Below are 71,929 nucleotides of genomic sequence, written 5' to 3' on the forward strand. Positions count from 1 at the left end.
CCAGCAGTCTATGTGCGCAGATACAAAACAAAAAAACAAAACAAAACAAAAAAAATATACATATATAATGCTGTAATCCAAATTCAACTACATGAGAAGGTGAGTAAAGACAAAATCCAAAGCCTCAAAGTAGCATTCCAAAGAACTCAAACATATACTGTAAAAAAAACCCTACCATCCATGTTACATCTGTACACTTCCCTGTCACTATCACTGTATTATTTCTTGTGAAAAGGGCTGGGATCTGTTGGGTTTACATTGTTGTTGGATAAAAGAAGCAAAACAATAACGTGAAGAGGAAATAATTGTCTCTTATGTTATTTGAGACCGTTAACAACACGACTGATTGAAATGACTTTAAAAATCCCCCAAATTCCCAAAACCTCAGAGCCTCAATTAGTTAAAGTTTACTTAGGGCTAATTCACACACTTTCCTAGTACAATCTTTTTCTTTTTCGTTCTGTAAACACAGAAAACATGTCTTCATACATATGAATCCCCCCCCCAAAAAAAAACAACTCTAAATGCGGTATTGATGCCAGGCCTGTATGTGGCGCTGTAATGCTGCCACGGGAATACACCAAACACTAAGAAGAAGAATTGGAGCATTTCCTAAAGTTGTGTTGATTGTACACATGAAAACGCAGCGATGGGGTTTTCTAAAAAAAATTGTTGTAGGGCTCCCAGTTTTACGATACAAAACTTTAATCTCGTTCTCCTTTGTACGGACCCTTAGTTTTCCACTTACAACCTACTTTTCACCTTGATTCTCAATGACAATGGCACAACTCAGTAGTTGATTTTTAAAAACAACGAAAAAATTTCATCCATTGCATCCATTGGACTTCCTGTCCCATCATGCTTTGCTGTCCAGCAACAATCGTCCCAACACAAAGTAACAGTATTTCTCCAGCTCACCCCATTCACTGTCTATGGGATAGAACGACAAGTCAAACAGCTCGATGCTCTTTAGACGCTGATTTAACCAATTTCACCAATCACTGTGATACACAATAAACTAAACAAAATATGGTAACATTTCACTTTCTCTTATGTCAAGCATCATTTGCCGGATTGTAGGCGGTAACGTTTAAGAGGACTAAATATCCAGCTCACTGTTTAACTTGACATTCTCTCCCATACGTGAAGAGAAGACACAGCATGACAAGGATTCAAACCCCTTGGTTTATAGCAGGAGTACCTTCGGCGGCGAAGTCCACAGCCCACAAATTGGGAGTCTGTGAATCAAAGCGAGTGTGATTGGGGGGAGGGGGCGGCGAAGAAAGGCGCGTGTGTGAGTGTGTGTCTGTGTGAGATTCAAGGTCGGAGGGTGGGCGGGGGACGCGATGGCGGTGGACAGGGAAGCCCCGGGGGGGTGCGGGACGGCGGCGGGCACGGGAGTGCCTGGCCCGTTGGCGGTGACCGGGCGGGAGGGGTAGTGGAGGTGGGAGAAGCGGACGGGGTGCGGGTCACGGGGAGGTAGTCCGGCGGCGGGGGCGAGGGCGTGTGGATGGGGGTGCGAGGTTGAGCCTTGGCTGCTGCGGCTGACTCCTCCTTGACTCTTGTGAAGTTGATGCAACGACCCTACAGGGAAGAAAAGACACAAAATGAAAAAAGGTTTGGCTTAAATCTGGGGTATCCTCGTCTTCTAAAGCCCATTCCACACAGTAGAGGATAATTGGCAAGATTTCTGTCCCGATCTGGCCCTTCCCTTGCTGGTATGCATACTCATTACCTTAAATGTTAGACCATTTGTGATATCTATCAAATTCAAAAACTATGGACTATAGCCAGATTACACTTGAATCCTCACAATGTTGCCCCAATTCCAAATTATCCAGGTCAATCCAATGTTCTGTCCCAACAAATGTGACGTCTTCATCAAAGTTTATCACGCTCAGACCAAATGGAGTAGGATCGGAGGAAGGGATTAGGGTTATGGACGCTTGTGAGTTGGGATGCTGAAACTAAACGGTTACTTATCGGGCTGTATAAGAAAAAAAACGACCTTTAATCTGGCAGAAATCACGTTTTCCTCCGTAGCTACTTGTGTATTATAACCCTGACCACACACTTCACTCGAGTTCCTAGAAGTCACTGTTACCACAGTAAAACTACCCACTCCAAGGTTGCATCTGGTCGGCGGCCGCAGTGAAGTGAAGTAACGCTAATCTGTTAATAACCACCGTCGGTGATTGGAGCCACAGACCCACGGTTTCACAGAGTGGAAAACGGGGATTTTGATGTCACTCAGAAGTTACGACGTACATCTCATTCCACCTTAAAAGAACCCAAGTGAGGAACATGTGTTTCAATTTAAATTCAAATGCCTTTGGAGGAATGTAAGGAGGAAATATCATGATGGAGAAACAAAAGCTGGGGGTTTAAAGAGAAAAACACTAAACACAAGAAAATAACAATAAACCAAAGAAGAACTGAGGCAAATCTGTAAAACTCTTGCCCTCTTCACCAGCCAAACTTTATATTTCTCTTTTATTTAGAAAAAAACAACAGTTTTGAATCCACCTCAGACTCCTCTGTGACGATGATGTTGAACTTTAACTTAACTCTCACCAGGTCAGATGCAGATTAAAGTGTCCAGAGGATCGAGATCCGAGACTCAGCGGGACAGACATTGCTTATGCACATACGGAACGGGACATATGAAGAAAAAGAATGTGTCTCTAACACACACACACACACACACAGTATACTCTGTAATCACAGTGAGACACTTGGCAGGAAATCAAAAAAAAAAGCGGTCACAGAGGACAAATTCCGTTCATCCCGACGACTAAATTAGCAGCTGAGTGCAGACACACGAAGTTGGATGAACGGAGAGGATGAAGCAGTTTCTGGTCTGTCACCACTTATCCTGTCTCGTATGCAAGACAATAAAAAAACAAAACTGTGTGTTTGGATATTCTCAAATTCTTCTTGCATCATGTAAAAGAGAAGGTTTTCTTCTCTTGTACATGAATTAATTCTATGAACGACATACACATAAACCAACCCGATACAGTCGAACTACGCGTGTGTTTTGGTTCTCTGCGCGTTTTCCGCTCCGTGCAGATATTTCCGTTCACGTCCAGCTGTGGTTTGATGAGTAAACTAGAGAGAGGACTCAAACCTCCACAGCCTCAATACACTCTGTCTGAAACAATCTCCTGACTCTGTATCCAGACTCAAACTTCCTTGAGCTGTAACCTACATTCCCTGAGAACCTCACCCTTTACTCTTTCTGAGTTTCGCTGTACGGAATCGGACAAACACGGCCCAAAACACAACCTCCTTTGGAGGAGATAATAAAATGACGACAGCAGACCTCCCTATGGACTTGAGACAGTCTTTATTGGATGTGTTTCCCCAACCACCTGCTTACTATGGCTCAGACCTACGTATAGCCAATTTTCTTTGGAGACGATGGTCTCCTGTAACTCAACATTCTTCTTTAGGATCAGACCATTATAGCCCCATCTCAAGACGGTTCACTTGACTGTTATTTGAGGTTAATTAACCTGATATTTTGCCAATAAAAATTGACACACACACTCATTCACCTCCTCCACTGTCTGCAGCCTCACCAAGGTCATAAAAGTTGGACTCTTTTATGACCTCGGTCTGGGCTAAAATGTGCACGTGTGTTAAACATGGGTCAGCTGGTGGATCGAGTAGGCCTCGACAGTCGTCTGCTTTACGTATTACCTCATGTCCTTTAACCAGCTAAATGCTTCTCTGGGGAGACTTGAGTTTATATGAATGAGTGAGTAACGGAGAGACAGAGAGATTGTGTGTGTGTGTGTGTGTGTGTCTGTCTGTGTATGGACTAGCTCTTCCTCACACTGTCATCAGTGTAATGGCTGTGGTTTGGTGACACGCACACTCATAATGGTTAACTCCTGTCTGAAATTACATTGACTTCACCTCCAGCTAGTGGCTTCAACTCTGGTCTACTACTGGTAAACTTTAGTCAAAGACATAGAATCAGTAAGTAAGTGTATCTATTCCACAGTGTGGCTCCATGGTGTCTTATTGAACATTGCTCACTGCGCTATTATCTACTTGTACTGGCACTGCTTGAACATTTTAAACAATTTGACAGTGAATTTGAAGCGTTTGGACCCAATCCACCTTTTGTCGTGTCCAGAAGAGGAAGAAACTGAATAAGACGCAATTATGGGCTGAACCGATCCTTAATTAACTTTTTTTTTTATCATAATAACTAAACTAAAGCACTAAAATAAACACTTGCAACATTGATTTGTGGCTAGCGGCTGGAAAAGCAACAATAAAAAACACCATGGCAACAAAAGCCACCATTAATAATCCAGACTGAAGTTGTTCCCGTTAATTTGGACATTTGGCAGCTTTGGAGTGTGAGACTGTAGCAGTGAGAACAGACGTTACACCATTGAGCCAAATGTTCCTGCCGCTTCACTACAAACAATTTGTGGAGGCGACAAAATTAGAGAGAAAATAAACGTCACACAGAGTCTACAGGTGGAGGAGTCCTAAGCTTTTTGGTAAAGATGTGATCGCCTCCTTTTTTGTCTCATTAGTCTTAGGTAAAGCTGAAAGTTTATCTGGTGGCAAATCCCGCTTCCAAACCTGGTGGTGGTGCCAGGAAAAACACTCTTAAATGTGGAATTCCTATTAAAAAAGATCATTGGAAAATGTTCCGCTAATAAGGCGACGTTTTTACAAGCACTTATGGGACCTGATCAGCAGGAGAGTCTGTGGAGAGGAGGAAGAGTGTGGGACCAAATGAACCCAACTGTTGGTACATATACTCGTAATTAACATATAGCTACATATGAATTGGAGTAAAACGGGGAAAAACACTCAGAAATTCATTTGTTAATGTTTGTATTGCTTACAAAGGATTACAAGAACATGACTTCATGCTACAGTGGGATTTGCTGTATGTTTCCAGGAGGTTTCAAACGTCCTTCGACAGCTTCTGAACTCAGTGAACTTTCCAAACTCTTATCTGTGGCTCTTTGATATAAAGGTTCTAAGCATTAAACTGAACCATGTGGCTAAACTGAGAAGAAGACTTACAAACACGTTATGGTGAGTTAGCTTTGTTTCTGCTTTCGATTTGAATTTATAGCGCCTAATGTGAAGCAGGTGTGGCAATGAGACCGACTCAGCACAGAAACACCAGGGGTGAGTGAAACGGAGAGGAGGTTGGAGGAAGTAGGGACAGGATGAGTAATCTGTACAGATGTCTGAAACATCAGACTCTGGATATAAAGGAAAATAGTTTAAAACTAGGTTTCTATTCTTTTTTGTTTGTCACCCACACATTTGTTTGGATGGACAATGTTGACGGTGGAAAGGAAGGGTGAGAGACAGGAGGAAGAGGGTGAGGCTGCAGTGGGACAAGAATAAAACACCGCAGGAGAAAGAAAAAAGGGTGAAAGTGAATGTGAGAGTGGCTGTGGGTGAATGCATTAAATTAAGTGAAATGTCACACAAACAGCGGAGGAACTCACATGATCCCCAGGCTGAGGTCTCATCAGGGAAACCTGGTCGTAGCCACGGCGGAACAGAGCCCAGATAGCGTCCAGTTTACCCTGAAGAAGACGGAAGAAAAAAGAGGTTTTAACAAACTCTTCTGCATCCAGTATGTAATACTCTGCCTCACAGAAACTACTAGGAAACAAAACGGAATCATCAGAAAAACATTTAGAGGGTAGTTTAATTTACTGCCCTGTTAGGTCCTTAAGGACAAAAATGTACACTTCCAAAAACTGATTCATATTTCTTTTCTGATTGTTTTTCTACATAAATCTCTTAAACCTGACTCGGAAAAGTACATTTAAGTGTGTTTCCATTGCCACTGATGTTAAGCAAATACTGAGATAAAGTGCACCAGTAGCCGTTGATACACGGTGGCATTTTAATGCCACTTCCATCTGTTCACAAGTCCATGAATTTCGTTGTTCCCGCAAAAGTTCACACATACCTCCTCTCGTCCATTACTTCTGCCAATTCTGTATTTCCAGTATTTTTCCATTGCAGAGAAATTCAGAAGCTGGAGTTACATTTTAGTCATGATTTTTCCTCAACATCATCCCCTTGCATACTATGTGATATTTCACATAAAAAAAAAAGACTGATGGAAACCCACCATGAGTAAACTTTACCTACAATGACAGGGATGTATGAAGAGTGTAAAATATCTATATGAATCACTGCAATGCTGTCTGTGGGGCTGTGTGCGCACGTGTTTGTGTGTTGGTAAGGCACGAGTATGCACAGATTACAGTAGTGCTACTGTATAAAAGGCCAGTGCTGCTGCACAGAGCTGTATTGTGGAGCACAAACAGCACTGACGCCAAGTCTAATAATGTGACCGTGTGTCTGCAGTATGTGTTATACATATCTAGTTATATGTGTGTACATTGGTAGTTGATTAACTTTATGGTTATGCAACAAATTGTACATAAACATGTTCAGGACAAGCTTTATTACTCCCTACTGTCTTGTGAAAACTTTGAAATTCAACTTCTTTTTCATGCTTTAGCTTAAGCTGAAAGACTTCTGCTGTTTTTTAATTCCAAACCCCTCAATTATTTAAGTGTTCAAACTGTAACACGGCAGATTTTTTTAGTTCCTAGAAAGCTGGGTCTTTGTTTCAGGAATGGCAAGGATCCATATGTTTGTGTGTTCTTCTGTAGCTTTTCTGCCAGAACCACTCAATTAATGCTATTATTTTTTACGTGTGTTAACAATACAGTGCTCCATTGTCTGCTGGTCCTGAGGGGAAACTGGGGTTGTGTTTACCCGGATGGGCGTGTACCACTTCCGGTTCTGTGGAGCCTTCTTGTTGTGAGATTTCTTCGGTTTGGGCTCGAAGGGTTCGTACTCCTGCTCGGGCATTTTCACCACAGCGTTCTTCGGCTTCTCCAGTTTCGCGCCCTCCTCGGTTGAACCCTTTCCTCCCCAACGCACCTGCAGAAACCAGGCAAAACCATGAATATGGAACCATACAGAAGCTGAGAGGTCATCCTCAAGAACAGAAGATACTGGCTAAACTGACTGGCACGGGTATATAAAATACTAATAACGTATTAGAAAAGTGACATTATCATTCTATTACCTCCATTCTCTTGATCCCTCCAATTCCTCTTCCACCATAATAAGAAGCATCCACAGTGGGCCACTTCTTCTTGGGCAGGCCATCTTCATCATCTGACTCCTAAAACACCAACAACATCACTCAGAGAGAACAGACCTGCATTTTACATTCTTGCACTTTCTGGATCTGTGTTGAACTTTAAATGGGACTTCCTGTATTCAGATCTGATTGTAATGTTTCTGATCCTGCTAAACTTACAAATTTAGTTCAAATCTGATGAGTTTTGACAGAGATACAGTTTTATCAGTAGATTCTACTGTAGAAAGCTACTTGGAACATACTTGGGTGATCACCTACCCATCACAAAAATATTCAGATTGATTCTGACAAGAAGACAGAAGGACATTCTAACAGGATTAAGATTAAGGTTAGTGTGAAAATTAGTCTAATGATAGACAACATGATATTTTACAGTGTTGCCCATTATAAGAGATATGGATTTCTTCATCATCAGTGAGTAGATTCTTACCGAAATTGAATGGGAACATACTTGGGTGATCACCTACCCATCGCAAAAATATTCACATTGATCCGTCAAAAACTGTAGACACAAAGTTGCTAACATAAGGACAAACCTTTTTGTGTTTTTTTGTCAATTTCTGCAAGAACTGCTGAGTGACATGACAAAACTGTACTTAACTGGTGATCTAATGTGTTTATGTGTGTCTGTGTGGGTGTCTTTGACTCACGGGCTCAGGAGGAGGTGGAGGAGGTGGTTCTTTGATCACCTGTGGGTAAAATAAGACACACAACATGTTCACCAGCTCTCAAAGTTACGAACCCCCCCCCCAACCCCTCTCTTCAGGGCTTACAGTCCCTGTGGGGGTTCGGACAAAAGAACGTCCTTTGAAGCTCTTAATAACAACTTCCCGGCTGTAGTTTGTGCTTCTTACCACAGTGCAGCATAGAGGCCAGAACCACCACATGAAAAGCAGAGCGAGCAGCAGGAACAGCACCAGCAGCGTGATGAGGAGGATGGTGCCATCGAACTGGTGGGAAGGAGACATACACGTGGAAGTCGCACGTTTGTAATTAGGATCCGATTACATACATTGACTGCAGATTGTTCACAGAGACTGTTTTTGTCTTTGTTTACTTGCCTTCATAAAGTTGTATTGTATCATATTGTGTCATTATATTGTATCATTTTTATTGTATCGCATATCTGTAATGTGTTCTATTGTGAATTACAATATTATATAATACAATATATAATGTATCGTCCTGCACTGTATATCGTACTGTCATGAGACACAAGCTAATGTATTCTCATGTGTAAAACAATGTTGTACTGTGATGTATCATATTGTGTTTTGTCACAATGTAACATAAGGTATTGCATCGGCTCATGTAATGCTATATTATACTGTAATGTATCATTCTCTATTGTATCATATTGAAATATAATGTAAGATAAAGTGATGTATTGAAGTGCATAAAATAATACAGTAATAATAGTAGTAATATCATACTGTATTGTGTTGTATCATAGTTTTTTGTGTACAAAAATATGTGTAATACTATATAGTATTGTCTCATAGTGCCTTATATTATAATGTAATGCTACATATTATTAAGTACCTTTATACTACATTTTGACTCCGAAATGGGCTGTTCTATATAAATACTGTATAAGTACTATTACTTTTAGTGCTTGAGTACTTTTACATGTTGATCCAAGTACTGTTGATTTACTACAGGAAAAGCTTTGTGTTCATAGATGATAAAATGAATGTTTAATATTTATTACCTTTACATTTCGACTGTCTTATCTTCAAAGAGCCAGATTAATGTTTAATGTAAAAGGAAGAGTGGTGTGCATTTTTGGTTCAGAGTAAGAACTCAAAGCCAAATGACAAGCTGTCTATATATAGAGAGACTATATTAGTAAGTGAAAATGGCAGCGGTTTGATCATCAGACATTTGTTTATCTCCATGACAGCAGTTCATCATGTCATTTGCTTGATTCTTGAATGAATCCATTAGTACATTACTGTAGTTACAGAGCGGCAGGCGGCCCCGGGACCAAACATGGTTCCCATTAACAGACCACAGATGAGAATCACATATGGTTAGACTTTCCCATGATCTATGTATCTCATGGCAGAGTCGCGGTGGATTTATGTGAGCTCACCAGTGGGGTCCATCATCACGGAAGGCTCACTTCACTGGAACCCTAATGATTTAGCATACAGTATTTGGGTAGAATTTTTGGCTGAACCCTCTTGACGCCGTACGTCTTTATTGAGTGTTTTTGCCTTGATTTATAGTTACTTGTTTATGTTGCTCCTCATCTCCACTTAGCGACTTGTCGTGCCATCTTAAGGCCTGGTGCCACTCCAGCCTATATGGTTTAGTTTAGTGGGCGAGAAGCGGCTAATTGCAATGGTATGTCTAATTGAGCTCTGTATATCACTGACCACAACAGAGCTGCTTGAACTGTTTTCGTGGATGTGATGTCACATGGACTGAGGGGGAAAAACAGCTTCAAAGAACATATTTCTTCTCTGGGTGGGTGGGAAACCCGCTGTGGGTTCGGCCCATATGTTCCAACATACGTGTTTTATTTGGTGAAATTGCTTTAAATTGTATTAAATTGCATCTTGGTTCATCTTGGTTGTTGTCAGGCAGGGAATCTCCACCCTGCGTCTTGCTACACGCTAAAAACCTCAAATGACCAGGGATATTAGCTATATGTTCAAACTATTCTAACATTACTATTACTTTTTACAATTCGTTCATCACTTATTTTAACAGTTTGTCAATGATTTTATAAATAACTGGAGCTGTTGTTTACTTCTCTTCGCTAACTGTTCCTAAGCTAACTAATACAACGATATCCTGTCAGTTTTAGCTTATCTCATTAGCCACCTTAGCTAGCTGTTCCAACTATGTAAATAATATATTTTTTCTCATCACTTGTATTTTTTTATGAACTATTTGACCAATTACCTGAACTCTTTATTGATTATTTTAACAATACTGAATCATTGATTTATTTAAGCTAACTGTTAAGCTATATGTTTCGTTCATTAGTTTAGCATTTGCAACTATTCTGACAATATTGTGTTTTATTTTTATCTCAGTATATTATGTCATGACAAAGTAATAACAATATTTTTGCCGATATTTGACAAAATTTCAAAATAAAAGTCTCTGTGTTGATGTGAAATAATCATAATTCTCATTATTAAAAATGTATTTATGATGCAAAATGTATATATTAATTAGAAAAACATACAGAAAATTCTCATTATAACTTGATTCAAAGTGGCAGACCACCGGATTGGAGGGCCACGAGTTTGAGACAAGGTTTTGGTTTGCACAAGGACAAGGATGACTCTCTTTTTCACATTCACAAACCACAGTTGTGAGATTTGAGCTGAGTGGTGTCACAGTCACAGTCACGATCCCAAACGTGTTTCTCTATCCTTGTGTCTCCTGCCACAACCTGAGAGGGTTCAGAGGGTTCTTTTTATGTAAAGGGGGGGTGGATCATTTCTATAAAACTCCTGTGGTTTGGCTTCCCCCCAAAAAGGGAAAATAATAAAAAAGATGAAAGACATAAAGAGACCAGACCAACCGTCGTCTAGGAACAGTTGGAGGGGATTGAAGAAAAAGGGAAGAAGACTGAAATTGCACACAGTCCTAGAGGAGGTTAGAACATCTAAATCTGTGATTTCATCTTCAGAAAAACACATTTATGAAGATATTATTACAACCTACCAAGGACAAAGATGAAGGATTTACTTTTTTTTTTACTGTAATTTATAAGACTGTTTTTCCTTAAGAAAATCCTTAAAAAATACTACACAGGAAAGATATCTGACGTTTTTATGCAGGTTTTCAAATACATCTGTTTTCGATTTACATTAAATATACATATACATTACTTTTCGTACATATGTTGCCTGTCCAATTTGTGTTTTGACCAACATGTTTACATTATTTTACAGAAAATGGATGTTTACAACAATCAATACAATGTATACAAAGTGGTTAATAGTGCAGAAAAGATGTGCTTTCATGCTGATTTTGAAAAATACACCACACATTAATGTATTACAGAATATTAAAAAAATGATTCCTGCACACTTATATCCATGCAAGTATCTTTAGTGCCAAAACGTACAAAAATAAGTTGTTTTATGTTAAAAGATTCTTGAAATTTGGTTGTATCCCATGTTTTCTTTTTGAATTATATTGATTTATGGTCAAATTTACTGTATAATATCCAAATAATAGGTCTTATTGGCTGCCAAACACCTGTATCAGTTGGCTTCTTTAAGTTAAATATAAATAATGTGAGATGTTATAAGATGTTGCCACTTACACACTCTGTGGTGGTGATGTGCACGTTGCTGCTGATAAAGGACAGGCCATCGTTCATGCTCACTTGGAGATAAATCACCCTAAAGTAGAAAAAAAACAGGACAATAAAGGGAGTTAATTCACAATAAACACATTATAAGTTCAGTGTGATGAAATATTTGATAAACGTTAGATAGTTTAGACTCTTTCCATCTGCCAAAGTCTCTTAAATGAGTCGTGTTCCATTTGCAATTGAGCAACTTGAACAAAAAAAATGAACCGAAATGTTTTTCACCACGGCTCAAAAAAACACACACAGATTGGGGGGAAAATAAAACAAACTGTCGGCGTGATTTCTTGGTGAGTCACGCGGCAGGAATGAAGAGCCAAGTGAGGAGAGATGGACGAATTTAAACAAAAACAAGGAAAAATAGATACATAAGTGGGCTGTTTGGATTATGTTGACATTTTAGTTGAGGTCAGGATGTCAAAGTCTCACTTTTAAAAAGTTGTCGATGGTCACCGAACTCCCTCAGAGACGTTGTAATTAATGCAATGCACGGAAAGGGAAAAAAAAAAGACTATTTTTCTTCCACTCAACGGCGAAAAAACAATTCTGAGAATCTCATGTGCCGCCCTGCTGTTGTTCACTTCTCAAAAACATGTGGATGTAAGGATGAAAGGAATGCGTCCCCCCAACCGTCTGTCCTGAGGACCAGGTGAAACGACGAGGTCTGGCAGACGCAAAGCAGACGGACCGCTTGACCGATAAACCTGTCTTTACTCTGACTCACAGAGCTGTCTGGGTCAAAGAGTGCAGAGGAGTCGCATGCGTGCCGATAACAACAGGATTTAAATTTCCTAGAACTTCAACAAGAAACATGACTGGGTTTAGGTTAGAAAACCTGAAAACAGATTCTGAAAAAGCATCGAAAAGCACGTCCTGATTAGTAAATCTTCATTTAAATGCCATGGAATGTGTTAATTAACATGTTAATGTGTTAATGGGTTTTCTAATTGTCAACTTGTTAAAAAAAACAAAAAAAAAACAACAAAAACCCCCTAATCTATACAATTAGAAAAGATAAGATAAGCCGGACCAAATGTAGCAGTTTGAACAATTTCCAATGAGCTAAATCGGGCTTTGACCACAAACTATATCCATACTAGTGCATTTTCATTTTAAATCTGACAAGATGAGTATTTTTAGCTCATTATCAGAGGTTCATCATTGTTCATACGATACAAACAGGAAACCGATTGTTTACAATAATTGAGAAACCGCAGTTGTGACAAAATAAAAACAGGAATTTCTTTTATTGGACGGATTGAGGTGAAAACTGAGCGTTTCACTTTCACAGAACCAATCACTTCAGAAAATCACTTTCAAAAGTCTTAATTTCTGCCCGCCTACATTAAAAACATCAACTTTTACCTGTAAAAACATCAGCATTTTCTAAAAGTCTCCATTTCAGCTACGCTAACCTTAATTCATTGCTTAAAAAATATATAAAACATTGCAAAAAAGTGTGTTTTTACTGTCATATTTTGGGTCACATTTTGCCAAAACATGTGATTATACAACCAAAAATGTGACAAAGCAACATGTTGTGTCACATTTTTATATTAATTCTAACATATAGGTCATATTTTGCACCAAACATGCAAAAAACACTAAATAATTATGTGATTTGCAGCCAAATATAAAGCAAACTTCATTGATCTGGGTTTCCTCTCGATGACTCACACACACACACACATGGCCACACACTGCTGCTGCTGCTGCTGCATGGCTTTGATCAACCAAAAACACTGGACGCTTAAAAAGAGAGTGGGGGATGAAAGAGGGAGATAAATACACGACAGGTATGAAGATGGAGAATGAAGAGAAACAGAGGAGGAGGCGGAACTACGGTGGCACCAAAAGTAAAACTAGAGTTTGCGAAAAAAGGGAGATAAAGTCAGGAGGTGAAGCGATGGAAAGTTAAAGTGTGATTTAAGAAGTGATTTAATGTGAAGCGCGGGCACACGTTGTGCCTCCGTTCGTCACTCCAGGTGCTTTAAATCTGTCACCACTGCAGTTCCCTCGCTTCCCCCGCACCAAAGCTCACACCAATATTAACTGTAGTGGTGATTTATCGCCTCAAAGAGGGAATAAAATGAAGGAATTCTTGTTTTACCATAATTACATCTGCCCTTAAAAGGTTTTTCAACCGTCGTCCACTGACCCTTGCATTCTGTGGCTTCTCTTCCCATAAAGGCTTCAGGTCTGAGAGGTTTGCGATTTGTTGACGTTGGAATGTGGCGTGGCTCTAAAATGAGAGTACGGTCAGCTGCGAGAGGAGCGTTAGTGTAAACTAACAGTCAGTACGTGTTCACAGGCTGTCACCTTCTTCCTTTTGGTCGAGTGAGTGCGAAAAAGACCTCATCTTCAACTCACCTCGTTTGTCTCTGTTTGAGTATCACATGAGGAGGTGAAGGTAAAGTCATTATTACCAGAGCTCCTCAGTCTTCTCATTCTGAATTAAATACCCCGTCATCTCCTCTTTACAAGAAGTTCTTCCGTTGATTTTCAAGCACTATACTCATACATTTCTGCAAATTAGTGCGATAAGGGAAACTAAGGTCTATGTTGAGTGCATATTCAGTCTATAATTGCATTCTAAAAAAAAAACCAGTGAATTTGTAACATTAGAAGTCTTGTCTCTTAGATGGTCACACTCTGAGTTATGAATTACTGTAATTCAATAATAAAACGTCATATTAGTCTACCATATTATGGTATAGTCCTATTGTACTCACTCTATAATCAGTGTAAGTTTGAGGGGAGTCTATTTTGTCTCTACTCACATCTGTAATCAGGATTTTAAGGGGTAGCATGTCCTGATGGACCAATAACACTAATATGGGACATTAATCCCGTCCAGAAAGGGCTTTCGTAACATGAGAATTGTGTGTTTAAAGTATCTGTAGGTTTCTCTGCAGCACAATCGTCTGCATTTGTTTTCACTGCTCAGATCTAATTCAGGGCAGACGCGGGACGAATGCATGAATGGTTCACCGCTTCATGTGCTGGCATCACTACAGAGCCCGCGATGCTTATATTTTGCTAAGCTGTGCTGGGTTCCAGAAAAGGAGGAATGCGGCCCATGGATCATAAAGAGCTAATGTATGGCAGTCGGTGTTCGAGGGCAAAAAAGAACGTGACCTGGAAAGCATGTGGATGCCAGCCACTGTGAAATAAATGTATGTGCTTTCTGCTGAGACGCAGGTTTTCTGGGAGTATGCAGTCGTAAAGAGGAGGAGGAGGAGGGACTTACTTCCCAACTTCATCGACGACAGGAGCCGGACACAACAAGAACGTGTCTTCTACTCCGGCAGGTTTGTCATCTGGAAAGCAGAGACAACTGTATTATTCCTCTATAGTAGACTCACCGAGTCACTTTAAATACAGGTATATGTGAAATAAGAGCGATAAAACAGATCGCGATCGTTTGATCAAGAGGAGAAAATAAATAATAATAACACTTGCTGTACTTGCTCCTGACGGAAGAAGCTGAAACGTGTGTATTTACTCACTTATTGTGATGGTGTCGTTGATTTTGAAGCTGCACAGCACCTGGTCGATGTTTCTGGCGTGAAGAAAACCGTTTCCTCTCACCACCACTTGGAACGACTCTGGTTACACGACACACACGCGGTTGTCATTTCATACTGTTTGTGTTGCACATTTGGCAAATCTGTTTCTATGTCAGGACACGTAATCTGTGCTCAAATCTGTCAATCTGAGCACTGTGGTGTGGTTGTCTTTAGACAAACATTCTGCAATTTAGGTTCAATTAAAAGCTTTAAAAAAATCTAATAAGGGGAAAAGATGCTTGGTTAATATGTGCAATTTAATGAAACTGAAATGTAAAATGAAGAACTGTAATAAAACTCAATTACTTTACATATGCATATGCATTTAATACACTATGTGGATTACAGTATGGTTCACATGTATATTTTATTGTATACTAATAATAAGAGTCGAAAATACATACTACGTAAAAGTAAATACTGTGAATATATTGTTTAGATGTCACTATATGGACAAAAATATGTTAATTTAGGACCCAATAAACAAAAATACAACAGTTTTTGGGGAAGAAAGCAACTGTTCAGTAGGGGTGGATGATATGAGCTTAAAATGATATCACAACATCCCATCATGAATGTCAAAGATATCAAAATAACGACATCTGTGAAGCTATTTCACTGAATTTCAAAATAAAAGGGTTTGTTTTTGATGTGGAAATACTTTCCCCTTTAAATGATGTAAGTAACTCCCGAGTTTAATAAGCAGATGTGAAAAGCGGTAAAAGTTCTTCTGCCTTTTGCCAAAAATATGTTAATCAACTGCTGCGTTTGCTCCGTTCATTTATGTCGTCCTCTTTTATGTCCGTTTAATGTTGCCTTAACTGTCATAATCTTTCTCTTGGCAGCGCAACAAAGCACCGCGTCCACTCCAGTATATTCATCCGCGGCCAGTCGGACCACGGTGACTCTGCGATGGTAAATCCCAGTGATATTCTTCCCACTGTGTCCCAGTGGATTTCCTCTGTAGGTGACACCGTGTGACCATAATACACTCAGTGTCCCTCTGGCAACGCCATTAAGTGAGAAGGGGAAACCAGGCACCGGGGGCAATTAAATTAACACACGTGAAGAAATGATGACTTGGTGACAGTTCAGAGTGTGTGTGTGTGTGTGTGTGTGTGTGCTCACCTCCCGCACACACACTCGACGGCTCGGCTGCCAAAATCTCAATGCAGGATTTCTTGATGATCTGGATGAGAAGGAAACAAGGACCGTTTTATTACCATTTTATGACACTGATACTGAAGCTAAAGAAGAGATGTGAGTCAAAGAAAGACAAAAGCACACGTGGGAGTTAAAGGTCAGTTTGGGTCACTCTGTTTCATAACGATGTGCATATTGGCCGGTCATTTGCGCAGCACATGTGTGCGCTGTAAACAAAGGGAAAACAAGCAAGTAACTGTGGTAACAATTACACGACAGGAAGAGGGCAACACAGACCAACACAGAGTGCAGCTCAAAAAAAATCGAATTTAACCTCTGGTTTTTCCCCAGTTTCAGTCTCTTTTCAAGAGAGAACTGGCCAAGACATCCGTACAGTAACAGTAAACAGAATATAGAATATACATATACATATACACTTCTTTTTCAAAGAAACAAACATGAAACAATAACAGTAGGAATCAATCCAACCAATTCATTGCACTGAGAAGTGTTAAATTACCGAATCAATGACTCCCCGCAGGGCGTGGAAGCCTCCCAGCACAGGAAACACGTGCTCGATGGTGTCTGCAATGGTGGCCAGCTTTAGGAAGTATGGATAGAAGGGGGGGAAAAAAAAGGTGGGAAAATAGATTCAACAAACCATTAGCATCATGGAAAATTGAATGTTGCGTAACACTGGTTCACTGCCAGCTATTTGATGTAATCATAACAAGCCCAAATTGGCCTTGAATATACACACACACACACACACACACAACGAAGAAACTCCTCCAGGAGAGAATGAACTCTCACATTCACATCCTGTTTACGTTAATAAACGGGGCCAAGTTACCGTCACTCACACAGGGTTTCCACTCGACTCAAGGTAGCTGGTTGATTAGGTCAGTCTAGGTCATAAAATGTACAGGATCGTGTTCAGTTACAGTTACATTATCTGCAGTTGAGTTCAGTGTGTTGGCATCAGGCTGACAGGCAGCTCTCATTTTGTAAAAAAAAAAATCCACTCAGATTGGTTTTCAGGAAACCTGAAATTACAGGTTTGACAAATTGCAGTGGGGCCGCTACAGCAGAGCACGCAACATCTCTGGATTCCTGAGAACATGTGGTACACAGCACACTGGTGGTGGTTTGTAGAAAAGTACAACGAAGGAGTGAAAATGTGAGGTTTTACCTGTGTTTCATTGAAGTCTTTGACGCCAACACAGTACACGATGGCTCCAAGAGACCTGGCTCTCTCTGCCTGGTTTTAGAAAGAATATATTATTTATGCAGCAATGACTACAAAAATGTAGCTCGAGCTGAAGAAAATTGGCCTCGGGTTTGAAGTTTCTACCTCCTGCTGTGCGGTGACGAGCTGATGCTCCTGCAGTTCACCGTCTGTCAGAGCGATAATCACGCTGGCCGTGCCTAGAAACAAAAACAAAACACATATGAGTCGCGCTATAGCTTCGGGGGGGGAAAGAATAAAAAATGAAATTCAGCTTGAGGTTAGTTTTTACAAGGATGATTGATTTGGAAAAATAGAAGAAGAGACAAAGAGAAGACGGAGGCTCACCAAAGTTCTCTCGGTGTATCTGCTCATTTGCCTTCAAAATAAGGAGAATGTTTTCATGGTCAGAAACGATTCAGCCAAATCTGGCTTATGTTTAACTCTGACTTTAAATTGTATAAACACAGCTGAGGCTTACCCTCTGCAATCCAAGGTGCATGAACGTATCTCCACCTGGAATCTCCTTTTTCAGAGCGTTCAGCCCCTTTCTGATGTCAACCCTGAAGAAAGGAGAGGTGACGGAACAAGGTTTGATGAAAGAAATCTGCACTTATAGTATTTTGTATTTCCAGTTCATTCTATTGTATATATTTGGCTTAACTTTAATGCATTGATGAATCAGAAAGACTTTATTTTACTAAATGTGAGATACAAACGTTTCACTAGTTAGCCCCAATGGGATTGTGATATTTTTACAGAAATGCAAACATGTTCCCTCTCTTGTTTATAACTTTGTGTCCCTTTAGAGGGCCCTACCCTCTAGTTTGGAAAACCCTTAACTGAGCTGTATATACAGTGGTTGATACAACAGGTCACTGAGATCTTTGCACCAATAAGTCAGTTTAAAGAGGGTCTTTGTCTTTTTAGAACACTACAAAAGTGTATCAGTCAGAACTTGATTAACCTGTTTTCTGTCAGTTTCATGATGGTGGTTCCTCTGGAGGAGAATGTTATGAAGGACATCCTCAGCATTGGACTGGAACAGGAGCAAAAAAAAAAACACAAAATCATTATCTGTAAAATGAGTAGACCACAATCTTTTCTTTTTTCCCCCCCTTCTCTACCAAACATTGTGCAGTTTCGCCGTGACAAATTACGTGCAAAAGACAAATTTCGACAGAGTTTGGCTGCTGCTTGATGATTGTCCGCCTTGCACAACATGTCAACCTCATCTGAATCCAATCATCCCACTTACGTCAATACGCAGTTCCAAGAAAACCTCGAAAGCAACAAACATTACCTCGGAATCGTAGAAGACCTCGCAGTAATCTATCATCTGCTCTGTAGGATACAAAAGAGGCTTATTTTTTTTAAATAATATCTCAATAAAGACCTCACTTATTTTGTGGTCATGTCAACAGTTTGAATTATTTGGTTGTTTTGAATTCAGCCTGAACCAGCAGAACCATTTTTGTTTATTGGCAAACACTATATTTAAATTAAAAAAAGGAATTTGTAACATGTTGTTCCTGCGGAGGACTTTATTTAATCCAATGCAGTTTTTTCCGCTGTTTAAAACTTTCTCGTGTTTGGTTCAAACCGAAACTTTGACGTAGGTTGATTGTTTGTGTCGGTTGAACCACAAACACCTTGCGGTGCTGTAGCAACAGGGACGCACAACAGAGTCATACACAAACACACAAGCTAAGACAGATGTTGAAAATGTCAAATCTGTGTATTTTACTCCACATTAAAATGTCTTTACTGGGCTCTGTGTCTTGCTCACACTTCAGTTTTCTGACCTCGTCTCAGTATAAAAACAAAGAGCGGACAGATATACGACATTAAGACATTGCAGCTTTTAGTCACTGGTGGTAACTTTAGACATCACAGACATCCGCCTGGACACTGAATGACTTAACATATGGACGGACAGTCGTAGAGCTGTTTAAGGACAGATTTTATTTCACTTGACTGAAATGACATGGTTCACAAATCCTCTGTCGACATCTACATCGCGCGGTGCGAGGGAGTCGAGCACGGGCAACAAGTTTAAAGCTCGGTTTAAGCTTAAAATTGCACGACAATTTCATTTCATTCATGCTTCGGTTTCAATAAAGCTTCATAAGACATCTGCTTCCTTAGGTTCCAGGTCATAAATCTTTGATAAAAAATTTTTTTTTCCAGTCTTTTTAACCCAATGTTTAGTGCTTTCACTACTTTTATGTATTTTATAGTGTATTGTACATTATTTCCGGAGCGTAAAAAGTATACAGTATTGTTTATAGGCCACTATACTGAGAATTACATTTCCCTTGAGATGTGTGGCCACACAGGTTCGATTGATTGACACAAGTGAGACACAGGTGTTCTGCGTTGAGTCTAATCAAGCCAAGTACTTAACCTCTGCACCACAGCAACCTCTCGCTGCTCATTTTTTATTTGACTGAAAGCATGTGTGACCGTTCATTTCTACTTCATCATGCCTTAGCAAAAGGTTGCACTTGTCTCCATAGTAACCTTTTCACTGTTTTGACAACCTAGTTGGTAGATTTTGTGTTGACAAGACAACAGGAGCACAATTCACTCTGTGAATTCAACCAAAGCAACAGGGATGATATGTTTTGGTATTATGGTACATTAGAAAATTGACAAAAATTTGTAATTTCTGAGAATTATTTGGATTTATTGTCTTGCAGTTCAGTTGCAAAACCTTTCCAGTGTCACTGCATCAGTTCACCTATGATGTCCCACAAATTTTCCTGAATATTTCTGATAAATTAGTATTTTCTGGCTCCTCAGCTCCATGTAACAAAGAAATTATTAAAACTGAATAACTTTGGTTTGTTGACAAAATAAGACATTTGAGAACAACATTATTTTGAGGTTTGGGAAACAATGATCAACATTTTCTGACATTTTATGGACCAAACAAGTTATTCATTCATCGAGAAAATAGGCAACATAATCAGTTGATTATGAAACAGCTAGCATGTATGTTTAAAATACTGTTACCTTTTGAATTTCTCTGCTAAATTTTCCACAAAGTAGTAGATTTCCTCCCAGTGATGCTTCACACTGCCTGACCTAAGAACAAGAACAGAGGGAAAACCATTTTAGCAACAGCTAAGTCATTCAGGCTAATGTAAACATCACTGAAACAAGATAATTAAAGAAAAATAATTGAGTTGTTAACAAAAGGCAGTCAAAAACAAGTTCTATTCAAGCAAATAATGAAATAAACATCCTGCGATAACTCTGGGCATCACTTTGATGGTATCGTTAGCATAACAGCAGGTAGCCTTGATTCATGGTCGTTATTAGCTAGCCAGGGCTGGAAGCTAACACACGGCAGTTGTCAAACCATAATTTATGTTTCACTGTGAGTTAGAAAATGATTTGTTCAGCAGGAACTAACACTAAATACCACGGCTTAAGCTATTCTCCATGTGGCCGGAGAAATAAAGCCGTGTTTAGAGCCAAAAACAACAAGAAAGGGTAAAACCATTAGCTCCGCAACATGATACACAGTTTGTGTACTTGGCAAAAAACTTGATATACAGAATTTAGTATCTATCACAATTATCTGTGACAATTTAATATTCTTAAATTCATTGGTTTTACCATGCTGTTTACTGTCTTTAACAACACTTTTGTTTCCTGAACGGAAAGGATATTAAACTTCCATTTTTATTAGGAACATGTTATGCTGTTTATGTACAACTGAGGGGAAAACTTATAACAATGCTCTAATACAGTGGTTGTCAACCTTTTTATACCAGTTTATTCTTGTCAATTAAAAAAAACAAGATTTTGGGAAATAAACACAATGAAGTATAATCCGCCACCGTGTTAAATGTTTGGACTGTACGTCAACTAGGTAGTTGTTACTTGTTTATTTTCTATGCATTTCCTATACCCTGGTATAAGTAGCAGAACACTATTTATGATATTCCTCCAAGTGAGGAAGCTTGTGTACCACTGGTGGCAGCACAGTTTAAGAACCATGGGTCTACAATTTACTGGTGAGATGAAAGAGGCTGGTGGTGTGCTGTGGTGTAATTTAGTTCCTCAATGAGGCCCTGGAGGCTGAGGAACCAGGTCCTGAACTCCCCAGGAGGCTCCTCAATAAAAATAAAGTCCCTATGGAGCCACCTTCATTTCCTCTTGAGTGTATGTGCATTTGTGGTAATTGTATTAAGTGTTAACATTGCGGGAGACGGCGGTTCCAGCCTGTATGACCAGTCAGCAGTTCCAGCTAACGAATGAGCCAGAGAGAGATGACACATGGGAAATGAGCTAACTGACTGTGGTAACACTAGATTCCTGTTTAGAAGATGAGGATTACTAAGAATAAAGTGCAAGCCTGACTAAATGTTATTCTAGATACTGACAGACAATGCAATTTAGGAATAATGTTTTACAGCATATTTGGCCTGGGGTTTAGACTTTACCGTAAATGGTTTCAGTAAGGGTAATTCATATATTTAAGGTTATTTAATGTGGTGTAAATCTATTACATGGTAATTATACAACTGAAGTTTGAGTTTTAAAAAAAATGTATTGCAAATCAAATTGCACTTGTAATATCTCACAAAAAATAGTTTTTGCCTTAATTGATATGTTGCTGTCTCTGTGTGGAGCAGAAGGTCAAAGGTCATTTTTTAACCCATTAAGATTGATCAACTGGATGCACTGGACCAGCTTCAATCAAGTAATTTCACTGAGGAAGCTTTTATTTTTTTAAGAAGAGGAATGTTTTGTGTTCCTTTGACTGAACGATTAAAACACCTTCACAAAGGTCGATAATAAAAATGTAACATTTTACAAATAAAACGATCCATTATGTCATGATGAAAATACTTTTTAAGGAGAGAAAAATGTGAGCTAGTCTAAACAGTGTTCTAGTTTTATCAGTTCCCATCAAACTACAGGACCCACAAAAATCTGTCTGAGGGCCACGTTTAGACACAACAAGCAGAGGAGAGAATTTCTCACTTGTGAGTTTTTCATGAGAAAACATTTATTAATTCTACATGGTTAATATTAGCCTATGAAATTGTATTTTTGGCTAACTGTACTTGTATTATTTGGAGCCGACTGAGAAGTACTGTTTCAGGTTTCTTTGGAAAGCAGGAGCAGCTACAGTGCCATAGCCAAAACATGAAATCAAAATGAATTGTGACTAATGTTATTTATTTGCAATTGAGAGTCACAGCGTCAAATACCCTGCAATGTTTTTGTGTTATTGTTCGACAGTGGGTGGGGTATTTATTTGGCCACGCTTGGATGAGGGTTAAACACAGCCAAGGGGACACAGTAGTGGACTTTCCCATTAAGCCTAAATCATTCAAGGTTTCTTAATCTGGAAAACTGAAGTCTGGATCTGTATTAGAAAGCCCAAAAACCCAATGACACATTTTAATGTCCTATAATGTGGTGCACGACATTTGTTAATGAAATCTGTTATGCCAATATATCAGGAGTGCTTGGGCAAAAAAACGATACCAATACGTACGTCTTAATGTTAATTAATTTAATCTCTTCTGGGGGGAAATTAACATTATATTTTTCATACATTTCTCTCCATGATACTTTCTTTTTTGGCATGTTCTTGATATCGGACACGTCAAAAAACACACAAAGGCAAACTCAAAACACCTGCGTATACCCTATAAATTTTGTACAAAAGAAGTAGAAATTGACTGTATTTTGTAGTCTTGTAGACCGTGTTTTTGAACAGCAGGACGCCTTCCAAAGAAAACAAGCTGAGTGCTCAGAAGAAAGAAGGTGATCTGCTGGAGAGGAAGCAAGAAGAAATGAGTAGACCATTGCTCTAAAGCTGCCAAGACAGATCAGGTTCAGGCTCCCATGGGCCACCCATGCTGGAAAATCTACGCCAAACACAATACGGCATCCACGAAAACATATACATGTTATGTAAGCCTCCGTGTTTTCCCGTCATCTTGTCTTGACAGAAACAAATGCAGGTCGGCTCAATGTCCTACGGTTGATTTTTCTCCGGCTTGTTGTCGCTTTAGTGATGTGACTTGTTCCACCACATCAAGGCTTTACATTCCTGTGAGGCTGACGGAGCAGTGAAAGAGGACAAGACCTTACAAGCTAAACAAGAAAACACTCCAAAATGAAATATAAAAACCCCACCAATTGAGGTGGAGTTGTGTTTTTGCTTTGATGTCCAACAAAATGTGCAGCGTAAACAGAAATAGGCCTGACCCATGTGCAGATTGTTCCGATACAGCAACCGTGAAAAACATGTTATACCAAGTGTGGTTAGACTTTCCATGTCATGTCGAGGTGTGCGGATCGTTTTTGAGTATTTATTTAACATCGGGGTGAATCTGAGGACGCCCACCTTTGGTTTTCAGCTGATTATCTTTTACTTTGGAACCTCAGTGGCTCTTGTTTGCCTTGGAGCACTTGGGTTGTCTGAGGTGGCTCCAGTCTGTGGGACCGAGGCCTAGCTTGCAGTTTCACTCACCTGTTCAAACATTATTGGGAGAGGAAGTGGCTCATTTTATCTGTGATTCTTGATGGAATGGATGAGGTGAGACCTGATGTTTGAGGTTTAGATGCAGAAACGGGAGGTTTTTCCCTGTGAATGCCCTGTAAGTTATGTCACAGCAAATTGTCAGAACCATGTGACAGTGTTTTTCTCTCTTGATAGATTCCCAAAGCGAGATAAAAAGCATGTGTCTCGTTTTCTAGACACAAAGAGAAGAAAAAGGAAGTATGACAAAGATCGAAAAAATGAGCTTTATCATTGAGAACAAAGTAAATTCAGCTGAGTAGGAGTGAGATAATGTGAAAAATCTGTTGGCTCTACTGGAGCCTCGTCTGCCAGAGGAAACACGGCGATGATTCGATGAAAACATCAACTCGTTGGCCAAGTTTCTCTTTGACCTGCTTCAGTCTGCTTCAGCTGGCAAACACGTCAAAACAGCCTCATGCACTGACACCACCAGACAACCAAAACAAGGAGGGAACTACCGATTCTATCACTCTGCGGTTACTTGACTTTATTTAGAACATATTTTTACTGAGTCCACAGCATCAATCACTATTACCATTGATGTGTCGTGCCTGTGTTGCCAAATGTGGTCCTAAGTTTCCAGCTGTTTGCCAGATTTCAAATCATTATTGACTATTTTCAGCAAAAAGCAGAAAGAAAAGGATCACACCAAAGAAAAGAAATATTGAAAGTGGCGCGAGTAGACTGTAAATAGTGCTGAGCGAAATGCTGATGTGTATCTCGCGATATGAAAACAATAGAAGTTCATTTTTGGCACAATATCAAGTCTTAAAAAGAAATTGAATATACTACCTGTAAGTATGTTTGTTTTTTATAGCTTTTGAATACGCCTTTTGTGTTAACTTTAAGCAAGGGCCTTGTTTTATGGAGATTCCATCTTGGACTGCCAGGTTTCTACAGCAGCAAGATTGTGCTTTTCACATCAGGATTTCTATAGCCGTTTCTCGGGTACTCCAAGGGAAGGATACCGAAAATTTGAATATTATGGTACCGTTCCACTTGGTGGAAACACACTGTAGTTCCCCAATGAGATGTCCATTTGTTGCAGTCTGCACTTTCACCAACACATGTCACTAATTTCTTCAGAGAGGACTTTGAGACCAAAAAAAATCATGTTTATTTAGAAGGAAGGAATAGGAATAGAAGGCAGCAAATGTTGCGTTTCATATTCTGTTGTCCTCAACTGATCTGGTAAGTATTTTTCAGAATTGTTTAGTTCTGGAGTGGAAGGTGATAGAGTTTGTACTGTAAATTCAGTATTTTTCAAGTTCAAATGAGGATCGAAAGGACAGGAAATACACAGTAACTGAAACCAAAGAAAAAAAACACTGTTATTCCTCATCTCTCGCCTCCATATTTATTGTTAACTCACTAACGATGGCAATAAATATCTCTTATTATAAAACATCTTTTACACTGACCTAGCTAAGACCTTTCAGAAATGGTCTGCAGAACTATTCACTGTCTCCACCAACAGATAATTTGTCCTACAGTTGTACAGTAATTTCCTCTGCGGCTTGATCAGTCCATCTCTTAGAGCAGTGATGTATTGTTTCCAAATAGCTGCTGGCACTGAGGGAGGGCATCATTACTCTTACTTCTGCGATGCTAAACAGACCGTGTAAAGAGAGCGAGAGGAATTTTTCTCAATGTCTCGCGTGAGACAAAGTCCTGAAGAATAAAAACATCTCGAGTCATCTGTAATGAAGCCGTTTTCTGCTGACTGGGCAGGTTTGCAGAAGAAGAGCCAGCTGGTGGTGGAATTTGTTTTTGTGAGCGGGAGAGAGACAAACCAGGAAAAATAACAGCTGATGTAAGAAGATGAAAACAAGGCAGCAGAAGGATCGTGTTTCCATGTTTGTTTTTTCTTTAAATCATCTGCACTTTACATTTATCCTGACCACTCTCAAATACAGGCTATAAAGTTGTAACATTCCAGCTGTAACCTTCCATCGCACAACGCTATGATTTCTTTTGTTTCTCAAGGACCACCACTTTTATTCTGGAACTTCTTCTTGCACAATTTGCTCTTTAGTTTACATATCTTCAATGTTCCATTCTTATCAGCATTTAGAAGTGCATGTGATGAAGTTCTGTTGGTGTGTTTTAGGGCTGATGCAATAATCTGTTTTTGTTCTGTGTACTATGCTCTGCTGTTTGCCATTTCTTGTCTTGTCTTTGTTCTGCAGCTGTGCAGGGAACACATTTCAATCTGGAACAATAAAATATATTTAATATAACCCACAATTTCCTTTTTATTTCAGTAGAGTTTCAATTAATTACCAAAACTGGAAGAGCGAATTGACGTTTGCCTGTGTTACATTATACTTATTACCTCATTCTGGTACTTCTGGTATGTGATTTTCACTGTACAAATCTTATGATGGTGCTTTGGCTTACATGTTTGTATATTGTTTTTGGCAGCTGTCGTTTTCATCTTCACTTGTTCGAGGTAAAATATGCTTAAAAACTGATTATGAATAGTGAGAAAAAGAGAACAAAACAAAAACCTGTTGCTAAACTCTGCGGTGCTAATGCACCATTGTTTTGTTTATAGCTTGTTCACTGCTCTAAACAATAAGGTGTTAATTGTGTTTGCTAAAGCTAAAGTTAAAGCTACAGTGAAAGTGTATTAGCATCATTTTTTTTATTTATTAATGCACCATTGTTGTGTATAAAGCTCGTTTGCTGCTCCAAACTGGTCTTGGATGCTAATTCTGTTTGCTGAGGCTAAAGCTAAAGTTAAATCTATGGTGAAAGTGTTTATTTTGCTCTTTATTTAAAGCCCTATTGTTTACATATCATTGTCGTTTATAGTCATAGTTGTCAGCTGTTTTAATGCACCAGAGTTGTATTTAAAACTGGTCTAGGATGCTAATTCTGTTCGCTAAAGCTAAGTTATCTGTGGATCTGTGGGAATCATTTGACCATTCCTGCAATTCTGCAATGCTAGCAAATGATATAGCAGTTTATTCGGTACCAGACTAAGTGTTTTGCGTCTTTAATTTCTTAACCAAGTCTACACTCCACTACCCCAGAGGCACTTGTGTCCCAGAGGGCAACAGGATGACGGCATGTGGGAAAAAGCTCCCTCAGTGTTGAGGCTCAGCAGCTTTCAGCTTCATTCTCACGGTTCAAAGAGTCGAAGAAGGAAAAATCCCAGTTCTGCTAAGAAGGCTGTCTGCCATTACAGCTGGGCCCGGCCCCACCAGCCCGTCCTGCTGTATCCAATGATGCTGCTCCAATTTAACTGACTGGGCACAAGGATTTGTTTGTTTAAAACCACTAACCTACTTTTACAGCTATAGCAGAAAGTCAAAAGTCTTAACTTTGTGATTTCTAAAGTAATGCTGCTTGACAATTCCAAAGAAAGGAATTGTTTGGAAAAAAAAAAGGACTGGATAACTGGTTGTTGTAGAGTGGATACTGGGGTTTATCTGAACTTTTAGAATAGCACTTTGTAAAGTCACGTTTGGTTTGGATTACAGTTAGAAGGGCATTAAAACCATCGGGTCCTTTTTTTTCCTTAGTCCTCGACTGCCTGAAGGTCTGAAATAACTTAACAAGCCTTTACTTCCTGCTGAAAACACCGCAGCAACACGCTGCAAGAGGCCAAATGACAAAACACACTGAGCTGGTGTCATTACACAGCTCAAAGGTATTCAAGTCTTAAAGAGTGCAGCTGCAGTTTTTTGCTGACTGGTCCGGATTCATGGCTGAACGCCCAACCAGAGCAGTGACATGTGACTATACAAACAACAATAAATAAAACAAAATAAAAATAAAAATAATCTGAAGCCATGATGATTTGTGTTCTCCAGAATAAAGTGTTATTAATAGCTGCAGCACAGTAGTGTTGTGAGAACAGTGTCTCTCCACATCTACAAACACAATGATACTGCGTTAAACTGCAAGTAGGAGCAATGAGGCGTGAGGAGTGATGAGGTCATGTTTGTCTGCAGGAAAAAAGACGGATAAATGGAAAGACCCAGTGGAAAAGAAAACTGAGCGGCACAGGCAGAAACAAAAAAGGGGAAAGCAGATTCTTTTGAGACTATGTGAAAATGTGTTTATCTTTTAGCACCATTTGTAATATTTTAATGAACGTAATAAAACGTTCAAAGCACTTTCCCTCCTTTGATGTATTGGTGAAATCCTTTATTTTTCCATAAAGAAACCACTAAACCATTGTTTCCATCTCTAACAACCCATAAATATTTACATTCAAATAGGTATATGCAGAAAATAAATATCTTATATTTTGGAACTGCCTTTATGTTATGGTACGACAGTTGGTCGTTAGTTTGACGATCCCCTACTTTTCCTGTACTGCCATTATTCAGGTCAACGGTCAGTTAATTGTCTAAACACACTGCTCTACAACCACATACCTGCAAATTGAATGGCATTGCCATCAAATTTTGCATCCTAACGCGTTGTTAAACACTGTGGCGGTTTAACATTGTCACTGCAAACATTAAAACATGTTGTTGCCTTTTCTTATCTAGATTCTGTGTATTCATTTAGGTTACAGTGGTGGAAACTCTTGGTGCTTTAAATCTAAAGCCATATAACTCAACGCAGAACTCTGATGTAATCTAAATTAAGAATGGCAGTGCGTGGTTAAGATTTATTCCTATTATTGATTGAATTATATTGTTGAGTTTTTCCTTGATCAAAATCCTTTTTGATCTCCATTTGGAGTTAGTGGTTCATGTGAATTGGCAGCGGCCACATTGTTGTTGACATAATACAGCCAGTTGCTATACAGCATCAAGCTGCCGGAGGGACAGATTTATGCCTTTATATCGTATACAATTTTAGCTACGAACGCCACATTATAGCTGAGCATAAATGTGGCTTCCTGGAGCCCCAAATAATTTTCCAAACCCTGTAACAGATGTCCCATATTCTAACTGGCAACCTTGCAGTCATTGTGACCGTCCATATACTTCAGACTGCAGCCATGATGTGACATCATCTGCCCGAGTCGGCACTAAATGCCTTTGGAGTCAACTTTATGAGTCGACTCAGCACTTTATCTTTCCTCATTACTGTGAAACTCATGACGGTCTTCTCCGCCTTCACAGCGCCAAAGACATGTTAGTCATTCTAAGGCAAAGGCTATGGATGGATGGATGGATGGACAGACGATAAAACTGTTTCTTTGAATCATATTTTCACTGGAAGGGGAATTGAATCCAGTGCTGGGTTGGTTCAGACTCTGGGCACCAAAAAGCTGACCACTCCCTGAGTGACCAACTACTGTGTGGGCAATTCTTAAATCAAATGGTCGATTAAAGCCCAACAGAAACATCAATGAATTAGTTTTCCATGTGTCATGTTAAGACATTACATCTACGAAAGGCTTCATTCACACTAGGGATGCTCAATATTGGCATCTTTGCCCATATCTGATATGTTGATGCATCAGGACTACTTGGACCGATAACTGATACCGTTTTGGTTATGCACTGGAGGATTCAACGGAAACGCAGTTAATTCACTTTAAAGTATGGCGGAGGCACAAGTTACCGAACTGCATTGTGGGTCTGCTGCTTCAGTTTGCTGGCACTACTGTACATGCAGCAAAAGTTACGAGGTGTTCAGCTGTCCAACCAAATGGCAGCCAATCAAGTCATATTTAGGGAAGAGAATCGGTATTGGCCGCGTCGGATATCGGACAGACAAAAATGGAAAATCTGATACAATCCAACAACCCTACAGTATACATTGCATGATTCACTATGCAGCAAAAGCATTTTAGTTGAGTCATCTTTGTTTGCTGTTTAATTCCTCTTTTTGGTAGAACAATATTTCCTACACAGTTGGAGAATTGTGTCTTTGAAATGACTCAGTATCTTTGAAATATCAGTATCGATAGAGGTTGTGAAATCGGTATCAGACACAAAAAGTGGTATTGTCCCATCCCTGGTCAGGATAGCGTCCAATTGGAGCTCTTTATACGAGACCTTTTTTCCCCATTTCCAACATTTTTGTTGAATAGATTTCTCCTGACAAAGGTGGACAACACATTGCCACCAATTTAGCAATTTCTGCTCTTCTAAATTCTAAAAGCCACCTTGAACACCACACGTCAGGAACCTCTACTGTCAAGAGTTAAAGCAAGGTGTACCTGTGAAGATCTTAAGAACCTAAATGATCCACTAGCACTGCTAAACTACAACAGCAAGTCAGGAAGTCATCTTTGATTTAGTTGACCAAATGCTTCAAAGACCTAGAGCAGGTCTTCTAAGTATTTCTAAACATGGTATCTTCTTGCACCCTTGGTCCCTCTACCTGCTACAAGCTCTTTACATTGATCTTTATGTCTTCCATGTGGAACAACAGAGATCAGAAAATGTCTCATAAAATCAGCTCAAGGCCTGAGGGACAGGGGCTGAGACAAATCTGGTCTGTAGGAGGTCTGACGTTACTGGCTGCTCTCTAATGAGCTTCCTCCTGTTTGAAGTCCATCGCTAATATCTGAACCTTGTTAGTTGCCGCCAGAGCGTGTACCAGAGCATGCAGCAGGGCTAACAATAGCATCCGAGTGTTGAAGGAAAATAAATAAATAAATAAATAAAAGATGCCGTTTCCCTTATTCGCAGCATGTGTCCGTGTTTACAGCGTGGCACAAGCCCAGATGCAGCCTTAAACATCTGTGGTGCAGTCCTGCCATGTTTGTAAAAGTCAGGAATCAATTGGACACGAGGAAAAGGGGTCAAAGGTTGTGATACAGCGAGGGTTCTACACAGTTACAGTGCACCAGTTCCAGTTAGGAACCATTCCAAGTGTATTTAACCAAAAAAGCCATTTAGTGTTACTTTAAAGCTGCAAAACTGACTTTTTCTTGAAAGAGATTGATAATTGATTGTCGATTTATTGGATAAAACCACAAAAAACAGTCATGCCAAATGTACTCTGGAATTTTAGTAACGCTAAAAGAGCTAAATTTAACTATATTCCAAGGGTATTCAGCCCAAAAGGTATTTTCGTGTTATTTAAAAGCTGCAAAACTGACTTTGTCTTGAAAGAGGTTGTAATTGTTTGGCAATTTATTGGTTAAAGCCATAAAAAACAGTCATCAAATCAAATTATATCATAGGAAAAGGGGTCCAAAGTTCTGGTACAGCCAAGTTTGTACAGTATTACAGTGCACCAATTCCAATTAGGACCTAATATATTCTGGAATGTAATACTTTTCAATATAAGGTACTAAAAAAGCTACATTTAACACTATTTAGTACAAATAAGTCTTCTTAAAATTGCTAATTGGTTGGCAATTAATTGGACAAAAGCCATAAAAACAGTCTAATGTGAGCTGTCATAACAGCCATGAGTAATTCTGAAAACTCCTTGTCAAAACCACCAAGACTTTTAAAGGTGCTGTGCACAACATTTTCTTTTTTCACTTCCCTCTCCCCCTTCCAAATTAAGACCACATTTTCCATAAATGTTGTTGCTTCCTGTCCTCCCTTGTTTTCCCTCCCCACTCCCCCCTGGCATCTCTCCATCAGTGCGAGAGGAAGGCGAAGAGCTGATACAACATATAGACAGTTAGAAAAACACAGAGGGACGAGTCGTGTGGTGTTAATGCACAGATAAGTGTCTCAGTAAAGGGAAACAACCGGCACTCCTGATGCTTCTCATTTTATTTTCTCCCTGAACGCCTGAGCTCACTGCTGCTGAAGTCTAGATGTCACTTCACCACAACATTTTTCCTATGTGGGTGTACAGGGGGTGGAAGTGAATGAGTGAATGGTCACTTAGTAAGAAGGAAACACAGAACAGTTTTTCTTTCTTTTTTGTTTCTCATGGATGACAAAAAGGTTGTGGGGTTGTTTGTTTTTTAATTCTTGGTTTTCTTTTTTTGGACTTGCAGCATCCTTCTGCTTACTCAGCACCGAGCAAGTCAGCCTCCTTGGTGACGTCATCACGCACGCACTGATGCAAAGGTCTATGTAAACCACACTGAAAGCTCTGGTAACGTTCGTGTCATAATATGTGGAAAATCCATTTTTGAAGATGTGTCCTTGAATGCACCATGACATTAAGCAGAAATGACTTACCAAATAAAAGCTGTTTCCTACTTTATCTACTAATATTGATGTTTTTAAAAAGATAAAAGTTGTTTTAACTTACTTGTCAAGCACAAAATAGAGGTCGAAAGCTCCCTGACAGGAGCTCTCCTCCTCCACCTCCTCCTGCAGCTCCGGCTCGGCTCTTGCAGATGGAGAAGAGAGTAGAAATAATCCGAATAAAACCAGAACAAGCCGCATGTTCAACATAAGATTTCTCCTTATGAATCGAAAAAAATATAATAATTCCTTTGTGGGTGGAGGCAAAAAAAAAAGTGGGACAAACGCTTCAGTGGCTTCTTACATCCCAGAGACTTGTGAAAAAAACAAAGATGCAACAAAGAGAAAAGAGAGGATGCTCCGCTCCCAAGTCTCTTTTGTTTCAGTTCACAATCACAACCACCGGCATCTCTCTCTCACACACACACACACACAGGAACAGAGATGTTTCCTCTCAACGACAAAAAAAAATCAAAGCTCCACAATCCACACTTCCAAACTTTGTTTTAGAAACTCTGCAGAAACAAATCCAGAGGGAGAGGAAGTCAAATGGAAACACTGATGCAGGAGGGTGGTTCGCTTCAAAAAAAAAAAAGAAAAAAAGAAAAGCGGGGACAAAAGCTTCCTGGCAAAGTGTGCCAAAAATGTTTAAAGTCTGAAAAGTGCCAAATAGAAGTGGGATATGTAGAGCAGTGTTGGCGCAAGAGGAACTGGGAGCCCACGGGGGACAGGACTGGTCTGAAATGGACCAGGTTTCATGTTTCATTCTGACTGAGGAGGAGGCAGAGAAACCGGCACTGAAGTCAGTTTCTTGTTGGATATACCAAAACGAACCCGCATCGAATTGAGTCAAGTTGTGGAGTCTATTGAAAAAAAAAATGTATTTTGAATATTATTAAGGTTAAGTATGAAAGTTATCTTATTTTTATTGTATAATGCTACAATTCGGCATTGTTTTTGAGTATGTGGGTAACATAACGAAAACAATTAAAAAAATTACACATACTTTTATTGAATATTCACATTTAAATGAAATATAAGAGTAACTAAAATCCAATTGAAGAGGTGTTTCTTATTTTTCCTTAATTATACCAGAATTTGGCATTGATTCGGATTGAGTGCCTCTTACTTTACCAGTATAATATAGTATTAAAAAAACAGTTAAATCAACAAAATAAATGCTGTACTATCATGTTTGTCGATGGCATTAATACCATACCTTAGTCACATGACATGAAAGATGTTAAAAAACTATTTGTGTCCTCAGGACCCCTGAAAGACTGACAATCCAAACTAAAACCAGCTTCACTGTGTTGAGGAGAAACAGGAGAAAAATGGGTCAAGATTCCACTTTGCGTCGCCCTCACGCGGGGACACAGGAGAGGACTGTCGTGATGATGATGTTTTTTTTTATCACAATTAGTCTCTTCATCTGTAACACAATTGTCACTTCTGTCCCAATTAAACGTGTTTGTTCTTCAATGTGCTGCAGCCGCCACTTACTGCAGTTGTAAAAACCTCTGTAATTTACACTTTCACACATGTACAGTAATGAGAGAGTGACACGTGCATGGTTAATGGGACATTTACAGAGCACAACAAACACAATCAGCAGACACATGGTGTCCTTTGTTCACTAAAACCATGATTTCACATCACTACCTCAGTCCTCCTGTGACATAACAAGTGATGATCTCACCCCTGTAATTACAAGTCGAATTGATCTATAAAGATTTTGAGAACAACAAATAAAGAGAATCAGGTGACTGTTTCAGCTTGTATCCACATGTTTATTTTGAGGTTTTAAACATGAGGTTTTGTTGGCGAGTCTGTGAATCACCTTGAAATTCAGATGTTTAAGATCACCATCAATTGTGTGTCAATTGGCAACTATCCATCCATCCATTATCTACTGCTTTATCCTCCACAGGAGGGTCAAGGGGGCGCTGTACCATTCTCAGCTGACATAGGGCGATAGGCGGGGTCACACCCTGGACAGTTCCCAATTGGCTCAATTCCGACTTATCCCTTACTAAACAGCTCCACTCCCATTAAAATCCACATTTACCTGCATAGTCATATATAACACAGTCATATAATTATATATAAAAACGATAGGAGCTATTTGTGACATGCATATTCAGACGTTGCTTTGAAAGTGTAATTAGTTTGATATGACCGGTTTGGACATCACACATTATTTATGTTAGATGAGCGAGAGAGAGGCAGACAGGATTCCTTTAATTCTTTTTGTTTGTTTGCTTACTTTTGGACAATAAACCCACACAAAAACAACAATAACTTGCATTATGACATTATGACCTCTTACAGTCACATTAGAAAAAAGTGGATTTTAAACATGATGCTTCCTTTTTTTTTAACCACTATAACACACATATGTATCTGTGAAATAAATCACTGAAATTAAATGACAGTAACATAGATAAAAGATCAAGTCGAAAGACATTTCACAGATGTCTTTGTTTATTGTGATGCAGATGCTTCTCAATTCCTGGAAACTATTTAGCTGCATCATGAGGATAAATATTTTATACTCTGTTTCCAGCTGTTGGCTAATAGTGTTGTCAAATAAAGGGGATTGCCATAACTTGATTAGAGGTGATTTATGTTAAAATGAATAAAAAAGTTATTTGTAAGTGCAAATTAAAACATGACCGGCACACATTTTTGTATTGTTTTTATTGCGTCTCAGCACTGGAACATTTACAACTCAAGTCCGTCAGTCCACCTGGCATGACGTTCACTGAATTATGGAGATACAACAATAACCATATAAGGACAATCAGGGTGTTGCATAATGGAATCAAACTTGTTTACTGAACTTGTTTCTTCTCTTTTTTTTTTGTCATTACTTTTAAAAAAATTGTGTTTTCATTCTGGAAAGTTTCGACAGCCAGAGTAACAGACATTGCGACATTACTAACAAGCTAAAAGGTTTATGTACTTCAGAAAACAAATAAGAGATTACACTTAGTACACAGAACCTACATTCTTTGCTTCTTAAACAAGTCTAGAGTCTAAATCCTGAAACCATTTGGCTGCCAAAGCAAAAAACTGACCATTGAAATCCCAGTTCAGGGTGTGGTTTTAATTCTGGCCTGCTAAGTGCTTGTTTAAGATACCCTTGGCGGTTTCGAGGGCAGCGTCAGCCTGGACGGGTATGTGAGGTGCAATGCCAGCTCCCTCCCATGCTGGTCCGGCAGCAGTGTCAGAGTGGACAGTGGGGATGCTGAGGAAGACGTCTGTCTCGCCAACATGGAAGGTCTTGGGCGGGTGGGAGGTTCCGGCGGTCGTCTCACCGATGATCATAGCCCGGCCGAGCCTCTTCATGATGTAAACAAACTCCTCGGCGGCGCCGGCAGTAGCCCCGCTGGTCAAGATGATCAGGCTCTTCTTAGAGCCGTACCTTGTGCCTAAAGCAGTGGATGAGGTGGAACAAGGTTTAAAAAGGGAGGTGGAAAAAAGTGATTTGTAGGTGGGAAGAAGGTTTGAAATGTTGTAGGATGGAAGAAAGTGGCAAGTGACTATGGGTGATGCTGATAAAAGATTTGGTGAATTAAGTCAGGAAAATCAGGGTAAACCTATGACATAATACCAATCCTAACTAAAAAATACAGATGTTTCTATGTTCTGGTATTTGTGAACCTGCTATAGCAGATTTGTGTTAATTTGACAGCAGCAGAAACAAGCTGTAAAAACAACACATATGGGTCTATCACATTTTTTAATTTATATGCTAAATATCAAGGGCAAACCTTTGCTAATTTATACAAGTGTCAACTCCAAAACAAAGTTAGCATAAACTTAGCATTGTTTTTGTGGCCACCTGATTTAGTCCCACAACACCCACCCTATAGCTCTATTTTTGGTCTCCACCCTCTCCTGATTAAATTAGCTGAATGCTAAATGTTTGCTAATTGCTAACCTTGCTAATACTAACAATACAACGACACAACACACTGACTTCAAAATGAGTTACCAGTGAGTTCAGATAAGGTGCGGAGCTCCGTGGTGGTGCCGGACGGTCTGTCGTACAGCTTGTCCAGCACAATCTGTTTGTCGGCATCAAAGAAGTACGAGCAGAAGCCTGCGATGGCTGTCGTTGGGCCACCAAGGTTGTTCCTGCAAAAAAAGATGCAGAACAATCACAGGAAAGTTAACTTATCGTGAAAAAGAGTTGTTTTGAAGTAAAATAATTATTCTACAAACCTGAGGTCAATGATCATGGCATCAGTGTTGACAACCTTGTTCCAGACATGCTCAACAATGATTTGTGCGATGGCTTTGACCTCCTCAAAGTCTCCAAACATATCAAAACGCAGGAAGCCAATGTTGTTCTCAAATAGGTCAGTGTGGAATGAGACTTTGATCAGATCAACGTAAACCTCAGGGGGGTAAATCTGTCAATACAGACAAACAGACGCGCTAGCTAAAATCTGAATCCATAGCATTTTCATTTCTAATTTTGAACCTCTGAACTACAAATGTATTTATTTTATGTTGACTTTAATGCTCAATGAAACAGTTAAACCTGGTTTTACCATAGATGGTAGGGATGGGGTGTTTGTGGTGGTCTTCAGGTTTTTGTCCCCAGAAAGAGTCTTCAGGTCGGTGGACAGCTTTGCCTCCAGACTCTCCCTTGATGTAACCATGCTGTACTCGCCGTTTGCCAGGAGCTCCTTCAGTTTTTCTGCTACACTATCTCCGATATCCTCAAAGGCATAGTTGTCAGCGATCAGGGAGGCTGATTCCTCAATGATGGCTGGAACTTGGGCGCGGAGTTTGACAATCTTGATGGCAGTAGCAAGAGCATCCTCGGCACTGACCTCCACATTGGGCTTCACACCAGTAACTTCCCAGGTGGAGCCAGTGATGGGATTGATGGACTTGGCAGTTGGCACGGTAATATAAAAGTCAGTGTCGCCCACTTTGATTTTGTCGACTTTCACTGAGCCCCCGGCGGTCTTCTCGCCAACAACGGTGGCCCTCTTCAGGTTCTGGAGGCAGTAGGCCACATCCTCGGCAATGCCCTTGGTGTTTTTGCTGGTAAGGATAATGAGGGGTTTGGTAGTGCCGTATCTGTCCCCCAGCAGTGTGGACATAGAAAAGATCTTAGTGGTGGTGTTTGATGGACGGTCATATACACTGTCAATGTGGATCACAGGCTCAGCCTCGGTGAAGTAAGACACAATATAGGAGATTCCGGACATGTCTCCACCAAGGGTGTAGCGCAGGTCGAAGATCAGAGCAGAAGTTGGCAGGATTTTATTCCAGACCAAATCCACAAGCAATGGTCCAACTTTGTCAGCAGCCTCCTCTCCAAGAATGTGGTCAATCCTCAGGTAGCCGGTGTTGTCCTCCAGGATGTCGAGCTTGATGGAGGTCTGAAGAACGGCAATAAGCTGCTCTGGGGGCAAGGGAGGCATCTTCGGGGGAACCACTGGGGCATAGCTTGGCTCATAGGAGACTCTCAGACGTGGGTCACTGACTGTGGTCTGGACTCCAGAGCTGAGGACATTAGCCAATGATTCGGCATCTGGGATGTTGAGGATCTCTGTGTTGGTGCTGGCCGCTTCGATTGCCTCCTTCATCCCGTTCAGCTTCTCCGGTGAGCAGTAATTGTCCATAACAATCTTTGCCATGTCAACAATGAAGCTAGGGGAAAGTGAGGCATGGATGAAGAAGACATTTCCCAAAACTAGAAGGGATGCTACCAGAAAGATGGCTTTTGCCATTTCTTGTCCGTTAAGTGTAGTATAATTAAGTAAGTGGCGATGGCTGCTCAGGAGCCAAACCTCCTTCCTCGAAGAGGTTCCTTGTCAAATGCCACTGTTTTGGCTCCAAGTTTTCTGTTAACACACTCATAAGAGGATTTGCCCCACAATAAACCTCTAATCGCATTATCCCGAGTGCTTCTCGTAAGACAACTTAAACAAATAGCAACAAGAAATAGTTGCTAAAGATTTGTGTCTTAAATTTAAACAAGGTACTTTGCAAGGTTAAGCTACTGTCAAATAAGGTAAGCTCTGTAATTATGAAGAAATGAATCAAGAGTGGTGAAAATATATATCTTCTTCTAGAATAAATTTCTGATTACGGAATAATCATTTTAAAAGAATTCAGATCTGCTCAATTCTTTATATTCTCATTAAAGGAATACATTTGGTTACAGCACAGTTCAACAAGTTGGTGGTGGCTTCCTTTCTAATGTGGTCAGCACCACTCACTTCTAGTTTGTGTAGTGATTGCTCCCTCTGCTGGTTAACATTTGTAGTTCAGGGATTTAAGAGCCGAAAAAATATAAAGTGATCCCAAGATAATGTACAAAGAACTTAACATTATACCTACACATACATGTATAATGTAATGAAATCACAATACAAATTGTAATACAGATCATGATCGTAAGATAAATAAGGTGCAACCTACTGATGGTTTTATGATTATTTTCTCATTTGTAAAAAAATGTGACTTTAAACCAGCTGTAATAAGGTTATGTTTCTCAAATTTCAGAAGAAGCAGCTCAAGGATAGGAAAAAACACTTTATACAGCATTATTCATTATGTGGAACATCATGGGTTGGAATTGTGGCCAAACACAACAAGGTTAAGGGTGAGTTGAGGGGTTATGAGGGCGAAAGGTGGGGTAAACCCTGGAGAGATAGCCAGTCCATCACAGGGCAAAGATGAAAAACACAGAAAGGCCAACTCCACACAGAAAGGCCCTCAGTCAAACTGGGATTCTAAACAGGTGACCTTCCTGCTGTGTGGCAACATAAAATGTATTTTTATTATCAAAATGTAAACAATGGACAGGTAAGAAACACGAGCAGTTTGGTGGAAAGAGACACCAGAAACAGCTTGTGATGGTGTATTTTGGTGCCGATTTACAGGTCAAGTCTGGGTCACTCCACCAGCGACATGATTACATGATTTATAGTCACGTGGCAAAGCCTTTCTGAAACACATGCAGGATCAGAATAGTTGGGGAAAAAAACACCACAGTCTGGACACAAAAAAACAAAAGATTGATTGGAATGTTTTTTGTCTTGACACTAAACTACCTGCTTACTTTCTCCGCTTTCTACTGCTTTGCATTGCAATCTATTCCCCCTGTCAAAAATGTCTCTTTAATTGAATCAAAACTCATTGAAACTGCACCTGAAATTAATAAGAAACTCTTAAGACCCTGTTCTACACATTTTTGCACATTTTCTGAGCTAATCTCACCGTCTTAATCGTTAATACCACCTCATGCATTACACAACACAATCCCGTCTCTGCCAGCTCCCAAGACGCTGATCAAGACTTTTAAAACAATGAATTCTCTCATAAGTCGCCCTCATGAGTCCCTGAACACACAATTTATGTGTGAGATTTAGGTCGTGGAAAAAATATTAGCAGGCTCAAGATCAACGATCAGCCATACAGTATGACTCAGCGTGATTGACCTGCTTTGTTGCAGAGGTTAACACGCCAGGCATCTCGTTAAATTAATCATACAAATATAATAAATGACTGTACTGCATCTTTTATGAATTGAAATTGAACGAGTAGAAAAGACATTTTCTGTGACACAGACTTTTTCCAATATTCATATTTATTCATTTTATGATTGGAGAGTCTCAGAAACAAAATGTAGACATCAGGAGACAAACTCTGAAAGAACACTTATTTAGGATCAATGGGTTGAGAAACTTAAGCAGCTCTAAGCTGCCTTTATCTGCATGATATAAACCAATGCAAGCTTTGATTGCAATACAGAAATTTTAGAAGCAACAGCAGCAATGTTGCGTGATGTACATCAATAATGGTAACCCTGCTGCCAAATACAGTATATATTAATAAAAAAAACACTTACTTGTAATATACAGATTTACATTTTATATAGATTTTATTTTTTATACCAGCTGTGATTAAATGCCACACTAAATTAATTTAGTTTAGTTACAGTATTTACTAAAATAATATTTTAATAGGTTTAAAGGTGAAACAGACCAAGATAGAGTAAGAGTTTGTACTGTATGTACATACGTGTATTAAATATACAATGTAAAAATGCCCGTTTCCTTTGCAGTGCTGCAAACGCAATGCAGCACATGCGTATATATATATATATATATATGTGTGTGTTCTTCTGCTGCATCTTGCCAAACTTAAATTTAGGGAAAAGGCAAATACTATAAAACGGTGTTTCCCAAACTGTCTATATGGGGACCCAATTTTCAAAGATGGCAAACTATCATGACACAAAACAAATCATGACAAATTTGTGGAAAATATATATGTTTGTAATACATTTTTTTTGATTGATTTGTGAGTAAATAACAACTTTATGTTATTTCAAACATATTCACATAAAAAAGATTCTACAAATTTGTTTGTAGTAAAACTTCCTGCGTCCCGTCTGTGGGCCTCGATCCAGTGTTTGGGAATCACTGCTATACAGCATTATCACATACAAACAAACGACTGTATATGCATATATTTAATTTCAGTGTAGCACCCTTATTCTGGACCAGGCACGGTTAACTCTGCATGACTCTCCAAATGTCCATGAATGAGTGAGTGTAAAATAATATCTCACAACATATACTGTTGAATGTGGAGAAAAATGAGAATAGGAGGTCTCAAGTTTTTTTCCTGGTCATCTTTCCTTTTAGTGGACCAGTAGGGGGCGATGATCATATTATCACCACCTGCACTTCCACCATAGCAAACTAAACCTCTCCAACTACCTGCAGCCACACTCTGCCACCTTCATCTCCTCATACAAGTATCTTATAGTGAGCCGTCCGTTCTCCTGATACATGACTGTGATGGGGTCTAGTTTTATGGGGACACAGCATGCCATGTTGGCCTTCTTGGGGTCCCTGATGTTGATCAGGGTCTGGATGAGGGCGTGTTTGGACGGGGTTGATTCGTCCGTCAGCGGGTGGTAACAGAGGCCTCGGCATTCGAAGGCGTCATATTCCGGTGGTGCCACAATCCAGCTGTCCCAGCCGATGTCCTTAAAGTTGACCTTGAGTGAGGTTCGCTGGCAGTACTCCCTCTCTGCCTTTCTTTTGGTTCTCCGTGGATGTTGTTGGGCTTCCAGGATTTGGTTTGGCAGTTCCTCTCCTCTGTTCCAGTCCGCTCCTGAGTGTAAGAAGGTTTCCTCTTGGTGGTGGATCATCTCTCTTAACTCTTTCTTGTTCTCCCTATTTCTGCTATCCAGATCATCTGAGAAGACGATCAAAGCAGTTGAGGTGTTATCTCCAATGGACATGCTCATATTAAAACAACCTGCTGCCGCCTTTCCACTGAGAGAAGCCCCACAGTCCCTTTTGTCAACCACAACATCAAAAACTGTTGCAGCACTGCCTGATTTGATCCACCTCTGAATCGCTGAGGTCACATCAAACCTCATCCACATAGTCTGCGAGCTGGTCACCTCTCTGCCGACCAGTAGTTGGGCTGTGGATGTCAAATCGTTTCGATCCACTTCATAGACTTTGACGATGGTGTGGAAGCTGTGGTAGGATGTTGTGGATGCAGCGTCTGGGAAGAAGAAGATCTGCAGTTCTGCTGTAGTGATCTTCTCATGACTGGGGACGGTGACGTTAAACTGCAGCCTGTGTTTTGACTTTGTACCATTTGTCATAGAGAGTTTGATATCTGTTGGAGAAAAAACATGAAGTTAGAGGGGAACAGCGGCTGCACTCTTTGAAATGACTTCACATACTTAATAGTTGGACCTGTGTGTAGGATTTAGTGGCATCTAGGGGTGAAATTGCATATTGCAACTAACTGAAATGCCCCCGGCCAAGTGTATAAGGATCCCAAGAGCCAGTGTTTGATTTGTTCTTTCCAGACTATTGTACAAACATAGTAGTACAAACAAGATGGCAGAGCATACAGAAGAAGCCTCCAAAAAATATACAGTAAATCATTATTTTGTCTTTTTTAGGGCATACTAAATTAATGAAAAATAAAATATTGTTTCTGGAAATAGATTGCCCAAAATCCAACAGTCTTCATATATATAGAGTATATTAGTGTATATTGTGAGTTTATTTGGCCCCTCAAAAGTGTCAGAATTTTATTTTATTTTTGTGTATTTATTTGTAAAAAATCCAGATTGATGTCAATTGAACCAATCATTTTGATTGGTTCAAATTCACAGGTTTACTTCCTGTTGACAAATGATGCTGGGTCACCTTCGCTAAGCTAACCCAGGAGGCTACACAAGCTAGACTGCCCTTCTTTGTTCAGTGAGGGACAACAAACAACACTGCAGGAGCCACTAAGCTTATTTTATGGTAAGTTGAAGCAAAATTGACTAATAGTGATAGGTAACACTGCTTAGCTAGTTAGCTACGTGTGCTAAGGTAAGTTGACATGCTAGAAATAGTGCTATATAATAGTGACTCATGCTGCAACTGGAAACTCGAGGCCCAAAGCTAACTGTTAACTGTGTACAATAGTTTACTATTTAAAATGTTCAGTTTAGTTTCTTTAATAAGCATTAGACTATAATGTAATACAACTTTTATACAAAGTTAATGTTTTACAATACTTAGAGGCAGGGGTTCCCTCTCTAGGCATAGGATGCCTACCAAGGGTCCCAAGATGAAGATGAAGGTCTGGTTACAAAGCAGGAGATTAACTACAAAAGTAAACTCTACAACACAATTTTATAGTTTTTAATGTCTTAAATGTTTTATGTTTGTAATTTATGATCTTGATGGAAGGGTATATACAATTTTGCAAGGTAAACATTCACAAAACTGGTGGGAATCATAATTACTTTAGATTACAACTTTATATTTTATGAAGTAGAAAAAATAATAAAGTAATAATAATGATGATGATAATAATAATAATAATAATAATAAAGTTAAATGATCAAGTACCTTGCACAGTAAAACTTCGTATCACATCAGACTGAGGGATGGTCGAGCTGTCCGTGGCGTACTTGTTGTAAAGTTCTAGCATAAACTGAGGAGGGTAGATCTTGCTGTTCTCCTGTGGAACATCTGACAGGTTGAGTTTCCTCAAAAAGCCTTCCTTCATGGTTCCAAGGAGGTTCTCCATCCTCAAGTCTGTATCTTCCTCCTCCAGAAGGTCCTCCTCTGACAGCTGAGAGTAGAATTCCTCAGGGTCATAGCTTTCAATATCGTTGTTGAGAGGTTTGCAGGTGCAGGAGCCACTGGAAAATACCAGACTCAAACAAACCTGCAGCAGAAATGCTCCGGGGCTCAGCATTTTGGAATGATCCCCTATCCAAGTCACTGAGCTGGCACAAACTTCACCTTCTTCCCAGCGTGAAAACACACTTTGCGGTGGCAAGGTTTGAAAATGCAGATCCCCCATGCAAAGACCGCTGTCCCGATGTCCGCTCCCATGCTCCCAGTGTAAACAGGGGGGACTTGTGTCAACCAAAATAGTAGCTCGGACATGCTTATCGCTGTCATTGATGCCTTCTTTTAAGCTGTGTTATCAGTTAAGTGTTGGTTGCTAATGAAGACACTGTAAACACTTGAAAGTGATAACGAGGGAGGCAGTGGAAACTGTGAGGTTACTGACAAGCAGACATTTCCATAAAATGACTTTTCCCAGCTTGGGGGTGAAAGTGTTATGGCCACCGGAAACAAAACTGGCTGTAAGAAACAAACGGACCATTGCATTCCTTCCCACCATTATTGCTGTATTTTTCACAGATGTAATAGTACTGATAAGGAGGATAATTTCTTTCTAGCAAGACAGGAGCTATACGATTTACGATTACCATATATCTTATTGTAACTAAATCATATACTAATCCAGATTTATAGACATAAAGAACATGGCCTTCACTGCCAAATGCTGTAATTCCTAGCGCTGTGACATAATACTGGGAATCTCTGTGTTACTGTGAGGATTATGAGCCACTGTGTCTGGGGACATTGGCCTTAGTCTGGATGGCCTTGGTCTTGAAATGTTGCTCACCCATGAAGTCAGTCAATCATTAGCTCATGATTTTGATTTCATTGTGGCTGTGTACTACAGTTTTGTACACAAATTTAGGCATGCAGATAAAAATCTCTTTTTAGATTCCAGCTCCAAACTGTCAATTTTTTTTTTTCAGTTTTCAGAAGGCTCTGAAACTGCAATTTCATCATAGATGATAAAAAAGAATCATAATCACACCACTTGACACATTTAACGGTCCAAAACCTGTTGTTTAATAAAAAAAAAACATGATCAATATTAGCACAACACTTTAATAAACCATGAATATTGTCTTTATGATAAAATACATGTCACATATTGTTAATGTATAGAAACTATTATAATATTATTATATATATTATGTCTGCAGGTTATGGTAAGGTGTATACGAAAACAAAACATCTATGTACATATGAACTGTATATTTATGCTTTACATACTTCTTATTTTCAATAAAACCTAAAAAAAAAGCCAATACGTATATTTGGCTGTATATACATTTCTTGTTTTTCTTTCTATACCATGCACAGTAAACACTGTCTGTGGTTTGGTGAACGGAGAGTTGGTTACTATTGAAATATTTGATCTATACTGTACATATTGCAAACTTTACACGTCTTATTGATCGACAGCATATGTGTATTATGTGTAATTATTGAATAGCCACAGTAAGGTCTTTGTGGTTTCCCAAAATGCACAGCAGGGGGCAGTAACGCACTACTTTTCCCCCTCTTTGCTAGTATCAGAAACATGTAACTCAGTACTTCTTTTACTCACTTACAAAATATAATTTACACTGGAATACATATTTCTTTTCAAAAGATATGACCTCTCATGCATGAATAACAGTTTTATTTAATTTTTTCTAAAATATAGGGAAGGTTCTATCACATCAAAATCTCACTGAGAGTGACTGTACCATTCAGTTTGTCTAAGGAGCTGCAGTATTTGCTATTTACACAACATCTGTTGGTTAATTTGGTGGAATGTAAACATGCTGCCATTTGACCTCCGAGTCCCAAACCCTCCAACGTGCAGTTCATCAGTTTGTCAAAACTTCTGTGAGAGACGGAGGCGAGCAGCAGTGGATGCTGATGCTAGACGGTTTCAGAAGGCGTTGAAATTCAAATCATCTGCTCGTTCAAAATCAAGCCCTAAACTGGCTGTAAAGGTTTCCCACGCTGGGCCGTAGTCAAACGGAGTCGAGAGTAGATCCCAAAAAGAAGTCCAGACTGAGACCAGAGCAAATCAAAATCAAAACTTTCTGAAAGTAACAGCTTATTTAGAAATAAAAGAAAATATACCTGCAGGAGGTTTTTACAGAGATGTACTGTATACACAGGTTTATGATGGGGAATTGTTACATGAGGAGTAAAAAGTTAAGGCAAAGTCAAACAAGTCCTCAGAAAATCCTCAAAAAAACAACGTTATTCACACAGAGACCTCAGCTATTTTACTTGAGTCCTCTCTCAGATGTCCTCAGTGTGTCTCACCACAACCTGAAAAGTGCCGTCCTGCTGCCGGCTCACTTAACGTCCCACGTCGCTTCTCTCTTTGCCTCAGCCCTACCGACAGGCACAGGTGTCCACGGACATGCCAGGATAAACCTTCAGCACCATATTCCTGCTCAGGTCGAGGAAAAGGACAGTGAGCGGACTCATCTTCTCCGGAACGCAGCAGGGTTCGGGCACGCCGGGGACGATTCCCACAGCTCTGACGATGCTCTGGATGGTGGCGTGGTTGGACGGCCGTGCCACCTGAGGACACATCACACAGGTATTTTTATTCAAGCGTATAAAAACACAAACTGTTTTTATGCAAGTAGAAATGTATGTATGAGGATAAAAAAGTAAAAACATACTTTTGTGTTATTCAATTCCAATATTGGATGAAATTATCCAAATTATACTTTTTGGCCACCGTAGTTGCCCGATGTGCATAAGAAGAATTGAGTGATTTGCCGTCTCATTAGATGTCACTAATTCTTGCACACTGGACCTTCAAATCCTGACGTGAGATATATAATATGAACACTATGGATAATTTGCTGTATGTTCTATACTGTGCAAACGGTGGTTTAGCGCCCATACAGTGTCATTATGTCTCTCTATTGTCAAGTATGTAGTGGTACGTGTTTACACTTGAACAACAGAACTACCCTGGCTCTCTGCAACCCTTATTATTGTTCCTGGTAAAACCTGTTTGTTCTACTATTTCATGACAAACAGTAACTGTGAAAAATCTGACCGACAAAACTGGTGGTGCCCTTAGACTTTGGCTAAAGTGCTCTATATGAATTCAATCTTGATTCTCTGAGGTTGACTGTGACAATAAAAAAAATTAAAGACGTCATTTGGCTCACTTTTGGGATGGGGAACCCACACGTCCCGGCGCAGTAATAGGCATCAAACGACTTTGGCGCCAACACCCATTCGCTCCAGCCGATGTCAGCGAAGTCAACCCTGAGGTACCTCCTGGAACAAACCCTGGGTTCACTCCACTGTCTCCTCCTAGCCTTCTTCATTGTTCTCTCATCGAAGCTCAGCACTTGTGGCTTACTCAGGCCCTTGCTGCTCTCCTCACCCTGCTTCCGCCCCGGTTTCACCGCTGCTTTAGCTTTTGCTGGGAAATAAGTGTTCTGCCACAGCTCGTGATTCTTCAAGGTGTTGAAATGGACCTCTGGGATGTCATTTCTTTGGATCTGGAGATTAAGTTCCCTCCGGATCCTTGAGGCTGAAGTCGAGGAGGATAAGTCGTCCCCCGAAGGGAAGGGTCCGTACCGCTGGAGTGACATAGCCACACTGTTGGGCTCATCTATGGCTCGATCGTCAGCATAAACCAGAATATACGGTAAGTTTCCCGAAGAGAGGCGTTCGTGTCCGTGAGAGCTCCTCTGCTGCGTCTGACCTGCCCCAAACTCCGTATCAAACTCAACCGTGATCAAAAACTCTTTGACTTCTCTGGCGTGTTTTACCTCCGTCGTAACATCCCTCGATTGCCAAGACCCTTTCTTGAAAGGAGCCAGAGTTATGTTTCCCAGCGGTGTTTCCCAGTTTGATCCATGGAAGAGAAGCTGAGGAGAGGAGGATTGCTGGAAGCTGCTGGATGGATGGCGAGGTCTTCGGAAACGCCACGGTTGCTGGTGGTGGCGTTGTCGCTTGTAGAGGAAGTGGAACGATGCAGAGAGGACGAGCTCCGAGTCTTGGATGGAGGACAGGTTGAACTGGAACACTTCTTTGCCGTGTGAGACTCCTGTGGATTTGGGAAAAGAAAAAAAATCAGAAGAAAATTAAGTAAGGACGACGAGAAAAGTGAGATATTTGAAGTGTGAAACTGAAAAAGCTTCTTTTCACATTGCCTTCCATGTTTTTTGCGACATCTAAAGAGGTTTAAGAGCAAATTCACCGACAATTTCATGCAGATGTTTTTTGCAAACAGATGCTGCAGCCGCGGGGAAACACATCTTTCTGAGATGAAAAATAAAGAGACGGGAACGATCAAATTGCTGCCTTGAACCTTCCCGCGTCTTTTCTTTTTCCCTTTCATCCTCTCAGTCTGGCACGTTTGGCTGACATGAAAACAGCCTCCAAAACAATCTTTCATAGTGTGTTCCCCGACACATCTGACTGACATGAGCTGCGGCATGGGAAATATTAAAGTGCAGCATGGTGAAGTGCCTGCCTCTCACACACGACCACAAACCTCATCCTCGATGGCTGCAGTCTTGAAGTTGAACCCTGTCTCCCACACTTCCACCACAGCCTGAAAGACAAACACTGGATCGGTCCAGTAGGTCTGCAGTAGCCATATGGAAATGCTTATAGGAGAAGGAGCTCCTCTGAGGCTTTTCTCTGTGCAGCCGGTGTCTGGGTGTGATAATAGGCTCTTGTCTAACACCTATGGCTGTTACAGCTACCGGTGAACTAACAGCGCCCGACACTTAAAGTCCCCCAGCTCAGTAAATCAGGACACTGACAGGCAGAGCACAGAGGGGGAGATGTTTAGCCCCGAGGGGATTGAGAGTTGCTGTGTGACTGACAAAACACCTGCATGATGACATCATTTTTTTTCTTTTTTTGCACATAAAAATGAATTTGAAACTGTGATAAAATAATTCAAATAGCAAGAGAACAACATGAGATAAGTTACACAGCATAGGTGTACAGTAGGTCTCAGGACCAGTGCCTTAAAAGGGTCATAAATGTTATAGCAATACTATTTTTTTTAAAGGAAAAGTATTGTATTATTTTTGTTTTCTTTTCATGGACATTTAAAATAGAATTTCACTAACTTAAAATGTAGGATATATGTCACATTTTAGGGCATAAATGTGCCTATAAAACACAAAATAAGAAAGAAATGTGGAATATTTACAATTATTTACATTTTATATCCAATATTCGTTAGTTAATCTATCTGCTAACTGAGAATCGGTAGAAAAATGTTAACCATATGAGCTGGATAACGATGAACTTGTGTTGTCACTTACTCGGGACAGCTTTGAAACTCCTCACGGTGTTCCCGTCGCGCTGGCTCTGCGCTTCTTTGCTGTACTTCTCGTACACTTTGAACATGTTGATGGAGACCATGTCCTTGTTTGCGCTCTCGTGCGCAAAGGCGCGCTCATCCAGAGTCGGCGCGACATCGGCACCTTTACGCACGGCTGGACCAACATCCTCGACAGCGACTTTACCCCAGCCGGAGTTGAGGATCAGAAATAAATGCAGCAAGTGAAAGAATCGGCTCGCCATGGCTGATGATGAAGGAAAATGTACCATTCAAAAGAAATGCTCCTTTTCTGTGCCTCGTTGCTCGATTCCCACGCAGCCTGTGTCCAGGTAAACCGTGTCAGATCCGCACTCCAGGGTTCACGGTCCACAGATGCGTCTTACAGTGGGAGGAGATCGAGTGAGTGCATGAAGCGCTCCTGCTGGATGACGCCTCTGAGCGCACAACCAACGAGAGCCACGCAGCTTCTCAGATGAAGTGCTTCATTGATTAGAACAGAAGATCTTCCCACGAGAGTGATAACGTTCACTGTAAATATATCTGCAGTAAAGACGTTTTGTCTGCACCATCAATCAACTGCAAAGAGCAGGGGATCAGGTTTGGCCACATGTAATCCTGGAGCCATGCGGGTCAGACACAGACATCACTCAGTTTTACAGTTTTAAAGCTGCAGTGGGGACGACGACGACGACTTTGAATTACATTAAACACACGATATTCGCATTATCATTAATATTAATCCGTCTCAGTTTGTGGTTTTATTTAAGTCATCCCTAAAACTGGCTTCTCAAAAACTGATTCATAGCAGGTTATGTGGCTGGAGCAACAACTGAGGTCCAGGTGAGGTAGAGCAGGGGAATTATCTGTGTAAACAATGGACAATGTGCTACATCACTATTCTCAAGTCAAAATAATTCTACATTCTGATTCTTGAAAAGTGTTATTATTTTTTTAGCAACAAAACAAACACACAAAAAACCCTTATATAATATAATATACAATATGCAGTGTACTCTAAACCAGGCGTCTCATATTCAAATGACCTGGGGGCCCAACAAGCATAGAGTCTGATCAGGAGGGGGCTGGTCAAATGGAAAAACTTTCTAGGAAAAGGACAACTAATCTGTAGGGGTGGGCGAAATAAATGATATCCTAATAACGACATTTGTGACAATAGTTCACAGAATGTGTACCAAGAAAAGTGTTTGATATGGAATAAAAAAATACATTTATGATGCAAAACAAATCTATAAATATCAAAAACAGACAGAAGTAACTTGGTGTACTGTTTGAACTCAATTGGGGAGCCACATGTGTGAGGCGTCTGCTCTAAACACATAGGAACGTCTTATAAAGTAACACAACTTCAGTTTAGCTGATTTCTTGAGTAAACATGCTATAGTTCTATTCACCAGTCAATAGCTTTTAAAGCATCTTTTTGTTTTTTCTTTTTTCCCTGGCGGCCACAGCGTCTTGTTTCTCAGGAGGAAATGTCTACCTAATTTTATATTTTGGATATCCAACATGACAATTCTCAACAAGCTCATGAGCTGGGTTGCTAATGGGACAATAGCAAACTATACTACTATAATGCTAGCGTCTTTCTGTTTTCTTTGCAAATGATGTTTCCCAGTCGGCCAGTTAGTATTTTGTGTTGTAGTAGAGCAAGCCCGGCATATGTTTTCGACCAGCCAGCCTACAAATTGTCAGAAAGCAAGCCTGTTAGCAGTTGTTGCTAAGGAGACAAGGTATAGCAAAGCAAACATGCTATAATGCTAGCCAGTCAATAAGTTTCCAAGCATCTCTCTGTTTTATCTCTACGTTATGTTTCATGGTCAGCATTTGGTAACTCCTTCATTTTGTGTTTTGGCTAGCCTGACTATGACTTGCCACTTAGCAACCTCATTAGCTTAGATGCTAATAGGTGTTAACACAGTTTATTCAAACATATTTGCATCTTCTTGTAAGAGTGCATGATATGACTCTACGTGAAGCAGCATCTGATGGTGGGCTTTTAAAAGTGGATTGTGCAACACAGCTAATAAGCTAATAGCTTCCTCATTTTGGAGCCCTTTCTTCCATGACAGCTTGCATGGTTGAAACATAATGCAACTGGAAAAAAAAGATGCTTATCTCAGGCCTTCTAGGATGAGTCTTCACCTGAAGGTGAAACTGTGTCATTATGTGGCTTTGCAGCTTTATTTAAAGACAACCAAGCAGCCAAAAGCAAGAAAAGATTAACATCTTTTTTTTAAGGGTCTCCTCTGCTTTCTGAGTTTTTGATGCAGCATAATGGTTTCTCTGTGTGAGAGATGGCAGCAGGCTAAAGCCACCATGGGTCAGAGAGCTATTAAAATACCTCCTACTGGTCCTCAAGAGGATCACAAGGGGTTCTTTGACACCACCATGTCCTACACCAGTCAACCCCCCCTTCAGTAAAACACTGGTGTGTTTAAAGGTCGTTCTGCGTTGACGAGAAGCGCCAGATAGCATCTGTCTCCTCCCCGGGAGTAATCAAACACTGTTATCACTCATTGTGAGGGCGTCTAATTGGTTTTCAAGGAGTTAGAAAAACACAGTGCTGCTCTTGGGCATTGTCATTTGATGGCGTAATGTTTTTGTGCGGAATTTCAAAATAGGGTTCTTGCCAGAAAAGAACATTGACATTGATCATTTGATCAAACATGTAAACCAAGCCATGTTTATGTTTTCCTGGCACGTCTTGTGGTCGCGCAGATAATGACTCCTCTCTTTCAGAAGCAAAGACCAAAGTCAGATTTTCAACTGGTCCCTCGGGATCTGAGGCCCCGAAAGTAGCTTGACATTGTTATAGAACCACAAACCCTCATATGAATGAGGTCAGAGTGGATGGTTGAGTGTGCAAAGGCCATGACTTTGATATTGGAGACCACAGTTACATGCTATGTGCCACCAACAGCAAAATCCTTTCTAAGTTTCTTTCATGCAAGACAACAATCTTTTCTGAACCTTAAGATGTAGCTGCCTAAAATTAATCTGACCTGGTGGCAGATTAGGAGGAAATGTTGTTAAATTTCTTTTGGATGACAATGATAAGAATATACTCTTCAATGTCTTGTGCTGCATCTCTCCTGCGACCTTGTAAGGATCAACAGTGTAGATAATAGAAGGATGACAAGCTTGGATATTGTTATTAAGTATTAACGACTTCTTATTAATCAAACTGATTTTAATTTGATCTCGAATAATTTGCTGTGAATCATTGTCAGCAATATAATATACATCTATATATTTTATAAATACAAGGTCTTAGAGAATAGATCATTTAGGGTTTGGGTGAATTACCCACTGACGATGAACTTGCTTTATCTGTTTGCCATCTGCAATTAATTGCAGATTGTACGATTTTATAACCAATAGTTCAAGTCAACAGTCCAATCGTCACCAGCTGTATTTTTATGTATTAAGTTGCAGTTCAATTCCTCAACGTACTGTACCACTAAGGATCGTCCATAAAGACCCACCAAAGAAAAACAACACAACCAAAGATGCAATTAACATCTACAGCCACATACTATATACAACAGATATATCACTAAATGACCCACTTCCACCCTGTCTCACACATTTATCTGTCTTTCTTCTTGCATAACTGTCCAACAGTTTGCTTGACTAGCTTCAAACTTTGCAGGTGTCCAGCCAGCATGTCCATGTGGGCCCCATAAGGTTTATATTTGGGCTGACAATTTGGGTCCCAAGCGGGTTTCTCTGTAATTTCCATGGTGGCCCCATCCGCTTTTGCCCACTTCAAGCCCAAGTCCACTTAGAACCCTTTCTAGGCTACCTGGGTACGATGGGTTTGAAGTGGGCAAATAATGCAGTTCCCATATGTTTTCAGTAAAATGGGCTTCACATGTGGGCAAACACAGGTGGGGCCACCATGGAAACCACGGACAAACACGCTTGGGACCCATATTGTCAGCCTGAATATAACCCTTATGGGGCCCACATGGACATGCTGGCTGGGACTTACTAAGAGTACCAGTGTGTGCAGTGTTTGACTTTGATGTTGCTTGGAGTAGGGCTGCAACTATTATTTTCATAATCGATTCATCTGTCAATTATTTTCTTGATTAATCGACTACTTGTTTAGTCTGTACAATGTAAATTTTTTGGAAAAATGTTGATAGTTTTTTTTTTTTACCAGACCTGGAAATTATGACGTTCACAAATGTCTTGATTGTCCACAAATCAAAAAGATTCAGTTTTAATGATTTATTTGTCATATGGAGCAAAGAAACCTTTAGACCTGATAATTTCACACAGATATGTCTGCTTCTATTTCCTGTCTTTACAATGGAGCAGAAGCTTGAAATGCCATAGTAACGTTATCACGAGTATGTCGTAAAGTAGAATTTTGTAGTTCTTTTTGAAACCAGACATTCCATAGTGCCAACGCAGGGTGACATTCACCCTGTTGTAAGTTGATATAGCATCAAAATAATCATGATATGAAGGTTGAAATCTGACATTGGACAAATGTTACATAGTCCGTTTTGATTTCTGCACAAATTCTAATTTAATTTCACCTTTTTTTACACCAACTATGCCACCTCAGCCAAGCGTTAAAACTTCATTCTGTTGCTCTTTTGTCTTCGCTGCTGAGAACTGGCGCAAAGTTGGCAGCTCTGGAGTAAAACCCCCTGCTCTTCTTCCCTCTGAGGAACGTTTAGCACCGATGTTTCGGTTAAACAGCTGTAGCCACTGAGCCGAGACGGCTTCAGCACGGTGATTACCCACCACTTCAAAGGTAATTCAAGCTCTGTAGGAACAAACATCATAAGACCCTTCACTTAACGGCTTCCACGCCATATGAGAAGGATGACCAGAGTTTAACAAAGATGTGGCTCGTATCTGTTGGCTTGTATGAGTAGAAATGACCAATCATCATTAGTTACTTTCAATAATAGCTTCTGGAAAGAGCAAAATTGTTTTCTTCTTTGCATGTGTGGTAATATCCAGCTCATTGTTTTCTTGCAGAGTTCCCAAAGAAAATAGACGCGAATATCGTTATTGCCATTAAATAAGAAGTTAAAACTACACTTGTGTTACTGGTTTAAACTTTTTAAATTCCCACTCTGCTCATAGTTGATTTAAAGCTGCAGGATCACAAAGTTGCACATTTATTGACACTTGTACTTTGAATATGTTAGCAGCTTAATTCATGTTACAAACAAATACCTTTTATTCAGCAAATTTCAAGATATTGTGCTAAAAGGTGAAGAACTTTTGATATCAATTTCTAAACTTTTCCCCAAGTTAAAATAATCAGTTCACTAAACTCCTCTTAAAAATGCTTCAAAACGTTGCCACAATTTATCTAGAAGTAAAAGCCAAGCTACATTTTTTTACAGTGTGTTATTTTAAACTTTGTTTTAAAGATGCCGATGAAGGGTTTTTCTTTTGAGCCTGCAAAAATATGCAAGTTTGTTGAAATGAGAACCTGCACTGTTCTACAGTAATAGAAGTAGCAGACTGAGAAGCCGGGCCGCCACTCATGTCCTCTTTTGCACATGGAGACTAATTTGAAGTTTTTCATCTTGTATGACATCATGGATGAGTCACCGCTCCTCACCCCCCCCACCCTTCTCCTTCGCAAAGTGCACGGGCAGTAGCCACCAAGAAATATGCTCTCATTCACAGAATATTTGCCTGGGGTGCTCGTCAGGACAGGGAGGAGGACAGACGAGCCCACCATGTTTCTTTTGGCCTGAGATTCCATCCTTCACCCCCTCCAAACCCTCATCACCCCACTGCTTTTCCTCCTCCTCTTCCTCCTTTTTTTGACTTGTTTTCATACTGCTGGCTGGAACTGAATGACCATTCATGCTCGCTGCTGTTGGATATGGATGTTTGTGTTTGTGTGTATGTGTGAGGGTCTAAAGGCCATGACATCCCCTCATCTGCTGTGTGCCAATTCTACACACACACACACATGCTGGATTGTGTGCCATACCTCCCTCATAGTCGACCACAGCCGTGCCACTTTGGTTCACATCAGCATCAAAAAAAAACAAGAATGAATGACAGGTACACACACAGACATACACACATACCTCTCCAGGAGATATCCGGTTGTCTTACGCGTTGGTGCTGCAAGTAGCCGCAGCAGTGCCAGCGGAGAGATGAATGTCTGCTGGAGTCAGAGGGGAAATTTGTGCTTGACAAATTTATGACTGCAATTTGCCAGACTTTATGGTGAAAAACCAACAACTGACATAAGAGAAGAACAAGACCACATTTATTCATGAGTCACCGGCGTAGTGTGACAGACAGACAGACAGAAAGCATGTACGTGCATGTGTCTGCTGATGAGTTGATTCCACTGTTGTGCTTCAGTACATGCAATAATATCTCTGTGTGTCTGCGTCTGTTACAATGTGTAGCAAGCATGCACGGCCCCTGATAACTTCACAGTCCAGCTGCTGTGTGTTCAGACAGCCCACAAAGCAAATGCTACAGCCAAGACTTAATGCAAGGTCCACTAAGAGAGGCACACGTTTATAAGATAAAGGGAAACCAGAGGGAAACAACACAAACAAGTAGAATAAAAGTCACAAAACCTCAGGAATCTAAAGAATCACATTCTGCCAATTGTCCAGGTGCAGTTTTCACAGCCAGACGAGTTCAAATGTCCACTGAATGTTGCGGAATTAATTGTGTCCAAATATCTGTATATCAAGGAAACTGGAGACGGGCCCGTCTGATAGCAAACAAATTTTATCCCCACTCTGAACCAAAACCAAACGGCTGTAGCTTGGCAACAGTCAATGTGTTGATCTAGAACAAATAGCAGCCGTGATACTTAACAAAATATGTTTAAAATTGAGCAGTGGTTAGCGCGTCGTAGCAAGAAGGTTCACAGTTCAAACTGAGGTTCTATCATGGCCTTTCTGTATGGAGTTTGCATGTTCTCCCCGTGAGTGGGTTTTCTTTGGGTACTCCATCGTCCTCCACTACGGTTGTTGTCCAACTGGAGACTCTGACTGTGTGTAAATTATTGTTTTTGTTTTTTGTTTTTCTTATATCGTCTATCCATTATCTGTATTGGTTACTCCCTTAGAAAATGTAGAACAAAATGGATGTAGTCTTCCAGGTTCCTCCTGAAGCCAATTAGGTGGTGAAAATATACTGAATAGCCACTAGGGGGCAACTTCCCTAGTTGCAAAAAGAACCCCATTTGAAGTCTACATGTGTGATAAAGGACAATGGGCAATTAAGTATGGTACATATAAGTGGACACAAGTTTGATTGACAAGTCCATCCATCCAATGTCAACTGCTTATCCAAGAATGGTCGCGGGGGTAGCAGAGGGCTCCAGACTTCCCTTTCCCTGGTCATATCGCCCAGTTCTGATTGGGGGATCCCCAGGTGCTCCCAGGCCAGTTAGGAGATATCATCTCTTCACCTAGTCATTGGTCTGCCCTGAGGTCTTCTTTGATTTGGACATGCCAGGAACACCTCCCTAGGAAGGCACCCTGGTGGCAACTGGCTCCTTTCCGCATAAAGGAGCAGCAGCTACAAGCGACAGCTACAAAGCCCAATGGGTTTTCTCAGCAGGGTGATTGACAACTCATGTTGTCCAATAGTAGCCTTGTTGCAAGTGAAGTCTGTTAACTTCCAGTTGCAACCTGCAATTCTGGAGGATCTTTTTTTCAACTGGTGAACGATTGATTCACCACTTGGTTTACCCTTGAGGTTCTTAGGGAAAGGTGGGCTAATCCCAGCTGGCATTGGGCTAGAGGCAGGGTACGTCCTGGACAGGTCATCACTTACAAAAATCAGCTCTGGATCTCACAAAGTTATCACAGAGGTCGGCTAAATTATAAATTTACCATTCAAAAATAGTACAGAAACTTCGCAGCTCTGTTAACATCTGTCCTCACTGATCCAATCACAGCCAGATTGTGCTAAGTACAAGTCTGAACGGTCCTAATGTGTCCTCAGATCCAGTCAGAGACAGCACATTTGGAGGTGGTTTGAGGACACATTTGTTTACATTCCTAAGTTGCATGAACACAATCTGTCCTCAGGACGGGCTAGAGACCGCCTCCTCAGCTGATGATGTTAATTTGTTTGAAGCCACTGCCACATCATAAACTCTGATCACCATATGATTTATTTTATTCTAATTGTTAAAACTTATTTTTTTCAGTGCAAGGGAAAGCTTTGATTCACTCAAGCGCTTCTTTTTCTCTTTATTCCTCAAACAGATTCACATAGCTATGCTTTTAAGGACACTGAATTGTCTTGCATTCATACGGACAGCCTACACAAAGCCTTTTCCATAACTTAACTATATAGACAGAATTCAAATCTGAGCCCTAACCTTCCTCAGAAATTAGGAGCAGGTTTTGCTCTCCTTAAGGACTACGGGTCCTGACAAGGTCAGAGTTTATGCCAGAAAAAGGTCATAAAGAGGAAACAAACACAGGTATACACACTCACACAAACAGACACGGGTTAACAGAAGACACATCTGTACTATCATACTTATAAAAAAAGATATTTTCTTCTTGCAAACTGCCATGATATCAATGCGTATTTAAATAAAGAGTGAGGGAAGCTCAGATCCGATCATATGTGGCCACAGGAGACGCATTTTAATGCTTGGTGTCAGCAGTCTGGTATTAACGGATGTTAATACCAGGTCTGAATTGGGATTTAATATCGAGTGTTTACACAAGTTCTGCTGCCAGAGGAGCGGAACTTGAGGAGAGAGGAGAGGACGACCTCCAGCGTCGCCAACTGGAGGTTTTAATGTTTTTAAAATCACAGAAGGTTCACAGACTCTCTCAGTGTGGCTGCATCTTGTTCGCACCTTCCTGTTGCCAGTGGCCCGCAGTGGATGCCGGCTTGACCCTGTGCCACGGGGCAACATGAAGATCTGCTCATTTATCATCCTGCTGCAGACAGTGAGGCCGAATGAGCTGCTCTTGGACGTGCGAGGGCTTCCCTCCTGCGATCCAACCACCGTGTGCAGAATCCAGAACCAAAAGAACCCCAACAAACCCCACACAGCACCAGCCCCATGTGGCTCCACACAGACAAGGACGGCAATCAGCGTGATGGATTTCAGCCCTGACACACTTTTCCCCAAGCTACCCAATTAGGAAAATACTTTTTTGGGTTGTTTTTTGGTTCTTTTTGTGTCTTACTATACTCTAGACCACAAGATGGATTGACTCTAAAGAGGGAATTTAGTTTCATTATGGTTAGGAACAAGGGCTTGTGGAAATCCCTTTCCACAAGAGGAAAGTGAGAAACCAGATCTTAGGACTGCGGCTGTAGGTGCTGAAGGCACAAACCAAAGACAAATACGTGCAAAGAGACCGAAAAACACCAACAGGCAATTTTTGAAAACGAGTTTGCCGTGGCGTCCAACAGTAGATTGGCACCGAGGAGTGTGACTTAGCTCTTACTCGCACTAATCACGTGAAAACGTGTCTTTTCAGCTGAGGCCCAAATTTTAAAAACTCACAGAGCCGAGTGTCAGGCTGTGACTGTGTGACGGATGAGTCTGAGCGTCTCCCACGAGAGGAGCCTTCATTAGTAAATGGTGATCACTCTCCTCCAGCGTTTTTCGGCGCTGCAATTTTCTCTAACCGAGTTGTTTTGGCAGTTCCTCCTCAAGAGGCCCCCATCTGAGAACAATCATCCACCAAGTGTTTGTCAGTTATTTGAAAAATTGACAACAATCGCAAATTGCACCTATTATTCAAATCTCAGGCTTCTGGGGCAGCTGTGTTTTAAAAGCCAGCCAGTGTGTCTTTTCTGTGCCAGTAGGAACATCTCGCAGCACCAGGCACTCGAGTCACTTTCTTCTGCTTAACGACCTCCAGACTGTGCTGCTGTTCTGTCAGAACGGAGGAGTGAGGAAGGCTGGAGCTGCCTCATTACGGGCTCTCTGTGTTAAAAAATGATTCTCCAGCGACGTCTAAATGTCATTAATTAATGAACTGCACCTTGTTTACACAAATGTCCTCATGTAAACATGACGGTTTATGTGCGTCTCCAATTAATCTTTTGTGCAAACACAGTCATAATTCTTGCAAACAAACAATGAATGTGTGCTTTATTATGCGCAGGGAATTAAGAATCACTATCTAATATAGTAAATTATTTGTTTAAACACACATAAATTTGAAATATGAAGTTTATATAAAGGCATATACTTCATTTTTAGCATTTTAAATAATAACAAAGCATTAAATCCAGGCAAGACACACAAGGAAACAACTGGTTTTAATATTTTGGAAATGAATAATTAAATTATTTTACTTGTCAATCGTGGACAAGTAAGTAATGTGCTAACATAAACCGGGGTTCCCGCATTGCAAAGGCTGATGACATATTTTATTTGCATGCTTTAAATTTAATTTTAAATGAAATGAAATTACTTTTTTTTTGTCACAATTACAGCTAGAAAATGTGCTGTGTTTCTTATGATAATACATTTTATTTGATTCCTGGAAACCGCCTTATAAAATCTCCCTTGGGGGCTGTGACCTCTACTTTTGGAAACCACTGACTCTCTGCGAAGTCATAAATTGAGTTATATCTACATCATAATCAGTTTAATAAAAGTCAGATCTAATATGCTGGACTTGTGTTTAGGCACAACGACAACTGCTATCATCACCTGGATCAGAATATACACAGTGCAGAGTCCAGAAAATGAAGCTAATGCAAAAGTGTCTAAAACTTGTATTCTATTAAATGGCTATTAGGGGGTGACTCCAGTCTACTCGTATGTAAGTCAATGTGAATCTCAATTGATTCATGACACCAGTAAACACTTTCTAAAAGTGTTTATGGTCTTAATCACTAGTGCCAGATCTTCTTTAATAAAGCATTTTTTCAAATGTACAATTAAAATGACAACATTTTGATGTTTGAAGGAGAAGATGGCACCAAAATAAAATCATATTACATGAATAATAAAAACAACAGGACCAATAATATAGTTGAAAATGGTGACTCAACATTCCCAACTAATAGACGATGAAGCACGGCTTTTGTTTGGGGGGCGTGGACACCGTGTGATTGACAGCTTATCCTGTCCAATAGGTGCATAGTTAACATGAGAACGTGGACCATGAAACTAAAGCTAACAAACCAGTGAATCATGTCATAGTACTGTGATGTCACAGCTGGATTAAATAGTAAGAAGTGTCATTTTTTTGGATGGTGTGTGTGTGACGTCATTTTGCAGTTTTAATTTCAATGTGGAGTGAAATCCGTAGCACAAACTGTTAAATAACCACATGTCCAGTAAATTTCCCCAAACCCCTGTCAATTCCATGATTCTCAGACGCAGCTCTGGTTCTGGTTCTGGTGCCGTTCTGGAGCCTTTAGAACCTTTGTTGCTTTCTGGCAAACCAGCCTACTTTCCCACCAGTTTAAAAGTTACTACTTAGGGCGAAAGTATACACAACCCAGACTATGACACGCCCACTGATGATGTCATGGTTCCACTATTTTTTGGTTACAGCTGAGAACTAAATTTTCAGTTTCAAGTTCAATTTGAACACACCGGCTGCTTCAAAATTAGGTTCAGGACCCGGAACCGGTGTCAAAGGGCTAACTGTGTGATTAGTTCACACAACCCTCTCATTCGTTTTGTATACACACAAACGCTCCCTCAGTCAGGACTGATAGTTTTGATGCACAGTTTCTTAGATGAAGAAGGTTTGCCTCAGCTCTGTTTTGTGTGAGTGAACTCTCGATCAGAGGCCTCCTGTTGTTTATGAGCGCGATGATGACGACAGAGCACTTTGCTCCGTCCTCGCGGCTATACATCACTTCAAGGGCTCCCCTACAGGAAGAGCCATTTTCCCATCATCCCTCAGTCAGCGAGGCCGTTACTCTCGGCATTAATGGAGCAAATGGAGCGACGACTGGCACCAAGCATTCTCCATCCTTTCTCGCCGCCCCCTCCACTTTATTTCCCTCTGTATACTTTCTCTCTTTTCTCCCTCTGTCTCTCCACTTCCATGTCACGTTTACTCTCTGTTCTGTCTTCTTTTTTTTTTCTGGCCGTGCCGTCCATAAATCACTTGTCATATCACGGTGACGTACCCCGGCCCTGCTGCGGCGGCCCGTGGTGTGATTTAGCCTCATGTTGATTTTCGTGCAGAGTGATACTTTGTATGTCAGTGCCTCTGTCAGTCGCACACAATTCGGACACAGTGAGTTTTCCAGCCAAGCTCTGAACTCTTTTTTTTTTTTTTAACTCTCTTTTCATGCGAGAGAATGGAATTAAGTCACTGCATTACAGACTTCACTTTTTCTGGCCAGGCACATTGTTTTCCTTGGCGGCCACACTTCAAGTCAGTTGAAACAGGCCCCCTTTTCTGTTTTTTTCATGTCTATAAATGGGCTCTTTTCATGAATCCATGAGGGAATGCTTTTCTTTTTTGAAGGGATTTAAGAGGATACTGCACTCCGCTCAGTCAAGGGCCGCAGATTTGTGCTCCACATTCACACACTCAATCATAGTGAGCCTAATATGCTATGGCTGGGGCTTGCCGTACACGAATTGTCATGGTATTTATCCAAATGACTCGCCAAATTGCCAGAGACGGGAACAACTGGAGTGGCGATGAGAGGGGTTAGTGAATTGCTTCCCGGCTCAGAGGTGACGAGTGAGAGAGACGAGGAGGCAGCAGCCGCTCGGAGGCACATGATAGTGGGAGAATGAAGGAAACCATGAAGTGATGGCAGAAAAAAAATAGCTTTTGTTAAATTTATGGCTTCTACTTTGAACGTGAGCCAGGTTGTAGTTGTCTCGCAATCACAATCATCTTTATTGGACAAGTCTGACTGCCCACACAAAGAATTCCCTTTACTTTGTGTTACTTAGACCAGTGCTGCACACAGGAAGTGATTAGTTTTATGTCAAGACGGGCGGAAGCAACAGCAACATTGCGCTAGTAAAGCGAGCTGACTGCAAACAGGTTTAGATTTGACTGAAAACGATTTCAGATTTGACTGAAAACGCGAAGATCCTGGTTGTTCAGTGGTTTGACAGGATAAACATTTCTTGTCCCTGTGCGCCCCAGCACTGCTGGTGTATACACACAAACGCTCCCTCATGCAGATCTCATTTCACGTCATACAAATATTAATAAATCATTTCACAGAAGCAGAACAACAACATCAACAATCACCTGAAGTTGTGCACTGCAGCTTTTAAGGCCTTGTTAGAGCTGCTACTGTCACCTAGCAACAGAGCTTCAGTTTATCATGATGGAGCATATAACACTTAAACATATAACAAAAAATTTATCTATTGACATGAAGCCTGGTATATCAATTGAAAAGTGCATTTTTTTGACGATATGTCGTTGTTGTCCCTTTAAAACATTAATATCCAACACGCTATGAATGCTGGGATACGTGGGACCGAGAATGAACTTATATGTTAGTGGGACATATTTGTTGGTGGCACTTCAGCCTTCAAATTCACTCATTTGCTCATAAATATGGGACAATTTTCAACGTCGACGTCACAATTATCCCAAACAAAATGATTGCGAATTATGATATTGTGATAACTGAGGTGACATCGCAGATGGGATACATATTTGTTTTGTTGGAAAACAATTGATGATGAATGAATGAATAATGCTGTATTAGGAAATCATGAGGAAAGATGTAGCTCCGTATAGGCACATTTAAAAAATAAATCACAAGCACTGCATGCTGGTGAGTTAGACAGTCACTCGTGTGAAATGTTGATGTTTTCCTTCATGCATGACTAAATTTTTTTAAGTGCTATTAATCCTGATAAGTGATTATAATCGTACACTGCCCCATCACTAATTCCTCATGCGTCTTTTTCTCTCCTCCTGGCACAACGACAACTCCTGCTTTTTTCTAATACTATGTTAAAACGTATATACAGCGTCTTACATCCTTACATCCTTTAACCTATAGGTATACTCATTAAATAATTTTTCCCATTTTCACCAACTATGTAAACACACCTGAGCAAAAAGTAGTGAATTTGCGAAATGTGGAAATACGTCAAAGTTCGCTCAGCTCTTTTACATGAACAAAAATAAAATAAAAACATTTACAATTTTTACTTCTGCACAATTATCACTACTATTTATTCTTTAAAACAAATACGCAATATAAAATAAATCATAACTTTGATCCAACAACACATAAGAATGCAAAAAATGCTGTGTATTATTCCTGTGGCAAAAGGATTAATAATTGCGTTTGTGTTTTGCCTTTGTAATCAACTAAACAGGTGATTTAACAGCTGAGAAATACTTTAAACTCATCCTTCACATTACATTTTTAACAGCTGTATTGATGTTGAGAAAGCAAAAATCTCTCAGCTTCTGGTCATGTTGAAAAACCAAAAATTGTCATATTCAATTTCAGAAAAGCAGCATATTTGTTGAGTTTTTCTTCTTCCACTGACTCTGTGCTCAGCTTCTTCCAATGTTGGCTGCAGGCTTTCCTTCCCCGAGGAGAAAAAAACCTCCTAAGTTAATGCTTCTAATGGTCTGATTCCCGGCGGGGCTGCTCAGACTGAACGTGTCCACTCTCATGGAAGAGAAACCCTGCACACAATCATCAGCTAAACTCACATTATATCACTATTGTTTAATGGTAAGTTGAGCAGGCCTTTGAGTTTGGGTGGTTTGTGAGGTTTTGGTTTGATTTTTTCTTCTTCTCCAAGTCTGAGGTGATATTGTGTTACTGAGGCTGTCTGTCTTCAGCTCGGGCCACGAGCGTTTAACTCAAGCAGTCACATTACACCGGCCTCCAGAAATGTCTGCACAATCAGATTTTCTTTCTGTTATTGAAGGAATTATTGTTTTTGTATTTTATTCATTTCAAACATGGAAGTCACAAAAGAACACATTTGAACTCACTGATGGAGGCAGCAGTGCGTCGACCACTCCTGCGCGCCGTTATGTCAAGATTGTTTTTGTCTATGGGCTTTGGTGCAGCTTTATAATGTGACCAAAAAAACTTGAATTTCCATTCAGAAAAGACTGAGTAACATTGAGAGATTTTATTCAGCTGATGCTGAAAAAAAGGATATACGACTCTCTATATTGCATTCTTATAGCCTCTGTATATACATTTTAACATATTTGTGGGAAAAAGGCAGCCTAAAAAAAAAAAGTGAATTTAATTTAAAACAAAATATGAAAGCTACTTCAAACACCCGCTGAACTAACCCTTAACCCTAAGGTGCATTGTTTAAAGTATATTTGCTGCACTATAGTGTCACGTCAGCATCTGTAATAACACTGAGCTCGTACAGTAAAGTTCCCGCCATGTTCCACACACTTATTAAAACTCTTCTCTTTCTCTTGTAACGGACGAAAACGTCTTGTGACGAACACACACACACACACACAGAATCTTGTCCGAACGCCAGCACATTTTCAAGTTCCTCCCGGTTTTCCGACTGAAGTCTTATGTGTAATCGTAGTCTCGCGCCACACACCGTGCTGCTATTCGCTCTCTCAGGTTGCCGTTAATGATCATATGACCCAGTCCTGAACCTCTGACATCCAATACTCCAATTGTATTTTTTGATGTGCCTGTAAAACGTACGACTGCGGCATTTATCAAACCACAACTTTCTCTCTTTCTCTCTCTGTGTGTGTGTGTGTCTGTTTCTTCTCTTCATCAAATGACTCGGGGAGGAACTCCCAGCTCATGGCACACTTTCTTCTCTTTCAGGCTTCCTGTCAGTCACTCTCTGTTTTTCCTCTGTGACAGATGTGTGTTTGGATGTGATGTCAGTCTGCTGTTCTCTGCCAGACACCTCTCTCTCTCTCTCTTTCTGTCTGTCTCTCTCTCTGTCTGTGTGACACTCGATACGACTGCTGCATAAGAGGGAACTGGCCTTAATGTGTCCTTTCACAATCAACCCTAACGTCTGTCAGTCCACGTGTGCACCGCACCAGGGAAACTGTCATCACAGCCAAAATACAGAACTTGGTTTTTATAAATATAATATATTTAAAACATTTTATTTGAGACTCAAATTAGCCTTTTTTTCTACAGTTTTTTGTGACAAATGTTAGATTAACAAATGTATTAAACCACCACTCAATGTAAGGTTTATGCCACAGCTGCCCTAAATTAACAGCATTGGTAATTATCATTAATGTTTCTGTAATGCTTAATACACCAGTATGATATTTTTAATGTTAAAATATAATTATTAACAATTTCAAATGTACTGTTTGAACACAGGAAAAAATGGTAAAGTTCATTATAATGAATATCATGAAAAAAATTGTTTAGTGGTTAAATGTTATGCTTGATTGCTAAAATTGGGGTATAAATATATGTGTTTTTCAGTTTATTAGTAGTTATTTTATTTCTACAATATTTGTGTTTTTCTTGTATTAATGACAGGTGGTGTAATAAATGTGTTAAACACTGTACAGCAAAATGATATATAACATATTTATACTGTGAACGACAATGCTGCATTTCAAAAAAGACCAAGTATGAAGGTGTTATTTTGTTGTGATATAATATATAGATAGTAAAATAAGTGATTAGACACTAATAACATCATTTTTCAATCTTTAAAGTATATCTATAATTCCTAGTTAGACTCTATGGACTGTTTTATTAAAACATAAAAAGACATCAATATACTATCAACCAATAATTTTGGTAAATTCATACCTTTTATTTTTGGTCTCCTCTCCAACTTTGAAGGCAGTCCCTCTTTTTCTATCTGTTTAAAATGTTGGTTATGGTCACTTTAAGGCAAAATTAATTACTTAATTTGAGTGTTGATACTTGGCTTTTTATTCAATTCTTTTTTTTATTATTTATATTTGAGCCTGTTTTACTCTTGGGTATTTTAGATTATTTTTCTCTTATCATCCTTATTTCTACTTTTAATCAATTTATTGACTTATTATGTTCAATTTTTATCTCATGTTTTATGGGTTTTATGGGTATCATTAAATCTACCTCTTACAATTCTGTAGCTTCCCTTTTTAGAGTGATTGATTCTGGCCTTAATATCTTAGTTTTGTTTGTGTGAGAAAAATTGAAGGTTAACCTTTGATGGTTATGTGATGTAATTTCTTCCATTGTTGGTTTAAAAAAAGCATTAGCATTTGTTGAGTGGGTCTTTTTGATCGACGTGTCAGGTTGTAACCCAGCGGTGGAGCTTAAATCAGGTCCTAGCTTCAGCTTTAACTGAGTGACTCTAAGGACATGTAAACCATCCCTTTCTCTGGCTCAAAAAATGTTTTACTTCTTATATCCCGCAGACACAAGTTCAAGCTCTTCCATCATAAAATGTGAAACCTAGTCGCAAAACTAAAGACCTGTGGGATAAATGTGACCAGGGTCTGCTGTTTCCCCCGTTAAATCTGAGGCTTATCCCTGTTTATGAAGACAAGGAGAAGGAACTCAGAGGAAATAGCAGAGATGACAAAATATGAATATCACATATCAGTTTAAAACCAACATCCGCATGGAAACGACTCAGACTCACTTCTTCATCAGACACTCATGAATCCCCAAACCCATCATCTGAGGCAACCTGAGCCTGTGTGTGTGTGTGGTAGACTGTGAGGACACATTTTTGATTTCAAACCTGTCTGGTGAGGACATTTGACCTTGTGGGGATATTTTGGCTTTAAGGGACTTTAAAGGGGTTTTTGAGGGTTAAGACTTGGTCTTAGGGTTAGATTGGGTTTACGATGAGGCTGCGGTTAAGGGTTAGGGTTCAGTATAAAGTTGCGATAGTTAACATTAGGCTAAGGCTAAGGGTAAGGGGCTGTGTGCATTTGTTACCTATTTAGATTTTCTGGTATTAACTAAGCCTTGTCAGGACCAATAGTCCTCATGGAGACAGAGAACATGGACTCAAAGAGGCAGAACCTCATTTCCGAGGAACTGGTTGAGTTTAGATACTAATATTTGAATTGTGATTAGGTTAAGTTAGGGTGAGACATTAACTGGTTATGGTTACAGTTAGGGATAACACTTTTCTTAGGCTGTTCAAATGACTGAAATTCAATGCCATGTCCTTTGCTGCACAAACCTGTGTGTGTGTGTGTGTTGCATGTATTACTTACGTTGTGGGGACCTCAATCTATTTACACAGTCACATTATAGGGAGCTGTCTTCCCTATGGGGATATAAAAATGTAGATTATTAAAGATATTTTGTATGGTTAGTATGAGGTTAGGGTTAAGTTAAGGTAAGTCTCCAAGAAATGAATGTAAGTGAATGTAATGTCCTCTGAAGTCATGGAAACCAGACTTTCTCTCTCTCTGTGTGTGGGAGGAAGATGAGAGAAATATACAGATAACAGGAGTGTTTCATGCTTGGACGCCAATACAAAGGTTTTTGTGGATCAGTTTAACTGCATTTGCAGAGGAAATGGAAATGGATAGGGGATGATGAAAGCTAAGAAAGACAAGTGATGAGCAGAAAGAGAGAGAAGGGAGTCAATATAAACAGATGTGCAACTAAAAAGACAGATGCAAACTAAGTTTTTGGCCAATTTGGCCTCATCTCTTCATCACTGGTGCAGGTTCCTGAGTGATAGCAGCCAAAGACGCAGCGAGTGAGTGGCCTGTTCCCCGCTGCCGCTCGCCCTCTGCTTTATTTCATCATGAAAGTTTTATGCGTGGAAAAATAACAGGACTACTCAGCCAAGTGGCTCGATGGCTGAAAGAGAAGAAAGAAAGAAAGAAAATCTGAGCCCTCTGAGACAAAAGGCTTCTGTTGTTTCTGAATCTATGTTAATTTGTGACTTGGCGAACTCCTGCCTGGAAGAAGCTTGTGGTAAAGAAAAGAAAATGAGTCAGGTTTTTTTTTTGTGTGTTCGCTTTTGCCATCTGTGCATGGACACTTTTTTTCTCTGTACGAAAACCTTGTGGTTTAGCCTAAACGTTTGGATTTCACCTCTGCCCTCACTTGCACCACACCCCTCCCAACCCAAATGACTTTTTTGACCAAATGGGATTTAGCGTAGTCATGGCAACAAATCAGAGGAAATGTGTCGTCCTGGGATTTGTCCACATCACAGCAGTGCGGCCCTTGTAGAAACATTTGTCTTGTATTTGTCCTCTCTATAATTTTGTTCTTTAATGTTTGAATATGGGAAGTTCAGCAGTTCATTCATTGGCTGATCAAAGATCGGGATTTACAGCGACAGGGCGGTAAACTGCTGTTTACACAATGCAAGCACAAAGGAAAGTCTGGTTTATTGATGTAAACGATGAACAGTCCAAAACATCTGTGCTTGATTTTTGTTCCACACTTCAACTCCATCTTTGTCACAACCAACCCTCTGTGATTCTGACCATGTCGGTACCTTTCAAAAACAATCAGCAAACAGTTAGCTTTGCCGTTTGGTTGGGGAGAACCATATAGACAAACTGAGCCGAGTTTCAGCGGCCAGTCCATGGACGTCTTTTCATTGTAGTTTTGTCTTAAATTGGTTTGATCCACATTTTGTCTGATGCAGATAATGATATCACATTTTTTTTTTTTGTTACACTTTTTAAAGTAACACAAAGTAGTATTGCTTATTACAGCTGTTGGAGAATAAATGTTTTGGTAATATGCATTTGACAACTAGCCAGTGATACTAGTGAATTCTTAGCGTGCCTTCAGATCAGGTATAGTTACCTATGTAATACCATTTTATAGAAAAATATGTGGGGAGGGGGATCGTATCTATGCCTTAAAGTAGAATAGTATAGTTCTTTTCATGGCACGGACCTTAAACCAGAGGTTCCATAATGCCAATGTAGGTAATGCAGACCTTATTAGGCTTTGCCAGGGTTGATATTCTGTTGTAAGTTGATGTACCGTCACAATAATCTTATAGATATTTGTTAGATATTTGAAGGTTATTTGTTGCTTTTTACAATTAAGCTGCTAATAAATAACTAAAAAACACAATACTCCACAAATATTCTGCTCCTACAAACCGCCCACAGTTTTACAGACTCTTTTTAGTGAAGCATTTATGTGAGATTTAGGGTTTGGATTTTATTTAATTTTTTCTCATATGCGATCCACTCATTAGCTAACCTCTGTAATGTGTGAAAAGAAAAACGTGTTGGATACATATTTAACAATTATTTATATAAATATACAGTAAAATCCAAAGTCGGAGAAAATCAGGTTGCCATATCATCCATCAACAGGACAGTTTTCTTGTATTTCCAAAGTTGTATAGCGACAAGCTGTGTTTAAATACGGCTGTTTATGTTGTAAATATGTAACACAAACAGTTTCAAACACATCCTGTATCAATCAAGTGTCCATAGATGGGGGAAAAAAACAAAGACAAGTCCTAGAACAGTGAGAGAAAGTAGAAACATTTGTGTTGTGTTAGTCCTTTGGATAATTTGATCTTCAGTGCCTGGACATTTATTCGCTGAGCTGAGGAGCAAATGTGCAGTGAAAAGCACGATTTATAGTGACGGAGCAGTAAAGTTGTGTTGACAAAGAAAACTGGTTTATTGATGTAAATTATGAAATGTTCAAAACATCTGTCCTTGATTCTCCCTCTCAACTCCATCTTTTGGATTGAACTACCAATAAATTTTATTGTATAAATCTGGAAGCATTTCAAAATATGAATCTACTCTATGGCTAATTGTGTTCAAAATGGCTGAATATGCTGTAAATATGTAACACAAACAGTTACAGCTGCAAACCAAACACACTCTGTACGAATCAAGTGTCCAAAGATAGAAAAAAGAAAGAATTGAGATAATAAAAGTCCCAGGGAAGTGAGAGAAAATAGAACTGTAGAAACATTTGTCTTGTAGCATTGAGGAAAGAAAATATTTTGCCTCGTGTTACGCTCTGCGTTCACCGGGAGGAAAAGGATTCCTGCTTGGTCTTTCAGGTTCAAGACATGAAATGAGAAAAAAAATCCATCAATCACCGACAATAAAGACAATATTATTGCAAGACTCACAGTCTTGGGTTACATGATGTTTGTTTCCCTGGAAACAAGCCCATCAGAGAGGCAGCATGGTTAGAACTGTAGCTGACGCGAGATCAGAAACAGGTGAAGGCTCTCATTCACAGTTTCTCTCTCTCTCTCTCAACTGCACCGCATGAAGTGGAAGGAAGCCTGACTCCAAATGCAATTACATTTGCCACGGTCAAAAAATTGCAATTTTCTTCTATAAAAAAGTAAAAGTTCTCCGTGGGTGTTCTGGATGAAGAGGCAATTGCTTTTTAAATCGTCGCAAAACACTAAAAACCACCATAAAACCAGGTTTATCTAAGCGGTTTGTTGCGCTAAGCGACGGTGACAGGGCACTGACTTCATGTGACGAGAAGCTCAGCTTCACCTGAGCGCCATCGATCTCCATTTACAGGAACTGTGCGTGCGAGAAAGCCAGGTCTGGACTTGATTGGGAGGAGAGCAGAGAAGCAGCCAATTTGTCATCATTTGGGGTGACAACTTGTCTGACTGACGTGCTCCCTCCGTGACCTCTCTTTGTGCATTGAACTGATAACAGAACTGTATGTGTGCGACTGTGTTTGAGGAGGCGGAGAAAAAAAGGGGGAAGATGACATTGATGAGGCAACGGCGAAGAGGAAGAGGTGGAGTTTCTGGGTTAAATAGACGCGTCTTTGAAGCCTTAGAGAGGTTTCAGTTGATGCTTTGACTTGGTGCCATCATAAACAAGACTCTGCTTAAAACTGTATACATCGTCAGGTCAAAACATTGTTGTGTATGTTGAGTTCCTTGGCCCTTTTTTTTGGCTTTGAACAAAAGGCCATGTGGTCTTTCTTTGTCTCCAACCGTGAAGCCTGTTGGCTCCATCTTGGTGAACATAGTCGTTAACCAAGTAAAACATAGATAAGACAAAAGAACATGGATAATATGCTTCACACCAGAGAGGTCCATGAAGTCTACGTAATGGAATTATTGGGTGTCTTTTTACAAGCGAAACAGGTGATTTTGTGGTGTACCTAGCAGTTTCAGGATATTATTTGGTCTGTGTCAATAAATGGTTTGTACACAGATATAGTATAGTTTATTCATATTATATAGTGTCAGATTATATAGTATATGTGTTGTGACATATTAAACTACCCCTGCTTGGAAAAACAACCTCATATCGATCCACAAAAGCATGAATACATGGTGTTCTCTGCAGTGTTCTGGTTGTGTAAAAATGCAGTTTTTGTCCTTTTCCCTTTAAAACTCCTACTGGTCCTACAGTTTTCTTTGTTTGTTTGTTTAACCAGTGGGAATGTGTTTAATTTACTTCCAGATAAAATGACTCTGTAGTAAGCAGGGTTTTTTCTTTGGCTCTGCCTCAGATTGGCATTGGTGACTAAACCTAAACTATCTGTTTATGTGTCCTGTGAGCTACGTGGTGTCACAATTTGCTTGTTTAATAGCGTTTGCGCTCATTAGCTTTACCTCTGTAATGTGTGAAAAACGTGTCGGATACATATTTAACAATTATTTATATACTGTAAATATACAGTAAAATCCGAAGTCAGACAGTATTAGGTTGTACTTACAGCCACAACATCTATCAACAACACTGTGTTTAAATTGTATTTTCAATGCTGTATAGTGACGAGCTGTGTTTAAATATGGCTGTTTATGTTGTAAATATGTAACACAAACAGTTCCTAACACATCCTGTATCAATCAAGTGTCCAAAGATGGGGGAAAAAAAAAGGAAGTGAGAGCAAATGCAGGGGTGAGGGGGAAACTCCACAGGGCAATAAAACCACTGGCAGTGGGAATGGTAATGGTGGAAGTTGTGCAGGTGTGATGACGGCTCATTGGAGGTGAGCTAATTGGCACAGCTGAGGCTGCTTCGTAATCATGCTCTGCCTCAGTAGCTCACTGGAGCAGGAGAGGACTGTTTGCTGCACACAACGTAGGCAGTACATGGGTCATGCTGATAACTTTATAGTATTTTGTGTGAATACACAAGTAAAAGTATATGTAAAGCTGCAAACAAACCAAATGTGTGGAGAGAACTCACAGTAATATTCACCTTTTGGGCAGGTTCACCTGGGGTCTCTGTAGTCGGGTATTTCTGCTATTTTAAGTGTGAAAGAAGCTATAGTGAAAGTGAGGCTGACACTGTATCAATATAAATGTGCACACTGTGTAATCACTTTAAACATCATACCAACCGACAACATTGTCTGTTTCTGCTTTCAAACTCAGTTTTCTTTAACTCACTCTGCCGAAAAAATGCTATAGAGCATTTGAGCGTCTTTTAGACCTGTGGTTCTCAAAGTGTGGGGAG

At 40.0% G+C, this 71,929-nt stretch overlaps 4 protein-coding genes across 4 annotated transcripts; all 4 read right to left on the bottom strand.

Moving 5' to 3' along the window:
- Positions 1 to 513: 513 nt before the first annotated feature.
- On the bottom strand, positions 514 to 32,850 carry antxr1c (ANTXR cell adhesion molecule 1c). Its single transcript, XM_044014226.1, has 18 exons — positions 32,170 to 32,850; positions 20,487 to 20,558; positions 18,436 to 18,507; positions 17,950 to 18,031; positions 17,817 to 17,847; positions 17,595 to 17,668; positions 17,433 to 17,501; positions 16,761 to 16,841; positions 16,226 to 16,286; positions 15,038 to 15,136; positions 14,779 to 14,848; positions 11,481 to 11,559; positions 8,041 to 8,136; positions 7,837 to 7,875; positions 7,109 to 7,207; positions 6,793 to 6,960; positions 5,499 to 5,579; positions 514 to 1,584 (listed from the first exon to the last, which is right to left on the bottom strand). The coding sequence occupies exons 1-18, from the start codon at positions 32,313 to 32,315 to the stop codon at positions 1,318 to 1,320; spliced, it is 1,686 nt and encodes a 561-aa protein (XP_043870161.1). The 5' UTR covers positions 32,316 to 32,850; the 3' UTR covers positions 514 to 1,317.
- A 1,940-nt stretch (positions 32,851 to 34,790) lies between these two features.
- On the bottom strand, positions 34,791 to 37,950 carry rbp3 (retinol binding protein 3). The gene is made up of 4 exons (XM_044013228.1): positions 36,668 to 37,950; positions 36,336 to 36,526; positions 36,106 to 36,248; positions 34,791 to 35,539 (listed from the first exon to the last, which is right to left on the bottom strand). The coding sequence occupies exons 1-4, from the start codon at positions 37,859 to 37,861 to the stop codon at positions 35,214 to 35,216; spliced, it is 1,854 nt and encodes a 617-aa protein (XP_043869163.1). The 5' UTR covers positions 37,862 to 37,950; the 3' UTR covers positions 34,791 to 35,213.
- Positions 37,951 to 40,529: 2,579 nt separating this feature from the next.
- Positions 40,530 to 43,373, bottom strand: gdf2 (growth differentiation factor 2). The gene is made up of 2 exons (XM_044013239.1): positions 43,022 to 43,373; positions 40,530 to 41,783 (listed from the first exon to the last, which is right to left on the bottom strand). The coding sequence occupies exons 1-2, from the start codon at positions 43,371 to 43,373 to the stop codon at positions 40,861 to 40,863; spliced, it is 1,275 nt and encodes a 424-aa protein (XP_043869174.1). The 3' UTR covers positions 40,530 to 40,860.
- Positions 43,374 to 44,343: 970 nt separating this feature from the next.
- On the bottom strand, positions 44,344 to 49,022 carry gdf10b (growth differentiation factor 10b). The gene is made up of 3 exons (XM_044013238.1): positions 48,589 to 49,022; positions 46,462 to 47,351; positions 44,344 to 45,856 (listed from the first exon to the last, which is right to left on the bottom strand). Exons 1-3 carry the CDS (start codon positions 48,875 to 48,877, stop codon positions 45,665 to 45,667), a joined length of 1,371 nt encoding a protein of 456 aa, XP_043869173.1. The 5' UTR covers positions 48,878 to 49,022; the 3' UTR covers positions 44,344 to 45,664.
- Positions 49,023 to 71,929: the final 22,907 nt, after the last annotated feature.

The sequence above is a fragment of the Solea senegalensis genome, linkage group LG18 (assembly GCF_019176455.1).
Source record: "Solea senegalensis isolate Sse05_10M linkage group LG18, IFAPA_SoseM_1, whole genome shotgun sequence".
Lineage (NCBI taxonomy): Eukaryota > Metazoa > Chordata > Actinopteri > Pleuronectiformes > Soleidae > Solea > Solea senegalensis.

Coding starts and splice junctions, on each gene's coding strand:
- gdf10b (XM_044013238.1), bottom strand. CDS start 48,877: ATGGTACATTTTCCTTCATCATCAGCCATGGCGAGCCGATTCTTTCAC. Junction 47,352..48,588: donor GAGTTTCAAAGCTGTCCCGA/GTAAGTGACAAC, acceptor CCAAATCCACAG/GAGTCTCACACGGCAAAGAA. Junction 45,857..46,461: donor GTGGGTTCCCCATCCCAAAA/GTGAGCCAAATG, acceptor ATGTGTCCTCAG/GTGGCACGGCCGTCCAACCA.
- gdf2 (XM_044013239.1), bottom strand. CDS start 43,373: ATGCTGAGCCCCGGAGCATTTCTGCTGCAGGTTTGTTTGAGTCTGGTA. Junction 41,784..43,021: donor ACGAAGTTTTACTGTGCAAG/GTACTTGATCAT, acceptor TTTCTCCAACAG/ATATCAAACTCTCTATGACA.
- rbp3 (XM_044013228.1), bottom strand. CDS start 37,861: ATGGCAAAAGCCATCTTTCTGGTAGCATCCCTTCTAGTTTTGGGAAAT. Junction 36,249..36,335: donor GCCATGATCATTGACCTCAG/GTTTGTAGAATA, acceptor CTTTTTTTGCAG/GAACAACCTTGGTGGCCCAA. Junction 35,540..36,105: donor CACCTTATCTGAACTCACTG/GTAACTCATTTT, acceptor CCACTGCTTTAG/GCACAAGGTACGGCTCTAAG.
- antxr1c (XM_044014226.1), bottom strand. CDS start 32,315: ATGTTGAACATGCGGCTTGTTCTGGTTTTATTCGGATTATTTCTACTC. Junction 17,848..17,949: donor TGCACCTTGGATTGCAGAGG/GTAAGCCTCAGC, acceptor CTTATTTTGAAG/GCAAATGAGCAGATACACCG. Junction 11,560..14,778: donor GTCGTCGATGAAGTTGGGAA/GTAAGTCCCTCC, acceptor TTTCTACTTTAG/GGTGATTTATCTCCAAGTGA.